The 72,089-nt window shown below is 43.5% G+C and overlaps 1 protein-coding gene across 2 annotated transcripts; it reads right to left on the minus strand.

Annotated features, from left to right (window-relative positions):
• Positions 1–16,702: 16,702 nt before the first annotated feature.
• On the minus strand, positions 16,703–55,005 carry MAP3K7 (mitogen-activated protein kinase kinase kinase 7). 2 transcript variants are annotated; one of them, XM_069974744.1, is made up of 17 exons: positions 54,594–55,005; positions 45,659–45,769; positions 44,340–44,405; positions 43,604–43,649; positions 42,096–42,234; positions 39,854–39,978; positions 38,341–38,469; positions 36,602–36,732; positions 34,091–34,172; positions 32,018–32,145; positions 31,254–31,413; positions 28,048–28,128; positions 22,182–22,249; positions 20,603–20,714; positions 19,653–19,714; positions 18,293–18,408; positions 16,703–17,459 (listed from the first exon to the last, which is right to left on the minus strand). In XM_069974744.1, the coding sequence occupies exons 1-17, from the start codon at positions 54,678–54,680 to the stop codon at positions 17,279–17,281; spliced, it is 1,824 nt and encodes a 607-aa protein (XP_069830845.1). In that variant the 5' UTR covers positions 54,681–55,005; the 3' UTR covers positions 16,703–17,278. The 2 variants fall into 2 exon arrangements, with proteins under 2 accessions (XP_069830845.1, XP_069830847.1); XM_069974746.1 differs by lacking the exon at positions 28,048–28,128.
• Between the last annotated feature and the right edge of the window lie 17,084 nt (positions 55,006–72,089).

Raw genomic sequence — 72,089 nt, forward strand, 5'->3', positions numbered from 1 at the left:
CTTCTCTTGCTTTATCCATGTTTAGCTTTGTGTTTAATAATTGCAGTTAAAAACTTGAATATAAGAACACATCAGTAGAGAGTGAGGAAGAAAAAACAAAGAAAAAAAAAAGTAAATTAACTGTGTTCTTAATGGGAAATTGCCACTAGGTTTATTCTGCCTTAAATGAGGGCAGCATAAACTAGAGACAGAAATGCTGAACAGATGGGTATACTACTTACATTTTCCTGTTTAGCCGTTCTCCTAATATGCAGGAGAATAGGATTGTTGCCACACCCCTCCCCCCGCCCTCCAGTTGCTGATTGACAGTTGACTGCCTATACACAGCATGGATAGGTAACTGCCAATCAGCAGCTGATGGGCTGAGTTTTCTGCTTCTCATAAATATATTGAGGACTACTGGGCTCATGCACACAACGGAGAGGACTACTTATTGTCCTTGCTGTTCAGGAGGATAGCTCTGGATCAGCTACACAGAACAATGTAAGTGATACATAATTCTGTTCTCTGGCAAAAGTTTATGCTACCCTTAGATAGGACACCATAATCCTACTGACAGAGTCTCCTTCATTATCATATACAAAGAGAAATCTCATTTTTGCAGGAGTTCCCCTTTAAGCCCTTTACTATCAAGCTAAGGCAATGTGTGTAGGCAAGGCTTCTCCACAATTTCCCATAGTAAGAAGAGATTCTGACATGCAATCTTTTAATTTCTTTGCCTAATTTATTATCTGCACCAAGTTTGCTAAAGCGATTGCTCTATTAAGTGCCAGCAGTAGCTGAAGTTTTTACCATCTCTCTTCGAACATTAGCACTCAGAGGGAATAAACTTTACTTAACCTAATTCATTTTAATCACTGTATCCCAGCCTCATACTGTGCAAACAGATGCAAATGTGAACACATTAATAAATTTACAGATTCCACTGAGGGCTAATCACTCCGTGAACATTTGTTGGTCCATATTAGGAGGGCAGAAGTTGTGAAATCACAAAATATTTATTAAAAAAAAAAAATTCTGTAATATTCATTGGTCCATGTGTAAATGTTTCTATGGCAACACAGTATGAACCCAGCCCATTAAGAAGTTCATGAAAAGTACCTCCGTAATTCTCATTAAGTCTTGCATATGTTTGGTAAAAATGATAAGTAAATGAATATACTGGGGGCTTTTTATTCTACTTTATACATTTTTCAGCATGAAGATGGAGCTATTGCATTACCTTCTACAGAAATTGGCAGGAGCGAGAGGGAGAGGAGATCATTTAGAAAATATTATCCCGGAGTTGGACATACTGACCCGATCTGACCCAATCCCGGTGAGTGATATGTGTTAGTCCCCTAATTTCTTGATGTATGTGTGATTATTGCTTAAACATACATAAAAAAGTATCAAATTATGAGTTATACGCCGTATTATCAGCGTATTTGTGGAAGAGTATTGTAGAAAAGAGCCAAATAAAACCCTTTTATTTCTGCAACGGGAGTCAGTGCTACACATTACTACAGGAAATTACAACAGTCATTTTGATGGTGTACTGTGTAATATTCGGCAAACCTTATTTACAGCATACTCAATTTATTGTAAGTGCATTTTAATGCGTGTTTAGTTTAGTTTAGAGACCAATAACTATATTTTTAATAGTCTACATGCAATGCCTACCGGGTCCTCTGTTGTAAGAGAAGAGTCGAGAAATTGTTGTTAATAAATTATACCTCCAAAGGGGATCCAAATACTAGGGTGCCTTTTTTAGCATGGTTATTATAAGCATGGTTATAGTAGTGGAACTGAACTGTACTTGAACTCTGAGTTCCCTTTAGAAATTGTGATAAAATAAATAACAATGTGTTTGCAATGTGTTTGATAACACACAGTTTTAAAAATCAAATTCTTCACTAGAGATGAGCAAAGTAGCCGGAAATTCATTTTGCTTTGCGAATTTTCACTCAAACTTGTTAGAATTCACAAATTGAATCTTATCGAATTTCATTAAAACAGCCAAATTATAGTGCGTAGCTCCAATACTGGGACTATTATAGAAGGGAAAATTTGTTAAAGCATGTTGTTGTAAAAATGTAAAAAGTCTGGAAATCACAATTTAAAAGAAAAGTCTAGCAGCTAGTCAATCATCCAATTTCCGCCATTCTTCTCCTCTCTGTCCCTATATCACTCTGTTAGTCTCTCTCTGCTTTGCTCTAACTGCCTGCTGCCATCCTGCTCTCTCCTTTACACACAGCCGACTGGCTGCCTCCATTACCGAGCCGCCTTATATAGAGGGGGAGGTGCTGACATCACAGAGGGGCTGCAGCTGATTGGACGGGTGCGAGAGATTGTCTTTAATCGCTTTCTCAGTGATCCTCCAGACAGCATGTGCAGGCGGCCGCCATTTTTTTTTTTTTAGAAGTTCCTTTACAAATTGGAAGGAATTTGCTTAGCAGAATGAAGCAAATTGACAGCATGATTCATAGCGAATCTTAATTTGCCAGATTCGCTTTGCTCATCTCTACTCTTCGTTACTATGTAGAGGAGCATAGCCGCTATTTAGTGGTGTACTTTCCATACAGAAAGACCATATAAGGTGAGGGACCTGCAATAGGCTATGTTCCCACTACCGTAACATGCCATCATTTAGCAGGGAATGGCGGCCGTCTATTGATATTGGTCATGATCATTATTTGCAGTGGTCATTTTTAGCTGCCCTTTCCCACTAAATGACAGCCACGTTCCTATAGTAGCCATAAACTAATTTCCTGCTTTTGGACACAGTCATAATGACTGCCAGAAATTTTCATTGGTGGTGATGTAGAAAGGCACAATTTTATCATTTACTTAAACGTCAGCTACAAAAAATATATGTTATAAAATCTAAAAAAAAGAAAAAGAAACAGTGTGGACAATGTGTGTGGACACAGTGATAGCTGGACAAATGATGGTACCCCGGGGAAATAGACAAAAATTCTGTAAATAGTCCTTTGCACAAATGAATGCATGTACTCAGTAAATTAATCTAATGGCTTTTGGTCACACAACATGGAGGGAGTTGCCTATTGTTGGCTCATGTTCCTGAAGCTTTGTCAGGGCTTCTACAAATGTAGCCAATAGCCTTAAAGGGAGATTAATCTAATCTGCTGATAGCCCCCTAATGCGCACAGGGCGCCGAGGAGGAAGATATGTCTCTTACCTTCCTCCTCGGCACTGTTCCCATGCAGTTAGTAATTGAATCTATGGTCTGGAGCACCGTTAGGGGCACTGCCCCGCCCACATCATGCAGAGCTGGCCCACTCCTTCTAATGATAATCAATGAAGTGGGCAGGCCAGATTGGCGTGATGGGGGTGGGGCAGTGTTCCTAGCTGTGCTCTGGCCGTGGATTCAACTACTCACTGCACTGAAACGGCGCAGAGGAGGGGACTATGAGCAGGTTAGATTCGTATAACCTGCTGATATTTCCCCTATAACAAAGAGTCAGTGAGATGTGAAATGGCATAAAGCAGCTCACTTCATATTATAAGCCCAAGCCTCAATAAATAATAATCATTAGATTTAACTCCTAGACGACCTAGGTCGTACCGGTACGCCTTGGTGTGCTTGTCCCCAGATTACCCTGGGCATACCGATACGTCCTGTGTTGTGAAGCTTCATAGGAGGTGGGGGCCAGCTGCATTCAGCAGCCGGGCCCTCACCGTTAATGACAGGCTGCAGTGATCGCGCTGCAGTGTGTCATTAACCCCTTAAACTCTGCAACTGTGGCGTGATCATGGCGTTTAAGTGTAAATGACGGGTCGTCCCCTGTCACTTACCAAATAGGACCCCCGCAGTGTGACTGCGGGGGTCCTGATCGTTTTCAAGTATTGAAGGTAAAAGTCCTCCAAAGGGACTTAAAATGTGTAAAAAAAAAAGTAAAAATGTTTTTATAAATACCCCAAAGCCCCTCCCCCAATAAAAGTTAAAATCACCCCCCTTTCTTAAACATATAAAAATAAATAAATAAACATATTATATACCGTAGCGTGCGTAATTTTCCGATCTATTAAAATATAACAATCGTCATCATGAACGGCGAATGGCGTAAACGAAAAGAGGGAAAAAAGTGTCAGGATTACTCATTTTTTGTTACATCATATATATAAAAATTTTTTATAAAAAGTGACCAAAATGTCCAATCTTCACAAATATGGTATTAATAACTAGAGATCATGGCGGAAAAAATGACACCCCATACAGCTCCAAAGGTGAAAAACAAACCGTTATAAGCGTCACAATAGGCCCATTTTATTAATAACTAAAAAAATGGATTTAAAAAAAAAATAAAAATAGAACATTAGAGAATCTGTGTAAACCTGCATGTGGCTGTGTTCAGGCTGAACTATAGAATAATAGTATCATGTCGCTTTTGCCATATAGTGCATTACGTTGACACAGGAACCCCCCAAAAGTTACCATATTACATTCTTTTTTTACAATTTCACCTATTTATATCTTTATAAATAATAATTTTGGGGTTCCATCATACATGTTATGGTAGAATGAAAGACGCCATTACAAAGTACAACTACTCCTGTAAAAAACAAGCCCTTACATGGCCCTGTAGATAGAAAACTGAAAGTGCTAGAGCTCTTAGAAGGGGAGAAGGGAAAAACGAAAACACAAAAATAAAAATTTGCGCGGTCCACTGGGTCATTTTAAGCTTGGTCCTCAAAGGGTTAAAGCTATGGACACATGTAAGCAGAAATCTTGTTAAGAGGTCATGCTAAAAGGGATAATCACAGTGAGTTCATCAGCAACTTGACCTCAGTTTAACCCTTCCAGCATTACAAAGAAGCTACAAAGTTGCAGATAGCCTGCCAGGGACTTGTTTGCATCAGCTGTCTCAGAAGGGAGGGGGGAGAACAAGGAGACGGAGAAAAAATCTCACTCTGTTTTGTTTTTTTGTGTTTTCAGCAGAAAGTAGCAGCTCACAACTGGAGGAAGGAGACTGAATGGATAATAACAAGTATGGAATAAATTGTTAGTCTCATCATGGGCAGCAACATATAAAAAATTATGTTTGAATGGAACACCGCTTTCACCCATTTACCATCATAAATGTTCTATTCCATGTTCTTTTTTCCATAATCAAATCTGACATGTCATATTATGTGGGAAAAACTTTTGAATGCTTTTACAAAGCTGAATAAATTTGTATGCAAACAGCTCCACCTTCTGGTAGCTGAAGAGGGAGCCAGAAAATTTTTACCAAGGGAATGTGGGAATTTGCTGCTATCGCTACATGTAATAGCGATGTGTGGCTGGCAGCTGATAATTCTGTAAAGAAAGTATTAAACTTTATACATTACCTCTCCATGCTCCCGGTGTATTCTTGTGCAGCCACTGGTACAACTTAAGAGACGGTCTCTGAACTGACAGGCTGCTTAGCCAATCACTGGCGAGAGGAAGAGGACTGCAGCGGCCAGTGATTGGCTGAGCAGCCTGTCACTTAAGAGACTGGCTTTCAAGTTGTACCGGTGGCTGCGGGGGTGTGGAGAAGCAATGAGGACACCAGGGAACGTAGAGAGGTAACGTATACAGTTTATTACTACATACAGCAAGGGCTGCACGGACATCGGTAACAATACATATACAACCCTTGCTGCACAATAGTCGAACTGTGTAATAGGCTCAGTAAACGGGTGCAGATCTAGTAGAACGGAGCTTGTTTATTAAACTGATCGGACTGTGTAATACAGCCCTTACTGTCATATTTTACTGGGTCTTCACATGAAATGTTCAGGATAGGATTCTGTCTAATTATTAGTGATTCATGTGAAAACTTTGGCTTCATTTGGTCACGGATACTTTATTTGTGTTCTCTGTCATACTTTCAAAACGGTAACACTAACGCTGGAGTTCAAAGGCTCCCTTATTTTATGTTCCATATCTTTATTGTCCAGATTTTAGATCCAAAAAGAGATACAGAAAATTCTATAGCCCGCTCTTTGCACTTACTGACACATCGCAGCATTAAAAGATTTTTTTTTTGTAGGTCCTTTCATCCTTACTGTAGTAAATGTTATTCTGTGTCATCTCCTTCCACTGCTGATCTCTGGCAGCAATTTGTCAAAGTTCTCATCTACTTCTAAGTCTTTATAAACTCTACTTTATTTTTTTGTTCTAAACATAAAATAAAAAAAAAAATTAAAAGTAATTTTTTATATCTGCGAAACTTCATGTTTCTGCCTTCCGCCAAAAGAATTGACATGTCAATTCTTTCGGCGGACGGCAGAATTTGTCTGCCCATAGAATTGAGTCTATGGGACGCCGCGAGCGGGTACGATGGAACTTCCGATGGAACTTCTCCGTAGTGTGAACCCACCCTTAAACGGGAAAAAGTTTTGCTGGTAAGTCAAATTGCAATTTTGCCAATTGAAATGGTGTTACTTTTATACTGTTCACTGCATTAAAATGTTCATGTTATCTGTATTCATGAAGTTGGTATGATTACCGTACATTGATCACCAGTTTGTTCAATTTCTGCTGAAATGTTTTACTTAATTAAAAAAAAAAAAAAGTAAAAAAATCAATTGCCATTTTTTGACCCTATAACTTTTTAAATTTACTGTCTAATGAGCTGTATTGAATTTTGTCCTTTTTGTTGGTATACATCCGACCATTTCTTGTAGCATATGATGGGAACAAAAAAGCCCCACAATTCTAGCATTAATTAACATTAATTAACAATAATTTTTTTTTACATTTAAATAAATCATAAATTTTCAAACGTGACAATGCCAAACATATTTATTTTTCTTAGTATTTTAAACTTTTATTTGAAAAATAGGAAAAGGAGAGTGATTAAAAGTATTTAGGGATTTATTTTTTAAACACTTTTGTGGTTCCCTAGGGGACTTGTATGAGCAACAACTTATACAGATGTATGCAGGGTGCTTTTACAGGAACCATATTGTGCATGAAAAGGAGTTGAGGTGCCAAAACATAACCATTGTCCCCCAGTGGATCCCACTGTGGAATTTATATAGAAAGTAGTGAGCAATTGACCCCCACAGATGTTTCATAGAATTTGTTAGAATTTGGCTGTTAAATTGAAAACTTTCCAATAAAGTGAACTTTCTGTTTAAATTTATCATTTTTTGCAAGAAAAACAGAACAGTAAGCACATGCAATTTGTTATGCAATTTGTCTCGAGTGTGGTGGGGAAGTAAGGGAAGGTGCGTCATTTTGCATATTTATTTCAAATTTAACTGGGGCCGGTTTTAAACTTCTTACCCATTTTCATTAAATTTTTTTCTAACAAAATTTTCACAAAGAACATAAAGGATTTGAACAATAAAAACAATAGAAAAAACTGTGTTGCCACAGCCATAACTTTTTTTATTCTCTGGCTGATGAAGTTATGTCGGGGCTTTTTTTTTTTTTTGTAGGATAAGCATAGCTTTTATTGGTACCGTTCCTGCAGTACATGCAACTTTTTGATAATTTTTATTCTGCTGTTTTGGAGGCAAGGTGACCAAAAATGACAATTCTGGAATCGTTATTTTTTTTCATGGCATTTACTGTAAAGGATAAATAACACTATAGTCGCTAGGGATCCCGGCCGGAATGTATACACTCCGTCCGGGATTCCCTCTGATTGCAGTACAATGTAAGTTTTGTATTAATCACGGCCGTTGTTGCAAATCGGCAACAGTTGTGATTAATATAAAACGTTGTGTGAACATGGCCTTATAGTTCAAAAGAGGCCATTAGCTGGTATAGGGTCCACCTCTGGGGTTTACCTTAATGTGGTGAATTGGTACACGCTATTTAATCAAATGGTTTGCTAAGAACGAACCTCATTTAAAAGAAAAAAAACAAAACCAAATACTTAAGAACAGGTTTTTATTGAGTATACGCTGGAGGGAGTATATGCAGTGAATCCTGACACTTGCGATTTGCTGCAGCTTTTTACAGCTCATCCCACCAACAAAAAATATATAAGTTAGGTATTGCCATGATCTTATCGACCTGCCAAATAAAGATAACTTGTCATTAATAACACACAGTGTACTCAAAAAATACCCCCATTGAATCACTATTTTGTTTTCATCTCCCCTCCCCATAAAATTTAACATGGACTGATAAAAATGCAGTGTCCCAGAGCGCAGTCAAGTGGCTGGACCCAGGATAGTTTAACCCCTTAGCGACCCATGACGTATCTGATACGTCATGGTGCCGCGGGGGGTGTTCAGAGCGGGGTCCCGCCGGGACCCCGCTCTGAACGGCGCTGATCCCGGCTGACACGTGCAGCCGGGCAGTGCCTCTGTTAGCTGGCGCGGGTCCCGTTGCCGCGCCGGCTAATTAAGCACTTCAATGCAGCTGTCAAACCCGACAGCTGCATTGAAGTGCTTTATGCACACTATCCCTGGTGTCTAGTGGGTCGGATCTCCGATCGCATCGCGGGGGGGAGATCCGTTCTTCTGCCCGTGCCGGGCCTCAGCGTCGGAATGACGCTGATCCCGGCTCGGCAATAGATTGCTATGGCCTGCAGCAGGCCATAGCAATCTATGACCGATCTGATGGATCTTTGCTGTGTATATACACAGCATTGATCTCTATGAGAGATCAGTGCTATGTATATACAAGCCCCCCAGGGGGGCTTCTAGTCCATGTAAAAAAAAAAGTAAAAAAGTGTTTTTATTAATAAAAAATCCCCTCCCCTAATAAAAGTCCAAATCACCCCCCTTTTCCCATTTTATAAATATAAATTAATAAATAAATAAATAAATAAACATATTTAGTATCGCCGCACACGTAATCGCCCGAACTATTAATTAATCACATTCCTGATCTTGCACGGTAAACGGCGTCAGCGCAAAAAAATTCCAAAGTGCAAAATTGCGCATTTTTGGTCGCATCAAATCCAGAAAAAATGTAATAAAAAGTGATCAAAAAGTCGTATATGTGCAATCAAGGTACCGATAGAAAGAACGCATCATGGCGCAAAAAATGACACCTCACACAGCCCCATAGACCAAAGGATAAAAGCGCTATAAGCCTGGGAATGGAGCGATTTTAAGGAACGTATATTTGTTAACAACGGTTTGAATTTTTTACAGGCCATCCGATACAATATAAGTTATACATGTTCTATATCATAGTAATCGTAACGACTTGAGGAACATGCATAACAAGTCAGTTTTACCATGGGACGAACGGCGTAAATGCAAAACTCCCCGAAATCAAAACAAATTAGTTTTTTTTTCAATTTGACAGCGCAAATGATTTTTTTCCGGTTTCGCAGCATATGTTATGGAAAAATAATGCCTGTCATTGCAAAGTACAATTGGTTTCGCAAAAAATAAGCGCTCATATACGTCTCTAGGTGAAAAAATGCAAGCGCTGTTGACTTTTAAACTTAAAATGGAATAAGCAAAAGCGCAAAAACGGAAATTGGCTTTGACCTTAAGGGGTTAAGTCCACTAATTTTTTATTTAATATTTTGTAAATCTGATGCAGTAAGATGTATTTATGTTAGATATTCTATGTATTTTTTCTGTTACTAGGGTAACTTGCCTGCAGAGAATGGGTTAAAAACTGCCTCCGGCACACACCGAGCTGTTAGGCAGCAGTGCCACCTACTGTCTCCTGAGTTTACTACCACAGTTGTTTGAGTGAAATTTTGAGAAGGCTATGCAAATGAGCTCCATATATAAACCAGATGTGGCAGAGGCACGGCTGAATTTCTGACTCTGAGGCCAGGGTCAGAAAGACCACAGTTACATAGGAGATTGTAGTCCAGAAGCTGGGAGGACAGGCTCCTGCGTGTTTGCCGGCAACTGAGGACTGTATCTTTCTGTTTTTCCAAAGTTAAAAAGTACAAGGGCTCCTTAGACTCCTCTAGGATCTGATCATTGGCCTCCAGTTGTCTTGATACCCTTACAAAAAGCCCCCAGACACAAACCTCAGCCCTCCTTAGGGAAGCGACTACGAGGGCCAAACTGGCTGTGTCATTAAAGGGGAACTCCAGATAAGAAAAACTTGTTTTCTATTAAAAGTACATTCAAAGTTATATAGATGTGTCTATACAATGTATTACCATATCTGTGCGGTTCTGCCACACTGGTAACTGATAGAAATCCAGGAAGTGAAGAAAAATGGCCTCTGTGCCAATTCACATTGTCTCCTGCTCCCACTGCTCTCCCACCTTAGGAGACAAATATTCCATGCCTCTGTCTTACATTGTGTGTGTTTTCTGAGGACAGGCTGATGATTCAGACAAGGGGCAGGGCATGATGTCACAGGAGGCTTGGATGGATCCCCCAATCCTCTGAGTGATTCACCATCTCTGACCAGCCAAAAGCAGGTGCAGCACTAATTTTACTGATTGTGTGGGTGGAGGACTGTGATGATCAGCTGAGGGAAATCATTGCATCCTAGGAACTGCTCAACCAGGCAGGACAGAAAAACAATACAGAATAACACCCCCCCCCCCCCCCCCCAAACAAATGGATTTTTGGTAGTTTCAAAACTGGGATAGATAGGTAAGTAATGCATTAAGCTACTGCAGAAGTTTAATTTTTTTAACCTCTACCTGGAGTTCACCTTTAAAATGAACAAAGGCTCCTTAGATTCCTCTAGGATCTGATCATTGGCTTCTGGTTCAGTCTTGATACCCTTACAAAAAGCCCCCAGACACAAACCTCAGCCCTCCTTAGGGAAGCGACTACAGGGCCAAACTGGCTGTGTCCTTAAGGGTTAAAATCATTACCAGACCCATTTAAAACAAAAATAAAACCATGCTATACATGAAAATACACGACCTTGTATCATACCTTTTACTACAACTCAAGAATTATTACTGAAACATCTGCATTTATAGCAAATAAGAAGAAAAACAGGAGCCTGTTTCTAATGAGCGTGAACCCTGTGAACCATGCAGAACAGAATAATTAACATGACATAGGAAACCATGATGTCGTTATATTAAAATCAACATGACCTTTTTAGTTAAAAACTATGTACCGGAAAAAGGATTAACAAAAAAAATGCATGTAAAAAACCAATATAATTCTTGTAATGTCAAATGAGAACTAAAATGTCATCATAACAAGTAAATGACTTGATAAGTACTTTATTACAGTATTTTCTAATCCCTCTCTACATTACGAGTGTGTGGGGGTCATCTTAATTGCTATTATAATGATGCGAAGTAATAAAATTCAGAATTACAGCTCAGGAATATGAGAATAAAGCTAGTATATAATAAATAAGACAAAGTCAGAATTTTTTGTTAATTTATTCATTTGTATTTTTGTCTTTAATTAAAACCAAATCACCAACCTCAAACATGTACTGATCCTCCTCCATGCTTTACTAATGTTTATAGATATGACGTCACATTCACACCATGCAGTATGTGGTAGTCACCGCAAAACTCCACAATTTGGCAGTAATTGTCCCTACCTGGACAAACGTTTATATTTGGGTGTTTCAGACCCACTCTGTGTAAACAGGGGCATAAACCCAAGCGCATAGCTACAGTATACAATCTCTATTGGTAGTATTATGGGTCATACTGTAGAGCTTAGTGACTTTAACCATTCACTGTCATAGGATTCCACCATTTTACCAAATCAGATTGTATTTTTTCTGATTTGCTGGCCCTGCCCTACTTGACTGGAAACAATATTATATAGAAATGAGTATCTATACTGATGGGGATAAGGTGGTCGCTGATGATCTGGATAGCTATTTCTGCCCATTGTTTTCAGGAAGCTTTCACACTCAGAAGATGGTTGGACGTAGCATTGCCTCCAGTTGTATGGGTTTAGCCCAAGAGTTTTCTGAGAAAACTGCCCAGGTAAAGTTGAATACAATAGGTACAGATGGTGTCCACCTCAGAGTTCTTAAGAGGATGTAGCACCAGGTACAGGGGAAACGGGCCGCGGCACCGGCTTCCCCATGACGGCGACGTTCTATTGGTGTGTCAGGTTAAAGAGGACGTACCTGGTGGTACATCCTTTTTAATCTGGTGTGATTGCTGTCCCCTGATAGACCTGTATAACCAATGCCTCCTAACTTGAGATGTTCCTGATGATGGAGAATGGCCAATGTTACCTACAAAAAGGGTAGTAGTGAAGAGGCCAGTAACTACAGGCCTGTTAGCTTGACATATGTAGTAGTAAAAATGATGATAGTCACCTAAAACAACGTGATGGACCAAAACCAGCATTGCTTTACTGAGAGCAGATCATGTCAGACTAATCTCATTGTTTTATTTGACTATGTCAAAAAAGTGCTGGATGAAGGTGGTGCCGTGGATATTTCCTACCTGGACTTCAAAAAAGCCTTTGATACAGTTCCGCATGAAGAGAGAATAGAGTAGTGAAAGCTTAACTTAAAGGGGTTGTATGGCATACACAGCCTTTAATATCTTGCTGCTGTTATATAGAAGATAATGAACATCTTATACTTACCTCTCCACACTCCCCGGGTGTCCTATTGTGGCCTCTTCGGTGTCCCCCGACTGCAGTGCCTCCAATACTGAGATGTACGCTAGAGTGACAGCCCACTCAACTATTCAGTGACCAAAATGAAACTGCGTCACGGCCAGTGATTAAGTGGGCTGTCACTCCTGAGATGGGTTCGTCTCAGCAGTAAAGTCACGGCAGTCAGTGGGGGACATCAATAACACCAGGGATGCGCAGAGGTAAGCATAAGATGTTTAATGTGTTCTATATAACAGGAGAAAGATATTAAAAGTAGCGTAGCACCAGACAACTCCTTTATTCCTTGGATAATTCAGTGGATTTGTGGTTGGCTGAAGGATAGATATCAGGATTGTTTTGTGGTCAAAACAATGAAAAGTTTACAAATGTACAATAATGCACTTGGGGAGAAGGAATTCTCTATCCAAGTATATTGACAGTCCTGTGTTAGTAAGGGGACTTCAGAAGAGAAGGATTTAGAGGTAGTAATTTCTGGCAGCCATAAAATAAATTGAATGTCCAGGAAAAGGGAGATTGTGATCTTACAGTAAGGAGCTCTAGGGAGACCACATCTAGAATACTGTGTTGGTTCTGAAAACCTCACTTACAAAAAGATATTGATAAAATAGAGTGTATACAAATTCTGATGATTTTCAGTTGTATTCTCCAGGTAAGCACAAAATGTATATTCATTCCGACTGCTAGTTGGTAAGCATGAGTCATCACTGCATAAAACATATTTCCACTGATCAAAAGTGGAGTAACGCAAGTGATCTGTACAGAGCCCTATCGAACATTTTACTGTCATTGCCGATGCTTATAACTAGTCCTTTGCTTCCAGTAATTGCCTTCTCTCACAAATAGGCTCAAATTCCCATAAACAGCCAACCAGCTTACTACAGCTCTCACACTTCTGCCGCGTAGGGTCCAGACCAGAATTGGGTAAAGATTTACAGGATGGGATTTTTTATTTTTTTCGCATTTTGCATGTACCAATTGTGCTGTCATACATGCTGGTCTTGCAACGATTAGTTGTTGATTTCCTAGGATGGCACTTATACCCTCACTGTCACACTGATAATGTACACCAGATAAAGACCAAAGAGGTCGAAACATTGTGTTTGCATCTGGTCACACCATCAATGTGAACCTTTGAACCACAATTGATGCTGTTGGGACTCTTTCTACTATGTCACTTTGACATGTCAAGAGTAGGGATGGTCCAAACCCGCCGAGGTTCGGGTTCGGCTGAACCCGAACGCTCGGCATCGGATTCCCGCTGTCTGCCCGTTCCGTGCAGCCTATGGCTATATCCCAGTTTTCCAGGCGTTCCTCCCACTGGACCCGCCCGCTCTACGGAGCAGGCAGACAGCGATAATCATTGCGGAGGGTTCGGGTTCATACGAACCCCGACCATCCCTAGTCAAGAGTTTTTTGTTTTTTTTATGGCAAGTACTCTTTAACCCCTTAAGGCCAAAGCCAATTTTCGTTTTTGCGCTTTTGCTTTTTCCACTTTATGTTTAAAAGGCCATAGTGCTTGCATTTTTTCACCTAGAGACCCACATGAGCTCTTATTTTTTGCGACACCAATTGTACTTTGCAATGATAGACTTATTTTACCATAAAATATGCTGCGAAACCGGAAAAAAAAATAATTTGCACTGTCAAATTGAATAAAAAAGGAATTTGTTTTCTTTTCAGGAAGTTTCGTGTATACGTTGTTCGCCCTGGGGTAAAATTGACTTTTTATATATGTTCCTCAAGTCGTTGCGATTACAACGATATATAAGATGTATAACTTTTATATTATGTGATGGCTTTTAAATAATTCAAACCATTGTTAACAAATATATGTTCCTTAAAATCGCTCCTTTCCCAGGCTTATAGCGCTTTTATCCTTTGGTCTATGGGGCTGTGTGAGGTGTCATTTTTTGCACCATAATGTGTTCTTTCTATCGGTACCTTGATTGCACACATGCAACTTTTTGATCTTTTTTTATTACATTTTTTTCTGGATTTGATGCAACAAAAAATGCGCAATTTTGCACTTTGGAATTTTTCACGCTTACGCCGTTTACCGTGCGAGATCAGGAATGTGATAAATTAATAGTTCGGGCGATTACACTCGCGGCGATAGCAAACATGTTTATTTATATTTATAAAATGGGAAAAGGGGGTGATTTGGCCTTTTATTAGGGGAGGGGATTTTTTTATTAATAAAAATTTTTTTTACTTTTTTTTTTACATTAACAAGAAGTCCCCCCGGGGGACTTGTATATACACAGCACTGGTCTCTCATAGGGATCAATGCTGTGTATATACACAGCAAAGATCGATTAGATCGGTGATCGATTGCTTTCAGCAGGCCACAGCAATCTACTGCCGAGCCGGGGCGGAGGGGATATCCGACCCACTAGACACCAGGGATGCACGGAGCTAAGCCTCTAAATGCAGCTGTCAGGTTTGACCCGTGCCGGCTAATAGAGGCGCTCCCCAGCTGTACATAACAGCCGGGAACGGCGCTGTTCAGAGCGGGGTCCCGTCGGGGTTAAAGAAGCTTTTTTTTGTGGCCCCTGCAGTAGGCTCTTCTTTGGAAGAAAGCAGCAATGGTCCTGAATAACCACTTTAGGTCTAATTCCCACTTCCCATATTCTATGGACGGGGAAGCCCTGTAGTGGTCGTTTCCCGCCTGGCATGATGTATCATTATGATGCCGGGATTTGGGAAGGTGTCTGAATCTTTGCGACACTGTATTGAAACAGCCGCGTGGCTTCTTCATTACAGTGCCACAAAGATTCAAAAACTTTCCCAGCTCCCGGCATCATAATGATACGTCATGCCAGGAGGGGAACGACACCACCACAGAGCTTCCCTTTCCATAGAATATGGGACAACGGAATAAGCCCATAATCCTGATTCCATCCATTTTCCAGCCTGATCAGTTTATAGCCTGCTTTTATGTCCAAATTTTCTCATGTGGGAGCATCCGCCATGTAATACGCAGCAGTCCTAGGATTTTAGAACATCTTTGATCACATATTGTTTGATTTTAAAGCAAGGGACCTTTCTTGGGATGTATACATGCCAACATCCATCTGTGACTTAACTGTTACAAATGAGACATTTGAGATTTTTTTTTTTTGGGGGGGGGGGGGGGGGGGGGGGCTATAGTGTAGCTTTTTGATGTAGCCCAAAAAATGGCTGAAAAAACACACTTTTTTTTTTTTATAGGTGGATGGCTGAAAAACAAGACAAATGCATAAAACAGGCAAAGAAAAATGTTTCAGATGTTTTCTCATTAGGAGTTCAGGCATAGCTTTATGATTTACAGTCCTTTTCCAGAATGAATTTCTTAACATCTAAATAGAGACCACGTGGGAAGTGCCCAGTTAGCCAGCTCATCTTCCTCCATGTCTGCTTGTATACACCTATCCTCCCTTGGATTGGCAGCCATTATGCTTAATCACTGAACAGAGGAAGTAAAGAGAAGATAAGCTGGATAACTCTAGGTGTGGGTACCCCCTGGACACTTGCATCTCAAAAAAAGTTGATACTTCATCGATGGAAAGGACTATATAAAGATAAAAAGGGTGTATCTGAAATCCTGATGAGAAGCCCTAACTTATCATGGGCTTATTATTACCCTTTTTGCTAATAATAGGTCCTGCAATATTTAGATGATTTAGAAAGTTATCTTTTTTTATCATTACATATTGTTGTTTCAATGGAGATCAAATACGGATACCATAAAAGTCAATAAGGACATGTAGGGAGTAGAGATGAGCGAACCGGGTTCAGGTTCGAGTTGATCCGAACCCGAATGTTCCGTATTTGATTAGCGGGGGCTGCAGAACTTGGATAAAGCTCTAAGGTTGTCTAGAAACATGGATACAGCCAATGACTATATCCATGTTTTCCACATTGCCTTAGGGCTTTATCCAACTTCAGCAGCCACCGCTAATCAAATGCCGAAAGTTCGGGTTCGGATCGACTCGAGCATGCTCCAGGTTCGCTCATCTCTAGTAGGGAGGCTTAAAACAGATGTACAGCAAATCCTCTTCACGACTATAGTTCCACGGTCTGTGAATTACTGCATTTATTATTGTGATGAATAAGTAATTCACTTGCAGAGACTGTTTAGAACCTTTAGGAGTAGAATGTTCTCCGAGATGTTCAATAATTAAAGTACAAATATCCCTTGACCCAAGAAGATGGGAATGATTATCTTACCAGCATGAAGTTCCTTTACTGTACTTTAATTAAGTTCAGACTGAAGGGATAGCACGAAGTCATTCTTAGTCAATGTGGATGCAGCTTAAATTTTTTTTTAACAAACCTGCTTTTATTTCATTGTTCACCACCCCCACATTTCTTTTCTCCACACATTGATAGTAAAACATAAATTACTGAACTAGAGGAACACAATGAGAGACTGAATATGTGAAACGGCCTGAAAGGGGACAATTGGTGGAACTGGAAATTGTATTAGAGAGCAGACTAAAATGCATTTTGTTACCAAAAAATAAAATTCTTTGAAAAGCAGGATCTTTGACATTCTTTAAGAAGCAAAGTTCAGCATTACATATAAAAGATTAATCAAACTATTCATATATATAACGTATTAGGACCTTCCACAGGCATGAAACATGCATACACCAATAGTTCACATCAATCCCTTAATGGCTGTATTTTATCCAGCAGCTTCATGTGCTGATCCAATGAATATATCCATTTTCATGCTGAAAGTAACAAAGGAAAGTTTGCAAATTGTCTATGATTGCACAGTAGCCAGAGGTCGTCTGGTAACGGATCTAGATCAGGACGTTCCTTGCCTTTTCTGTTGCTGGCTTCTGATGACATCCAGCTGTTTCTTGCATTGCTGATAATACGTTGAAAGGCTTTTATTTTCATCTAAAAGCTTTTTGTGCTCCTGTACCAGACGAGATGTATTTTGTTGGTCTTTTTCATCCTGGTCAAGTTCTGCTATTAATTCTTGCCTACAAAATTATGATAAAATAAATGTATTACATATAGAAGCCTAACACACCATGCATGCACTCAAAACTCCGGCACTAGCTTAGTAAACGCACACGTCCTATTGCTGACAGTTATTTTGTATCTACAACAAGGAAAAAAAAACAACACAGGCTTTACAACCCTTCTAGTTTCCTTTTACTTGTTATTTAAAGCGACACTGTCACCCCCTCTGTGCATTCTGACTTCTCTACACAGGTGTAAAGGGTAAATTTAGCGTTTTTCATACCTTATTTCATATCATACGTCATGGTGTTTGTTCAAGTAAAAAGTGTCCTTTTATCAACTGCAGATTGTATTAGGTGGGCGTGGCCTTGCAGCATTAGCGCCACTTAGCCCCGCCCACAACAGCACTGTTTCATAGCCAGAAGGGGCAGAGAAGAACATAATAAAAAATCATTATATACACCTCTAAGCGCCGGTTCACATGCTCTGGGACCCCCACCGAAAGGCATTTTCCCCCCAAGGTCTTATGGCATAAGAACTCAGGGGTGCCCGTTCAAGCTGATGGATTGCATGCTCAGCCAATCAGTGACTGCATCGGTGGTCCTATCCCAGTCACTGACTGGCTGAGTGGCCAGTCCATCACCTGGGCTGTGACATCAGCTGTGCAGGAGTTACTGGAGCCCAGCGGGGTTCCCAGAGCGGCAATCCAGTGCTGCTATGGCACGAAGAGAGGCGAGTTGTGAATGTTAGTTATGTCTCCTTTAATATCTAAAACCTAACACCACTATAGACCTATCAAAGATGCTGATGTCTACACACTATCACACACACTCCTGACAGGTGCACTTACTTCCGTTGCAATAATAACGCGATCTCTGTTTGCACTTTCATGTATTCCTGCGCCATCTTGCAGTGTTGTTCAAACACAGCCATAGATTCTTTGGAGTTTGGACATGGTGCTAGAGGCTAAAAATAAAAGAAAAAAAAATCACGAAGGGAAAATAGGTTCTGCACAAATAACGTGGACAATTCACTTGCAATATGAAAAAGTTGTAAAAATGATGCGTCTAATTTTATTAGTTGCACTCTCGCACCACTCTGAAAGGTGGCTTTCAATCCAAGTCAGGGTTTCACTCACACTGTGAGTCTGAGAACATGAGGATTGGGAGTCCCAGAACACAAGGACTAGGAATAGCAACCAAGCCAAAAAACCCCAAGATGAAAGAATACCCACCAGCTGTCTAGCAGTTTTTGCCGCTTGTCAATACAGAGCAGGGTGGTGGATGGCTATTGAGAGGCCTACTGTCATGGCACCAAAGGGATACTCATTCTGTTCTAAGACTCCTTGTTGGAGCAAAATACTTATTTGAAGGGAAAGCCATCTTTTCAAGGTGGTGTGAGAGAGCTACTTTTAAATATAGTTCTATAGCAAGAAAGGATATTTAATCTGCTTACCACCTCCTGCTCAACAGGATGCCTGCAGATTAGACTGCAGCTTCACTGTGACAGGTTCTCTTTAAAGGAGAAGTCCGTCAGACTGCAGGGGGGGGGGGGGGGGGAGACGCCTGTTCTGACTGCAGCTTCACTGTGACAGGTTCTCTTTAAAGGAGAAGTCCGTCCGACTGCAGGGGGGGGTGGGGTGTGGACGCCTGTTCTGGCCGATCAGCCAGCCAGTGACTGGGGCCAGGTTGTGACGCGGGAGTCCCATGGCCACTCCTGATGCTCACCATTGGCACAGGGACAGGTAAGTTGTTATTTGAAATCAGCATCCCCTTGTCCCTACAGGCTGCCGGCTTTTTAGCGAAAGCCGGACTTCTCGTTTAACAGTGTGTTAAAGTGTACCTGTCACTTGCCAAAACACTTGATATGTCACAGAGACATGTCAAAAGTTTTGATCGGTTGGGAGTGTTCAGACTAGGACCAATCAGGAGGATGAGACAGGAGAAATATGCCATCAGCGCGTTCTCTCCCGTCTCTGTGTCAAGTGACTTGTACAGCTACAGAGCTTAAGTCTATGTAGCCATCCCGCGCACAAAAAATAAGAGCAGGATCTGAAAAGTCACTTAACCAATCAAAACTTTAGACATTTCTCTGACATCAATTTTTTTTTCTAATGACAGGTACAATTTAAAGGCGTATTATAAAGAATATACATCTTTATACGGAACAAACAAATGCATACTGCATAACTTGATAATCCTTATACTAACTTGTAACTGGTGATCCAGAGTAAGGTATGCCATTGGTATTGAGTTATCTGAACCATTGGTATCTGAAATATAAATGTGAATAATACGTCTACAGAAAAGAACAAAATAAACCTCAACATAAACATCTTAACAAAAGTGAACCAAGGCTGAGCTACCACCGATATACTGTATTTTGGTAACAACTGTAGATACTTTGGACATTGTTTTGTAGGGATTGAGGACACAGTTTATAGACTGCAACCACAAAAGCTGCAGTAACTAGATCTGGCCACTACATGGTAAATGTAGACAAATTATGCAGATTCCATATACTACCAATACAAATAGATGATCTACTAACTACTACTGTAAGACAAAACACTCTGTCATCTCCTTCAAGTTCTACCCATCCAATATATAACAGAGCTCCAAATTTGGGTATCAAAATAGAGCCTATAGTTTTGATGCCAGCAGAACAGAACCGTAAAGCAATTAAAGTTATGAATTGATATCTACAGCCATACTTTCCGTTAGATGGGACTGAAGAGGTAGAATTTTATGTCTAGAGTAAAATTGTTGAATTTACTTCATTAGCTCCAGGAGGACTTAAAGCTTTATGATCATTTAGAATAACATTTGGTATCAGTGTCACCAAACACGGTTAAGAACCACAGCGATCCTGAGATACAGCCGGGAAGAGAATGCAACACACATCTCTCTCCCTCGTAATATTGCAGGGATTGTAAGCTTTAGAAATAGATATTACTGCTCCTGACAATTTAATATCAGCCAGATGACAACCATGTTACAGACATCTCAGTGTACTATTAGGTGGTTACTATTTAATTCAAAACAATGTTGGCCATTTATCATTACAAGGGGTATTCCAACATTACTTTACAATAGAGTACAAAATAAAAAAATAAAAAAAAAAGCTTAAACTTGGTTTACGTGAACAGTAAAATTGCTACCTGAATCATCAGTAACCAATGGAATACCACGTGCTGGCTTGTCGGAGGTTGGTCCTGGGGTAGTTATCATCCTCACACTCGGACTTGAGGATCTGCTGCTACTTCTACTTTCCTGAACAGTTTAAGACACGGAAGAACAAAGTCAACAAACTATTGTCAATTACTGAACCAGATTCAAGAAGATTTCGGGAAAAGGTCTACCTTTCATCAACATTTAGAGCTCAGCTTTATAATCACTGCTTTCCCTCACAAATAGTTAATAAATCTATAGGCAGTCAGACAGAATGTGATTATTTGAGGTCAATACGAGATGTATAAATCTGTATGCAGATGGCTACAGGGAGACAAAATATTAATCATTAAATATGCCTGAGTGACATTTTACAGCTCTATTAAATCAGAAGGATTGGGGTCTGATGTGGTTGAATATGTGAGCTGTCACTCCATCCACACTATATGGGACTACTACAAGTGCTGTATTTGGCAATCTTTGGAAGTTCCGTAAAAAGTGACAGGAATGGTAGTTGAGCACATGCGCTCCTACTGGGACCCCTATTTTTGCACCTGGTAAGGGTCCCTGCAGTGGGAGGCTCCTAGATTAGCTAGATGACACGTTCTATGCATAGGTAATTGCTTTTACCCCCTCTAAGATTACTGTGTTTTCCCCTCTAAGAAAAAGTGTAGAATCACTCCAATAAGCAGAATAAGTAAATAAATAATAAAAAGGTAAAAACCCAAAGAGATTTAGCTTGCGATACTCTTGGCAAACAGCTGACTCTCCTGGGAAACCTTTTGCTGGGTAATTTTAATGCAGCAGCCATTGCAGAGGATACGCTGTATTACATAACAGCCGGTCTGCCTGTCCTTATCAAGGAACCCCCCTTCTATAACATCCATATACCCCAATAAGGCGCATGAACAGGGCTTCCAAATATTGTTCCACTCTGTGTACGAGAATGAATGGAGGGCTGGCTGTGCCAAGTGCCGTGTCCCATTCATATGGGGGTCAATAATACTCTTTTCTCCCCAATGGTTGGACCACCTGATCAGCGGTGGATAGGGAATAATGTTTTGAGATTGGAAAACCCCTTTAAGCCCCTTAAACTACCTCAACTTATTTTAAATCACCTATTCTGTACAAACTCAATCAAACAATAAAAACACAAAGTCTTAGGAGTATCACCGGCACTACTTCGTCAAAAAACTATTATGCTATGTAGCATTGCATTTTTACACACTCAAGGCTATGGACGACTGCAACAGGGATGCACCTCATGAATAGTTATATTGTGAGAACAACAATTGCAGTGAAAGGCACAGGGCACTCACCAATAACTTGCGATCTATCTTTATTCCAGCATGTAGTTAACTACATGCTGGAATAAAGATACATCACAACTCATTGGTGAGTGCCCTTAACTCTTACTGCAATTGTTGTTCAAACAATAAAAACACATACATAAGCGGAGACCTGCTTTAGAATCAAGTCCTGCATAGCCATGCCCAATTCCTAATAAATCATACCGACATTCACACGGGGAGCAAAGCAGACGGCACATTCTGGACACAGGCTCCTTACCTGATTGGATTCTGTTCCAACAATACTGAGGTCCTGCACAGATCTGCGCCTCAGCTGCCCATTGCCTGCTGAATATCAAACAAGAAAGCATTTACCAAACTCTCATTCTAAGCGCAACTGAAGGGACACAACTGTGGGAGCTTGGTATTTGTACAAGCCCATAGACAGACAGAAAGAAACGGATCCACACAGGGAAAAGAGAGAGAGACAGCTGCGGTATTTTAACTTAAGCAGCACTGGCCAGCAGAAAGTATATACCAAGACAAAGACCACTCCTATCAGACGTTTAACAGTGCTGTCCCTGCATCTTCTGCCGCTTGCTTTAATAGGATGAATGTTTGCTGCCGAAGCTGAGGATGGCATCTATTTCCAGGGCCTTACATGACTGTTTCTACAGAAGGAATGCTGACCTAATATGCCAACTGGGAACTTTAGTGCCTTTTTTTTTCTGCTTTACAATGCCCAGCTTAGTGGGTACAGGGCAAGCACATGTCTCTATTGTTGAGCGCTCTGTAATAAAAACCAGCCCGAGAAATATAACCCCTAATCTTGTGCTCGCCTTAATTCTATACATCCCATCAATATATTCCATAGAACACTGGAAATATTCTGATACATAGTGACAGCTTTTATGTATGCCCGGTACAATGCGCCAACTTGTACATGTGCCCAGCGTACAGACTCTACTGAAACAAGGATCCATTTACAGAAAACGTGTCAATTACCAAGGACGAGTATGTCTTCACTGGGGAATACGTAATGTTTGGACTGTGTATTAATACGGGAGATCAGTTGACCGCAAGGAAACCCTGAGATTGCCTGAAGCAACAGCTGAAAAAATGGCTGAAATTCTTGCTTTCCCATCCTGAATTACATAACATTTCATAGTGGCAATTCATTACTGAATGAGGGGGAACAGCTGCTTTAAGGGTCAACCCTCTGTACTGGTAATATAGGCTCTTGTGAATAGTGAACACTATGAAAAGTATTTAACCAAAGTGAAAGGATACATACAGTTCAAAGGTTCGTCCTGACACGTATATACTTTACATAACCAGAAACATTAGGCAGCCAATGCCCCACCAGCATACATAGACTAGGCCAAGCCAATATCTATGGACAATTATTTTTTACTAAGCTTGAACAGGCCATGATCACTGCTGCAGTGGTGATATAGACTCAGTTTTCATGGATGACAGTTTTGAGGATTTGCTAAAAACTAAAGTCTAAGATATGACAAAACTCACTTTATATTGGGGGGGGGGGGGGGGGACACCTCAAGAGCAAACATGAAATGCAAACACACACCCAAATACTAGAATCTACCACCACAGTATCACACAGAACAATTGATCACAACCCACCACCCATCATGCCATGCTATATATGAGCTTGAAAAGCAGATCGCCCCCCTTCCTTCAGGTCAAACTAGCAGGGCACCAAATGAATTGTCCAACACAAAATTTTAGGGTTACAAATTCGATGTGTGATAAAAGTCAGGAATCTCAACTGGGCGTGGTCTGTTTAAAAAATGTTGACAGGTCCTAGAGACACGTCTAAAAGCATTGAATAGGTTGGGGTCTGGGTGTTCACAATTTTGGTGTAAAATATGGTGATCCACAGACTTTCAAAACAAGTTGGACAAAAAGAATTAAAAAGGGGTATTCCACTGAAACATGACTTTTGATATGTTGCTGCCCATGGTAAGACTGACTATTTATTCTATACTTGTTATTATCTATTTAGTCTCCTTCCCCCAGTTCTGAGCTGTTGCTTTCTGCTGAAGACACAGAAAACAGTGTGAGCCTTTTTCTGTCTCCCCCTTCTCTACCTTCCCTTCTGCGACAGCTGATGTAAACAAGTTCCTGACTAGCTTTATCTGCAACATTGTAGCACATTTGTAATGCTGGGAGGGTTATTCTGGGTCAGGTTAGTAAAGAACTCACTGTGATTAATCCTCCCAGCATTACAAAGAAGCTACAATGTAGCAGATAAAGCCAGTCATGGACTTGTTTACATCAGCTGTCTCAGAAGGGAGGGGGAGGAGGGGGAGACAGAGAGAAAAGCTCATGCTCAGGTTTTTGTGTCTTCAGCAAAAAGCAGCAGCTGAGAACTGGGGGAAAGAGACTGAATAGATAATAACAAGTACGGAGTCAATTGTTAGTCTCACCATGGGCAGGAACATATCAAAAGTTATGTTTGAGTGGAATGCCCCTTTAATAATAAGAAATCTACACTCTGTCTAATTAGGTGGGGCTGATTTTTAAACAGCTCATTCTACAAATCTGGTGCTTTTGTAGGATCTGTTTACATGTGTCGATGAGTAATATTTTTCAGGCAATTCAAAGAGGAATCAATGAACTGCAATCTCAACAAAAAATGCCACCAGAAACACAGGCACTAAACTATTTTACAGAAGTTAAAAAAAAAAAAAAAAAAAAAAAAAAAAAAAAAAAAAAAAAAGATTAAGGGTACAAACCCACTTGACGTATTTGCTGCGTGAATCAGTCTTAAAAATAAGCAGGCAAAGCGCAGGTTAGCTTTATACGATTGTTCTGCGTTAAAATCGCAATTGCGTATTTTTGAAGCGTGAAGCTTGTTGTTAGCAAAGCATCAGTTGTTAACAACCTGTGCGAAAAACGCATGTAGCTTCACGCTTCAAAAATACGCAATTGCGTATTTTAACGCAGAACAATTGTATAAAGCCAACCTGCGTTTTGCCTGCTTATTTTTAAGACTGATTCACGCAGCAAATACGTCAAGTGGGTTTGTACCCTAACGTAACAAAAAATGCTAGTGTTTTGACATGCATTTTGGGGGCCATGCGCTAATACTGGTATTCCTGGAATGCTGATTTTGAAAATTTTACAGCAGATTGATTTACCTTCCACCTTTCCATTTTATTAGCATTTAGGATGTTGACAGTCTAACTAATCACAGCAATTACACCATCACGGCTATTACTTATTGAAGAAGTGAACTACACTCAGCAATAACACTGCTCTAAAATTAGCGAGAATTACATGTGGTGGAAGAAATATTTCTCATTCTTTGGTGGATGCAGCGGCACTTGTGCACATGCTGGAATGGCATGAGAAATTAAGTCATAATTATTAGGGAGGGCGCAAAACATGAAATCCTGACCGAGGAAGCAAGGACAGTCCATTAGCATGGTTAGTGAGGGACACTTATTTTCGAATAGGCATGCATGTTATTTTATACACTCCTAAATTCCACTAATCGTAGAAGCTTAGAGAATCAACATCAAATGTTTCCCACTCCAATTTTGTTTCACCAGCACAGATGCAAAATTGTAGCTACAAAAATGCTAATATTTAATAAAGATTAGTGACCTATGTCCACCTGGCATTGTTTTCAGCTATAACCGAAAGCTGCTTACAACTTTTCTGGTACTAACTACTGTGCAGAAAATATATATATAGGTCTTCCTTTATGGCAGCAAGACCAGGCAATGAAGTGTCAGCATAAAGCAGAGAGGAAAATAGTCAAAACCCAACATGGTTAAAAGGGAATGTGTCGCCTAAAAGTTTCTGCTGCGGAATCTGTTGGCGCTATACAAATAAATATATTAGTATTAAAAGTTAATTTACACAGAGTCAGATACTAAAAAAAAATACTATATTTAAGGGTACGTTTACAATTACCTGTAGGTGTGAACGCACCCTTATTCTAATTTGTTTCTATTTTCTTTATCTCCCTTTTACTTTTGTACATTGTTATGGGGGCTGCCATCTTGCCTGATCTGTTTATCAGCATTTAGTGACATGCTTTACTGCAAGACTCATGGATACAGACGACAATAGAAAGCATTTGTCCCCTTGAGATGAGTGTGAAACATTACCGAGTGTACTCTGCGACCTTTGAGGTCATTCCACAGGGAGCTGCTATTGTCTCCTCTATCTACTGGTGTCACATGTCGCTGCAATGCTGTATAGATCACTTTACAGCAGACTCCTCACCACAGACACAACAGGAAGTCTCAGCTTAGTTTTAAAGGACAACTCCGGCTCATACTATGAGCAGATGATGGGAGTAGTAGTACAGTGCGTATGTGTGGACAGCAGCACCGAGCAGGGAGGGGGGGAGGTAGATGGCACTTCTGTCCCTCCCTGCTCGGTGCCCTCCAAATGTACTGATTGATTACATTTATGGAATACTTTGGGGAGCAAGGACACTTGCTCCCCAAAGTATTCCATAAATGTATACAATCAAAAACATACTGTATATTACATTTACATACACATCCATTGTAATTCCAATGGAGTGTCCAGCAGGGGCGCACTATATATAGAAGTCAATGGTACTCATTGACTTCTATATATAGTGCGCCCCCTGCTGGACACTCCATTGGAATTACACCCCCGGTTCGTGACGTCACGGTATTTCAGAGAATCTGAAGTCTCCCTGATTTACTAAATTAAGGGAAATATTACTTACGGAAAGTTGCACATATAGGGCTAACATATTAAAAAATATTTTTGGCCAGACTTCTCCTTTAATGTTTTTATGTTAAAACATGTTTTAAGCATTTTTGGTGACATTTTTTCAAATTTTCCATTTTACTGCCTATATTATAAAATAATCCTGAAATCTTACGTTTTCATTCTCACCAAAAATGCTAAAAACATGTTTAACATAAAAACATTACTTAAAACAACAAGTAATTTTCTTTAGGGTTGGACTCCACACAGATCATTTGCCAGTGCAAACTGTGAAGGTCATGGGCTACCTCAGTATAAACAAAAGACTGAGCTTCTATAGATACAGGCCCATTAATCTAACGTTTATGGGAGTCAGGAGACACCCTGGTTGTGTCTGTGGACAAGTCAAAAGTTACTGGAACTGACAGTAATTAGTTTAAAAGGAGTCACAAACATTTTTCCTTAACCAATTGAAGCCAGATACTGAAATATTTTCTTCTTCTAATTTCTTTCTAGTTGCTTGGGCTGTCATATTATCTTGGCTTCTGTTTTGGTGCCCTGTATATAGATATGCTTCATAGCAGCTACATGGACTTATTGACTTTGATTAAAAAAAATATATATATGCTGTATTACCCCTTAAAGTCTTACAAGGCTTGCATGCTGCTGCTGATTGGGACACAGTGGAGAATTTATAAGGGTCCATTTACTGTATTTTTCGGGACTATAAGGCGCATTCTGCCTATCCTGCATGGTGCATTACGGCCACCATAGTTAGGAGCATCAGTACTGTGACATAGTAAGGAGCTTCAGTAAACACAGTTCTGTGATCAGCAGGTGACTTACGTTTTTTGTTCGTTCAAACTTATACACTATAATGCGGTGCGCCTTATAGTCCGGTGCGCCTTATATATGAACCTAGATGGCTTAGCAGGCTAAAATTGAAGGTGCGCCTTATAGTCCGAAAAATACAGTACACAGAAAGATTATCTGACAGATTATCTGCCAAAGCCAGTAATGGATGTGAAAAAGAGGAGAAATATCAGGCTTTCCTTTATGACCTGATCTCTGTTTATAGTCTGTTTCTGGCTTTGGCTTCAAATCTTTGGCAGATAATCTGTCAGATAATCTGTGTAAATGGACCCTAACATTGCACTCTTCAGTTTAGGAAACCTGGCTTATTAAAGCAGGGTGTGGCAGCAAAATAAAAAATCCCCCATTTTTGCCTAATTATTCTGAGTTTGTTACACAATTATTATTAATATTATTACTATTTTATAACCCCTATGTAGAATGACACGCATTCTATTAACCCCCAATGTCAAATTGTTGGAAGCAGTTCAGAAATAATTGGAGCGAGAAGCATTTCTCTGATTTGCGGTGATTAATCTTTGGCTCACAAGGTTATTCCCATCCTGTAGTACCTGTTATGATGATCTCAGGGACATCCAGAATATTGCCAAATGAAGCAGTTTTACGGTGGCCTCGTTTAGGCTTGGTATAGGCTGCAAAAACACATACACAATACACATGCAAACAACTACAAGTGGTACAGGGCACAGTTCACTAAAGCATGAAAGTGTACAGCACAGGGTTATACAAAAAAAACTGCATGCAGAAAAAACAACCATGCATGCTACATACATGTAAAAAAGAGAAGGGAAGCATAAATGAACATGCACAAAAAAACACCATGACAAACAGTAACTGCGAGTAATTCAAAGGGACTTAAGCCAACTACCTCACCTCCACGTTCTGGTTACTAACTTATATACCTATGTGCTGTAGTATGTATTGATAAAGTAGCTAACTATCTGGATTGTCTTCGATTACTACAACAATCCTTCTAAAGAAGACATTTTATACGGCAGGTATAGGATTGCATGGATAGCTGTTCAGATTCATGAGGACGGATGATGCACATAACAATTGCAGTATGTCAGCACATGGGATGGATACATGAAGACCTGACTGCTCTTATGACATGTCTGAACACAAAATTATTCTGGATATTCTTTTTGATAAACTCTGCATTGTGCCATTCCTTGGTGTTCACCCCTGGAAATGTATGTATAAACTGACAACTAGAGATGAGCACAATTCCAGCATTCGCCATTTGCTTAGCGGTGGCGAGAGTTTGATGCAGGCATAGGGAGTTCGGAAAAACATGTTAACAGCCTAATGCTATGTTCCCACAATGTAAAAATAAGGGCTAATAACAGCCATTATTAATGGTCATGATCATTAACCCCCTCCCGCCGTCGCACTGTAAATTAACGCCGCTGCGCCTGTGTTATCCGCAGCGGGTCCCGGCTATTAGTGATAGCCGGAGACCCACTGCAACTCTCAGCACCAGAGTCGCGCGCTGGTGCCGAAAGTTAACCCTATAGATACTGCTGGCAGCACGACTGCAGCATCTATAGGGCTTCTGACAGAGAATTCTCCCTCTACAGAGGGAGAATTCTCTGTCCTTTGTCCATCAGGGCTCTGCAAAGTGATCGCAGAGCCCCGATGGTACCCATGGAAACCAGAAGCCTCAGGTGTCTAGTTTCCTGGCTACGGAGGCCGGCGGGGGGAGGCAGGAAGGGAAGGCAGGGTGCGTGGCCAGGAGCTCTGAACCCTCCCCTGCCGCTGTCATAAGATTGTAACAGCGGCAGGGGAAAGAGGAGAGGGTGCAGACATAGGGACATCAGCTTATGGGATCATTATGATTCCATAAGCTGATGTCCTAAAAAGACCTGGGCATTAAGAAATCAATGACCCCAGGTCGTGAAAGGGTAAATGGCTGTTGTTTTGCAACAATGGCTGTTATTCACCTTGATTTCTACAATATGAGAACATAGCCATAGGCTGTATCCATGTTTTCCTGGACTCCTTAGGGCTGCATCAAACTTCAGCCACCAGTAATCAAATGCTGAATCATTGGACTAGAGCGTGCTCCAGTTGCCCTCATCTCTACTGACAACTAGATGTTACCATTCCAATTTGTCAATGGTGCATTTTGCGATATAGTATGACACTGGTATGAGTTTGTAGGGAAATTTACCATTAGGGTGCGTTCACACCTACAGGATCCGCAGCAGATTTGATACTGTGTTCAGTTATGTAAATGAAATCTGCTGCAGATCCGCAGCAGAAAATCAGCTACAAAACATGGCCACTTTCTTTCAGAGACAATACGACTCTTGTCTCCAGGTCAGGTGCAGTTTGCAATTAAGCTCCATTCACTTCAAATGAACGGAGTAGCAAAAACCCACCCAGGCTGTGGGGCTGTCTCTGGAAGAAAGTGCCATGTTTTTGTTGCGCTGGATAACCCCTTTAAAGGCAGGCAGCAGGATACCAGTGTCAAAATCCTGCCACGGTACTCCCCTGTTTAGGTGTGCGCCAAAGTCATAATCCTTCCGGCAGTGCAGTTGACTAGCAGTACACGGCGCCACTGCCGGAAGGATTCCATCTCGGATCCGCGACTGAGCAAGGAAAGCGATGGCAGGATTCTGACAGGATATCCTGCCACTGAACAATGATAGTTACACACTTTAACAAATGAGAATTTCAACATTCAGTTATTAATTTTTCCAAGAGGAATAACAAATTCCCAAAGTTTAAGAAAATTTACTTTTGGTTTCTCTTTGGCAATAATTTAAAAAAAATGGTAAAACAGATATGGCAGCAGAGCTAAAAAGTTCTCTAAGCAAAAACCAAGTCATAGAGAATGGGGCACTAACATAACAGCAGTGCAAGTGTGTCAGACAGATCAGCCCAGCAGAATCTGGTGAGCAAATGGCGCAGGTTTAGGAGTTCAATTGCTGTGAACATGCATTTGTCACACACATAACCCCCTATAATTCTATCCTTTGTGTAACAAATGGGCCATTTGTATAGAGGTAGTAGAAATACTGCACTCGTGTAGAAGTGCGAATACTAATCCTTCCTATTTGGCGCTATGTTGGAAAATTCTTTATGTAGAATATAATAGATCCCCCCTTAAACAAACTGCAGCAAGACTAGTTTTTGTGCAAAGTACGGCACACTCCCTTTGTCAGCGGCTTCCTATTTTAAGCCTTGCACTGTTGCCATTTTCACCTTTCTTTGAACTTTGCAGAATTTATATCATAATATTATGCTGCAGTTATACTCAATGGCTCTCTCTGTGGGTTTATCCTTTATGGCAAATTAATGGCACTTAAGTGCTAGCTGTTTGCCCTAACAGCTCTTCTGTGTTTTACACATGCTTTTTCCTCTTCAGTTATGGGATCTATATGTTTTACAATGTGTATGTGTTCTACTTTATTTTCTTCTCCACCACCCTCCTGCCTCAAATACAGACAGTGCCAATGGGTATAATAGGCTTAAATGTTCCTGGCATATGAAGCAAATTGTGAATGATAAAAATTAATAGCTTGATAAAAGTTAACTACCAGTAATAAAATAATAGGCATTAGGTGCACAGAACTGCAACAGCTTAAAAGCTCAAAAACACAAAAACTAAGAATTTTGTGATTATAATAATCTCAATGTTACAAATTTACCCATCACTTCTATAGCCACTAATACAGCCAGGAATATCGGCCCTAGACTGAAGCCTTCTTGGCCCAGTAATACTGAGTTTTGTGTTCTCTAACCCCTTTACCTGTACTTGCAGAAATCCTTGCTTCCAATTCAGACATGTCTGCACTCATTCGTTTGTTCTCGGATGTGGTCAATATAGAAGAGGGCTTCCCTCGCGTATCTGACAGGCTTTCTACGCTGCTACCTCGAGAAGGAGGCAAACTCAAACGGCCTGGTTCACCCTGCATGAAAAGAGCCAATAAACATCCTCAATATTTTATGGAATAGAATAAGGTGCCTATTTATATTTCAATCGACAACAATCCCGACTGTTTACCGTCAGCGAATTAAGAGTCTTACATAGGTTCACAGACTGAAAACTTGTCCTAATAATTTTATGCCGATCCCCCGGTCTTTATTTCTCCTCTGAGACAGGACCTTCCACCTCAGCCAATCACTAGCCTTAGCGGTGTGCCGTCTCGTCTGCTTCTGGCCCTGTTCACTATTTATACCTGCCTGATTCCCACGCAAGGCGCCGGTCTATTACCGAGCATCGACCCGGCCTGAAGCACTGGAGGCGGGTCGGCCCACCCCCAGTGGGAGGGAAGCTCCTCCCCTCAGCTGCATTAGAAACAGCATCCCTATGCCAGTCTATTCATGGTAAAAAACAGATAAGCAAGGTACCGCTAGTACATTTGCTTTAAGAAACTGCAGAACTTTATATTATTCATTTATTTTTTAGCATACAACTACAAGACCCTTTCCACAAAAAAGCTGATTAAACCATCATGGATCGCAAAACGTTTCTGATCTGCAGTTTTCATACCAAATATCACATCTACTTACTCCTTGTTTAGATTGATTCTTCAAGTGGGCCAGTTTGGACTCTATTCGTTTGATTGTGTCATCAGTACTAGCTTGGATATCATCACTCTTATTGCTGGTATTTGTAGAAGTAATGTCAATGCAAGATCCTGTTGGAGAAAACACATGCTGGTCATGTTTTAATACATGACAATTTAATTAATACATGACAATTTAATTCCCAAGTCTTGATATATGTGGTTTGATCTAACATTATAGAACATCTATACTGTGTGGCGTCTTTATACATTGTAAATGGGTTGTATGAGCTGTGCACAAAACCTCAACCAATCAGATACAGGTTCAGGAGTGTGAGCACATCCTACATTACCCAGAATACTAGGACTATACAGTGTGTGGGGATCCACTGGATTTTTCCTCAAAAGGGATCTAATGGTTTATGCTTCTGGCATCCATTTGGAAACCAGCAATATTCTGCTCTTGGTAGCATAGTCCAACAAAGCTAAAGTGATCTGAAATCTCATTGTTAGGTTTATGCTCCAGATTTTAGGATATGTTGCCTCAAGATGTAAGCTTACTTCCAAGGTGGACTGGAATTGTTACATTTCTATTTTTGCATAGTAGTTGGACATCTTTAATTATATCTAGAATAATTTGTTATAATTGAAGTTATAAATTGCATAAACATACCTCTAAAAGAGTATTACACTGTATATTTATTTCAGAAGGCTGAAAAAAATTACATAACTTTGCAACTTAAAGTTGTACTGGATCTACCCCCCCCCCCCCCCCCAAAACCACTAGTACCATCCGCTTGATGAGAATAAGTCTTTCCTGGTTGTGTCTTTTAAAATGCACCCGATGTCTTGGTTAGGGTAAAATAAAAATAAAAATCTTTTAATGTGCAGCTGAGTCAATGTGGCGTCGCCTAGAGTGTCTGTTCCCTAGGTCTGTGAAGCCTCTCCTTTCTTACTTCCCATCCTCATCATTATTAGGAACACCCCTGAACAGGATTTCTCCTATTCACTGCTAGTGCAGCTTCAAATAAGGCACATGTGCACAGTGAAAAGCGATAAATAGGAGCAATCCTACCGGGGCATTCCTAATGATGAGGAGGGCAGGAAGGAAGAAAGAAGAGCAGTCACAGGCCTAGGGTACAGACACTCTAGGCCATGCCACATTGACTCAGCTAATGCAGATTAAAAGATCATTTTTTACCCCAAGCAAGGCATTGGGTGCATTTTAAGAGACACAACCAGGAAGGACTTACTCTCATCAAAACAGACGGTACCAGCAGTTTGGGGGGTGGGTTGGTGCTGTAAGTGAGCATCAATCTGCTTGATCAGCTCTCGCTTACCGAGCCTCGATAATCTTGGGACGAATGAACATTGCCTTTCTATTAATCAGCCATCGGCTGCACATCTCCTAGTACATGAAGAGATGTGTGGCCAACAAAAGATTGTTTTTAAACATGTTTTAAGACAAAGATCAGCCAATGAGCTAGAGTTTGTCCTCTCATTGGCTGATTTGGCAGATAATCACTCTTTATAATAGGGCCTTTACATATAAACTTTTTTTTGAATCTTCCTTTTCTTTCCCCCAGTACTTTAGCTCCCTTCATACAGGAACCTCTGGCAGCAGAGCTTGCATCTAATTCATTACTATTTCAGCACACATTCCACAAACCCCTGCAATTTTCGTATAAAGTCAAGGGTTGTGTATTAGACATACATCCCACTCAATGTAAAAATGACTGCATAGTCATTGCCCATCACCTGATATTTATTCCCATTATGAAAATTAAGTTCACGTCCATCTGAGGATTAACGGAGCTGTCAGACATGGCACCATAAGCTATTTATTGTTAGCAATATTTCTTCTAATCATCTCTTTGGGGTGGCTACAGTCCCTCTTTATAGAGAACCTGTGGTCAGTCCATAATGTAATGTGTCCCACATAAATATCATATTTTTTCCTATCCTGACATCATACTTTGAAATGCCCACATCAATGTCATTGCATTATGTTAGTCCGGTCAGCCTATGCACCACTATATGTGATGCTGCTGCTATTTGAGAGAACAGAATTACTGACCTGTACTTGTGGCAGAATTGCTTTGCCCTCCATCAGAATATTGGCATGGATACTGTAAAGATTCATCAGCTCCGGGAAAATACTGCAGAGGAATTTCAAATAATGAAATAGAGTAATCAACACTCAAAAAAAAGTGAGTCGAGTGCAGAGACGATAACTAGGGCTCCATACACTGGAACAAAAGTGTAGGGGGTCATGGGAGTTCCACTTCCAGCCACTATTGGATCACTTCGTCCCTAAAGCAAACAAGCGCTGATTACAAAGTTTAGTGCTTGCTTGCTGCAATCATTGGCCCATGTAAAGGGGCCTTAAATAACCCCACCATAAAGTGAATGGGTAAAAACAAGAAATAGAAGTACCAATATACCACACAGGTGGAATGGAAAACTGACCAGATGCCGCCAGTGGCAGAACAAATATTGAGGCTGCGTTCCCCATTGCAGATCGATCCTGTCAACATCAGGCAGCTATTGGTGACCACAAGGGGGAATAGTTTCGGCCATAGACAGTCACCACATATGTGAAAATGTGGCCTTACAGGTGACGTCTTCTCTTTTAGGAGCCACTCTTTATCCCCTTCAAATTTCTTTTGGGTATGATTCACCTCTATAGTGCTTTTTGTACTTTTAACAGCAGCAAACTGGGTCATACTGACCTTTTAATAACACAGGTACATTTTGTATGTTACAGTATGTAATAATTTGAAAAAAAAAAAAAAGCCCCACAACAACACTTTTACCTGCCTCGTGGCGCCATCCCCCACAAAGTGCCAGCCTAGGAATTGGTGACTAATGCAAGTGACCCCCTACAATACAGACACCTGAGGGGCCCTGATAATAATAATTGTGCATATATCTATCTCCCAGTGTCTGCAGCCAGTTTGCCCTACACTTATAGATGGCCCCCTCCTTTTATAGATGCCCCCTCCTCCCCCCCATTATAGATGCCCCCTCCCCCCCCCCATTATAGATGCCCCCTCTTCTCCCCCCCTTATAGATGCCCCCTCTTCTCCCCCCCTTATAGATGCCCCCTCTTCTCCCCCCTTATAGATGCCCCCTCCCCTTATAGATGGCCCCTCCCCTTATAGATGGCCCCCTCTCCCCCCATTATAGATGCCCCCCCTTTCCTCTATGCTAAGCAGTATTTAAAAAAAATAAACACACAAACTCACCTGACAACCCGCTCCCCCGGCGATCCTCTTCTTCTTCAGGCGCTGTCCCTGGCTGATGCCGGGAATAGGATGGGACACCCCCGGCAGCGCGTCGCGTCAGTGAGCTCCCTGTACGCCGGGGCTGTGACTTCTGACACAGGAAGCGTCTCTGACGTGCGCTTCCTGTGCCGGAAGTCAGGGCCCCAGGCAGCTCACTGATGCGCCGCGCTGCCGGGGATAGGATGGGACACCCCCGGCAGCCGCGCATCAGCGCATCAGCCGGGGATACTTAAAGAGACAGCACGCCGCTGCCGGGGCCAGTCGCGAATGGCGCCCAGATTAATAAATCTGGGCGCCATTTGCAAAATGCCAGTCGCATTGGCGACCATTTTGGTCGCCATCTAGAGCCCTGTTATAGTTCATAAGACGTCAGTAACAAAGGAGACTGACATTCAATTCACACTGACCACATAATTTACTGGTTGTCAGGCTAAGTATCCCATGACCTTGCCGCGGTAATAAAAAGTAGGAATGTAGGTGAGAATGGATGAAACAAATGACACTGCAGGACACTTTGATGGGAAAGTTAAATCAGCAATAAATCTTAATTTGTTGCATATTTGTTGTGGATACACTGCAGATCTGCAGCAAAACCCACTACTGATGATTTAAAGGAGAAGTCCAGGGAAAATTTTTATGAAAGTATTTTATTGCCCCCCAAAAGTTATACAAATCACCAATATACACTTATTACGGGAAATGGTTATTAAGTGTTTTTTCCCCTGCACTTACTACTGCATCAAGGCTTCACTTCCTGGATAACATGGTGATGTCACGACCCGAATCCCAGGGCTGTCCGGGTTGTGGCTGCTGGAGAGGATAATGGCAGAGGGATGCTCAGTGTCCCTCCAGTGCCCTGTGTTCCTCAGTGTCCCCCTGCCATCATCCTCTCCAGCAGCCACAGCCCGCACAGCTCTGGGAGTTGGGTCGTGACATCACCATTTTATCCAGGAAGTGAAGCCTTGATGCAGTAGTAAGTGCAGGGAAAAAAGAACTTGATGTGCATTTCTCGTAATAAGTGTATATTGGTGATTTGTATAACTTTTGGGGGGGGCAATACAATACTTTAATAAATAAAAAAAAAATTTGCTGGACTTCTCCTTTAACTCCCCACAATGTATCTGAAAACTGTCTGCCCTAAGAAACAGGTGCAGAAGTAGAATCTTTTCTATATACTTGACCTTTTTTTATAATCCACTGGCTTCAAAATCTGCATCAAGAAGGCACGTGTGAAAGCACCCATAGGACATCAGAGAACATAATAAGCAATTTACAAGGAGCAAAAAATAAAAACACCTTGCCTGCATAAGATGTGTCATTATCTTGACAATCTCTTCCATTGAAGGTCGTTGAGTTGGATCTTTTGACCAGCAGCGAGTCATTAAGCTTTCAATAGGCTTAGGTAAATTTTTAATTAGAGGTGGCCGAGTACCTGGGAATTCATGAACAGAAGGTAATTAAGGAGACGGATTAAACAATTCAGAAACTCAATGCTGCTCAACATGCTAGGAAAGCTGAAACCTTGTGTTGTTTGCAAAGCAAACTGGACAAAAACAGCAGCCATGTGGGTTCACTAGCATGTCATGTTGTGTTCCTGGTGTGCCACAGTCGTGGTGCCGTTGCATTTTTAGGCCATGTTCACGCTACGTATTTTAGCAATAAACAATGGCCGTTGTTGCAGTTTGCAACAACAGCCATTGTTTATTGACAGTGGCCGATTACGTTGCAACCTATGGAACCCCACTGCATACACTACGGCTGTGGTTCCATGCAGCTGCACAAAATAACTGACAAGTCTATTCATTGAGCCGCTATTCATCAAACTGTGGCCCCACAAGCCTGTACTCAAGAGTGTAAAGTATAACTCCCGGCCATACTTTACATTGTGGTCTATGGCAAAATATTTAGGGTGCCCACATTCTAATTAAAATATAGCAATGTTCACCCAGCTGATATCAGCTATCAGCCAGGTGAATATCTGAGACATTGGCCGTTGTTTGACACATCAAACAATGGCCAATGCTCATACACAGTCTGAACATGGCCCCACTGTAAACTACCAAAATGAAGTAAAGGGCAAAATTTTTATATTTTTTTAATCACAATTATGTCATTTTTGCAATTTTTAAAAATGGTAAACGTCGCAAAGGTACCACAAAGAATACACAACAGCTTTTAGAATCTTTCCAGCCAGTCAGTTAGAGAAAAACACCCCCTCCCTACTTTTAAAGTACAGTTTTAAGTCACTTTTTTTTTTTTTTTTTTTTTGCAGAAATCAATAGTCCAGGCGATTTTAAGAAACTTTGTAATTAGGTTTATAAGGCAAATATGCCATTATCTGCATTCAGAGAGACTTTCCCCAGGCCCCCCCCCTCCTCTCTCTCATTCACTGCTCTTTATCAGGAAATTGCAACTCTTTTACATCAGTGGAGCCCTGTGTAACCTATGGAGAGGGGAGGAGGGAGCAGGGAGATTAGTCGGCAGCAGAGAACAAAGGATTACACAGCAGGAACTGTGTAAAATCCGCTATTCAGTGCTGACCTCAGAGGAGATAACCTGGTGATGTAGCTGTAAATTAACTCTTCTTTGTTCTGTTTTGCTGCCTCATCTCCCTCCACCATAGAGAACAATGAAGACAAGGGGAGAGCTTCAAACAGCTTTTTTCATGATAAAAATGCATTTTTCGGCTAATAAACCTAATTACAAAGTTTCTTAAAATTGACTGTACTATTGATTTCTGCAAAATAAAATAATTTAAACGACAGTGACACTTTTAAGTGGCCAAGTTGTCATACTTTTGGACTCCAAAACTACATGATCTGGCACAGGATTTACCTGTACAGTGTGAACCTACACCCTAGAGAGCAAATCAATTGCACAAGAAATTGGTCAATATTCTGCATCAGCTAAAATGAGTAATGGAACATTTAGTGTTCTTATTACTTATCATAAAATAAACAACATGCTAGTGGGGAATGCAGAGACATAATAGCCTTCTGTGCTCAAACACCCAATAAATGGGAAATTGTACTTCGCTCACCATTATGGACAGCCCACATTATCCGAAAGGCAGGACCTCCAATTTCATCAAATGGCTTCCTCCTTGTTATTACTTCCCAGAGAATGATGCCCCAGCTGAACACGTCACATTTTTCACTGTAGTTGCTACCTGAATATCACAAGATACAATACACAGATTTTGTAAACCTCAAATATAAACAGACTTTGCAACCTTGTAACTCAAAGGATTATATGTACATAATGAGACACGTTTCATGGTTAGTCAGAACACGCTTTTAGGTTACATTTATAGTGTATTTTAAAGGGGAAGTATCAGCAGGTTAGATGAAACTAACCTGCTGATATGTCCGTATTGCGAAGGTTGCACAGAGGTATGTCTCTTACCTTCATCCTTGGCACCGTTCCCGTATACTTAGTCATTTACTCCGTGTGGAGCACTGCCCACCCCCATGGCACAGCTCCGCCAGGGGTCAGGCTGGATTGTTGCTAGAGAGCAGGGCAGTGCTCCTATCAGTCTTACTCTTGTATCAAGGATGAAGGTAAGACTCATACCTTCCTCTTTAAGGCGCAATAACTAGACATGTACTTACAAGCAAAATAAGCCTCTAATCTCTGGCGTTTTTTGTTTAAGTGTTTTTGTTCATGTTCTTACTAGTGATGCACCAAAATATCGATACTACTATCGATATTTCGGGCAAAAAAGCGGTTCAGTACCAGGATTTCCTGGTATACGATACTTGATGTTACGCTGCGTTATAGTGCAGGTTACATAAAGTATAGTGCAGAGAACACGGCCGGCGGCTAGCTGAGCGCCGGCCATGTTCTCTGTGTGCCGCCCCCTGCATTTAACCCCTCCCGAGCTGCTTTACAGCTGTGTAGCGAAATCCTCATACAGAAAGGGGGTGACAATATCAATTTAAGTAATTTTAAACAAAAGGGGTTTTTTTGAAAGTTTCATGCAGATGTTCACACACACAGTAATACTATGCTCACACACCATTTTTTGGCTATTTGTAAAATCAAGGCCTTTATTTGGCCTTAAAACGATGGCTGCTCTTATAAAAAAAAAAAAAAAAGTTGTGTGAACATAAAACAATGTTTGAACAGCAGTAGTTTTACAAAAGCAGGTGGTAAATACAGTACTTAGCTTGTTCACTATTTTGCCAGTAGTACTCAATTACAGCTTTTATTCTATACTATGAGCATTGTCGGCCAATTTCTCATTGATTTCAGTGGAGCACAAGAAAATAAGGCCATATATTTACCTCAAAAAGATGGCCTTATTTTGTGTAAACATGGCCCTATACGGTGAACGGGACATCAATATATGAATGGTAGGGATTTTGGCCATCAGCAAAACAAAGGTGCTGTAATGCTCATGTCACTATCTGTAACAACTATGGAATCAACGCTTTACCCAAATAATCCACAAGTAACAAACGTATCTGATTAAAAAAAACACACAAGAAACAATCACAGATACATTGTGTAATGTTTTCCTCTATCTACTCAAATCCTTCAACAATCATTACCTTCAAAAACTTCAGGAGCCATCCAAGCCGCACTCCCTTTGTTGTTAGTCATATGAGTCTGAATATCACAGGCAGTACCAAAGTCGCATATCTTCAGAACAGTGCCTCCAGCTACCAGAAGCAAGCTGCAAATCAAAAGAATTGCACGGCTATGAAAAACTACCCTTTCTTTTTCAGATGAGATACTTGAATTGAATAGATTTTGTCCATAAAAAAAACAAGCAAATACAAGAGGTAGCACAAAATAGCAGACATCTTAGGCCTCATTCAGATGTTCAGAGATTTTTCAGGTCAGCTGTTATTATTCCATGATCCGTAATTGCATCCGTAGTGCATGGGCTAAGATTGTTCAGTTCTAGTTAATAAAGTTGAACAGGTTAAAAAAAAAAATAACTAGCTTGCCCATATTTGATCCACGCTCTGTAGCTTCAGGTCCCGGTAAATCGCTTTTTAATCGAGTGCAAGGTGGGGGAGAGCTGGGCGGTATCCTTGTCACGGCTCTCTACCCGTTAGCGCGCTTTGTGGGAATGATTGACAGGCAAAGTGGCATGTCAGAGGCCACTATGCCTGTCAATTACTCCCGCAGAGCGCTGTTGGAACTTCGGTGCCGTTATCTGAAGTGACAGTTTGCCCAGCCAATCACCGGCTGAGACTGCCGCGGCCAGTGATTGGCTAAGTGGCCTGTCACTTCAGAGACTGGCTGTGAAGTTCCAACAGCAGTTGCAAACAGCTGATGAGTGTGGAGATTATATATATATATCGTTATATAAAGTTCTCTTTTTCTGGTCATTTTGAGCGTTTCATTGACCCCACAATTGTGATGCTCCAGAAACTCAATCTGCTCAAAGGAAGGTCAGTTTTGTAGCTTCTGTAACGAGCTCAACTGTTTTCAGATGTGTGAACATGATTGCACAAGGGTTTTCTAATCATCAGTTAGCCTTCTGAGCCAATGAGCAAACACATTGTACCATTAGAACACTGGAGTGATAGTTGCTGGAAATGGGCCTCTATACACCTATGTAGATATTGCAGCAAAAACCAGACATTTGCAGCTAGAATAGTCATTTACCACATTAGCAATGTATAGAGTGTATTTCTTTAGGTTAGGACTAGTTTAAAGTTATCTTCAATAAAAAGTACAGTGCTTTTCCTTCAAAAATAAGGACATTTCAAAGTGACCCCAAACTTTTGAACGGTAGTGTGTGTGTATATATATATATATATATATATATATATATATATATATATATATATATATACACACACACACACACACACACACACACACACACCTCTTTCACACTACGTATATTTCAGTCAGTATTGCAACCAAAACCAGGAGTGGATTAAAAGCACAGAAAGGCTCTGTTCACACAATCTTAAAATTGAGTGGATGGCCACCATATAACGGTAAATAACTACCATTATTTCAATACAACAGCCGTTGTTCTGAAATAACAGCAAATATTTGCCATTAAATGACGGCCATCCACTCAATTACAACATTATGTGAACAGAGCCTTTCTGTGCTTTTAATCCTGGTTTTGGTTGCTATGAGGACCTGACATGAGGACCAAATACTGCCTGAAATATACTGTGTGTGAACCCAGCCTTAAAGCAAGGGCTGCATGGACATTGCGAACTTTGTAAAAGGCTCTGCAAAAAAGTGCTGATCTAGCAGATCGGCGTTCATTTACTGATAGGGCCTTGTAATACGGCCCTTAGCCCAGAGCTGGATGCACAGCATAGACTGTTTCAGTACTGATCTATAATGTTCTCCATGCTGCTTCTACTTCAAAGGATTTGAAACAGAGGAGTAGAAAAGCAGGATATTCTGCTTTCTGTAGGTATGCAATGTATCTTGTATAGGGAAGCCATATTAAAGGCTACTCTTCATCCACTCAAGGAAATGTGACACATATATGTGTAATCTTTACCCACTGGTTACACCTCTGCTGAACTAAGTGATACAATGGTTAGAATTACTTCTTGTACACGCAAGAAAACTTATACTGAAAAGTTCCCTATATGACAGTTTTACGTTTCTCAATGCTCCATATAAACAGATTGCAGACTATTCTGCAATAGCTTCTAAGTGACACTCATGTGCAGCACACACAATGCCTTACTATGGACCATGAGTGTTAGAAGACAAGTCAAGTCAGTCTAGTCTAAGCACTTCTAATCCATTATTTAACCAAAATATAAATAAATGAAACAGCAATACAGAATATGAACCTACTTTGGTGGTTTAAGGTCCCTGTGAATAAGCGCCTTTGGTTTCATGCTGTGTAAATATGCTACCCCTTGGGCACATTGTAAACACCAACTCATCGCATGAGCAGCTGTGTAGTAAGGCAGGGGCTCAGCACCATGCAGTACTGCAAAAGAAAAGGGAAAAACACACAGATTTACAGACGGATGGTTTTCATCCAGGTCTCAAACAATGTACAATAGAATCCCTTCTGCATTTTCATTTATCCACCTTACTTAATCCCTAAAGGACAGTAAGAATTGTCATTTTTAACTTTTCTTTTTTTACCCCCTCATCCTCTAAAAGGCCATAACTGACCCTGATTATGCCATCTATATATATTATATTTATGCCATCTAAATTTTACACCCATTGATAAATCCCCCCCTAGAGTTTCTTAGTACTGAGAACACTACTTCTAAAGATGTACCAACCTCCCTGATGAACTCACACACCCTAGTAGGGGAAACGCATTGGATGACTTGGGGCTAACAAGATATCAGACAACACGGTTTTGATACCGTAAACCCCATTTTTTTCTTACTATTGGAACAGTAGTATTATATACCCCATTTACTGACTATAGGACCTGTAGGTGTCCTGTACATACTTACTGTATAACAACTACACCCATCCATAGCGACATGTCAGTGGTTTGTATCGGTCGAGGTCCAGGAGACCCTCGCTGATCGTTAGAATGAAGAGGCAGACGCATGCAGCAGCGCGCGCTGTCTCTTTTTTCTCTTTTTTCTCTGTATCACTGCTAAAGTAGCAGTCAACGAAATTATAATAGAGCCCTAAGCCCTAACTTCCAGTAATCGCTGTACCGGAAGTTCCATAGGCGCCATTATAATTCCATCCTACTTTAGCAGTGAGACGGAGATGAAGATGCAGAGTGCGAGCTACTGTGCATATCTGCTTCTTCATTCTAACCATCGCAGGGGTCTCAGCACCCAGACCTCAACCGATACAAACATGTCGCTATGACATGTCAGAAGTTTGTTTAAATGATAGGTACCCCTTTAAGCTTTACTTTTCAGCACATTTGAGTGGCGTTTTATGCAAATTAAAATAAATAAAGACTAAGTTTGATAACACTTTGTGTTGTAATGCAGTTACTTACCAGGTAAAGCTATTAAAAATAAAAACCAAAAACAACCACAATAAAAGGATTTGCACTATTTTTGGATATTGTTGGGCTTTCTTGTTGTGATTCTACAAGGCCTTCCCCTGGGATTGTAGGCCGTCATGCACGTATCCTCCCCTCTATTATTGCCTTATGGACCTGGTACTGTTGGGCCCCTGTACTTGAGGTTACCCATCATTACTGTAGGAAGGAGGTATGGCTAACTAAGCACACTGCCCTTGTGCGCCTTACTGATGAATTTTCAGGAAAAAACAGAAGAGATCAGAATGACAAAAGATCCTCTTTAAACAAATGAAACCTTTCCCAAACATAATATAATATTCTATCATACAGAAAAGCATGCATTTACCATTATACAAGGAGCCTCCTTCTGCATATTCCATAACTAGACATACCTATAAAAAAAAAAAAAAAAAGGAAAATAGTTACAATAATGAAAGATGTAGTGTGCATATACTCTTTTTCATTTAACAAAAGCATACAACAATAGTGTAACACACAATGGGGAGCAATATGTTGTAGATAATATGATACATATAAACATGCAATGATAGAAATAGGGAAAAATAAAAACACATAATAAAAGACAATTTTACAGTTAAAGAGTCACTGTCGTATTTTTTTTTTTTTGCCAGAAATCAATAGTCCAGGGAGCAGCAGGGGACCAGAAGTTGCTGTGGGGGACCCATAACATTTCTTTTAAACCTCAGGTTACCCCTTAAACATGGAATAATAGCTATGGCTGCTAGAAAGTTCTTATATGCAATCTAGGGCATGGGGTTTATAAATGCTATAATCTCTGATACACAGCAAATTATATGAGGTTTTTTTTTCAAGTCTTTTCTTGCAGGGGGTTATAGATACAATATGGTGAAGATCAGGCAGCTGTAGTTTAGTCTTATGCGGGCTCAAAATATTCCAAAAAGCGGAAAGAACGTCTATGTAATGAGATTGGGCCAAGGGGACATTATAAGAATCCATCTTCCCATTAAACTCCTTTGATGGGGGAGAAAGTGAAATATCTTTAGAGCAGGTTAACTTCTTTTTTCCCCATTTCTTTTATATTTAGGACAAGTAAATCTTACCGGATTTAGGCAGGCTCCATATAGCTTTACAATATTAGGGTGATTCACACGTGACAACTGGCGAAGCTGAAATGAAATAAAAGCCAATTTAAACAGTGCAAAATTCTTACAAATGTAGTGTAGATGGCAGGCCACGTCTCAGTGAAGTGCAGGCTTAGTGGAAAGACAGCTTCACGCTTGAGTTTGGTATAACTAAGGAGCCATGTTTGTTTCCAGACATTTGCCTGTTTTGCTGCTATATTATGTATACGTTTTACCTTGTGAATCATTTTCATGTTCAGTACATTAAGTAAGAAATCATGAGTATAACTAGCACAAAGGAGACCTATAATGGAAAGATTTTTACTGGCTTAGTGCACTGAACCCACTCCTAGTTCTGGCTTGCAAATACTAATAAAAATACGCAAGTAGCCTAAAGAAAATGTCTGGAAACAATATTCTGGCCTTTATATCAGTTAGCAACGCTGAAGCTGCATACATATAGTTGCTGGACTGCCGACACAAATAGGGACATTGGGTAAAGTGCTTCTAATAAGGCTACTGTACGGGCACTGGACTGCAGCTGGCAATACCTTCAATCATGAATGCTGGCACTGTAATTTTTCACGAATATTAAGAGTACACTGAGGACTGCATCCAAATACGACTGGCAAACGTTTTTTGCAGAATTAGGAACATTAATGTGAAGATAGTCACCTTTGTTATTAACCAAGTTTTTACTTATCTTTGAAGGTTTTCCCCCATATTTAGGCAGATCAAGAAGTAGGTTCAGCAACAAAGTATTCTCCAATCCAAACGTCTTTACTGCATTAAAAACATGATCCGTATGTCACTGGTTGTGACATATTGTATTTTTATGTAATAAAGACTTTTGGATTGGGGATCACATTGTTGGTAAACCTATGTAAAAACAGGTGCCACAGAAACTACAGGCATCGCCAGTCACATACACAGCTGTATAACAAACTCTTTGGTGCTGGAAACAACTGTATGAAATTCTGGTATTGAAGTGTTTTGCCCCTAAACAGTAACATAACTGCACAGAAAAAATAATTGTGCAACCCCGTTTGTATCACCCATCTGATCGATCATATGTGACCTTGCCAAAACCACTGATCCTGAGCCTTCAATCCAGAATATTATGCTGCAGGAAGCTGCTGGGTTGTTTCCAGGCTGCATCACTGATGGCTTCTTACTTTTCTTGGATGGCTTACTATCATGAAAGACCATCAAGTGACAAACTACATGTAATAAACTTTCCACTGCTTGTCCTACAGAAGACAGACAGTATTTCTTCCTTTAGTCACTATAGTTTATACCTCCACAATAAAGGCTTTCCTCTCAGATTCACTTTCAATTTGCTTGATAGCCACATCTTTTCCACGCCACTTTGCTTTGCAGACAACACCGAAGGTCCCTCTTCCCACGACCTGTTCAGAAAGAAAAACACATCCATGTGATATACAGAATGTAGAACAATAAAACTACTGTGTATTAGGGTGCTATTACATGGAACGATAATCGGCCGAACGATCAGCCGTTGACAACGATCATTGATATACCCATATTTTCCGGCATAAAGGATGACTGGGTGTATAAGACGACCCCCGGCGTTGTTCAGCAACCGCCCTATAAAATTATACCCGGCGTATAAGTCGACCCATGACTTTTGAGAAGATTTTTCTGGGTTAAAAAGTAGTCTTATCCGCAACAAAATACTGTGGGTTTGGACCCATAATTGTCGGGCGCTGACCGTGCATCGTTACGTGTAACAGCGATGCACGGCCGGTGGCTGACGATTTCCAAACTGTATACATTACCTATGCATGGTCCAGGGCTCCTCTTGCGGTCCGCGTCTCCCTGGGTCCCACGCTGTAGCTTCAGAGTGGCTTGTCTGATCTGCAGCGTGAGGGACCCGGGGAGAAGCGGACCGCAAGAGGATCCCTGGACCATGGATAGGTAATGTATGCCGTTTAAAGCAAGGGCTGCAAGAACATCGGTAACCATGTCCATGCAGCCCTTATCAGGCCGTATAATAGGCCCAGCAAACGAGCAACGATCTAGTAGATCGGCGCTCGTTTACAGTTATTATCGGGCGCACATCAGGTCATGTAATAGGACCCTTAATGAAAAGGTGATTGAGAACAACAACAAGCATGTTACAGAACTCGGCAGTTCAGGGGGCATGGGAACACCTTCACCCTGCAACAGAGAATAAAAGCCTGTCTACATTATGGAAGTACAGACGTATATATGAAAGGTACCATGTGTCTCCTTTAGAGATGAGCAAACCAGAACGCTCTGCACTTGATTACCGGTGGCTGCAGTTGGAGTCCTGAAAAACATGGATACAGCCATAGGTAGTGTTCTTGTTCTCCAGGCCACCTTAGGGCTGCATCCAACTTCTTCAACTGCAGAGCTTTTGGGCTCAGACAAACCCGAGCATGCCCGAGATTTGCCGGTTTGATCTTTTGTGCGGTGGTAAAATGTATTGTTACAGACCGCATATCTCTGTGTAAACAGAAGATAACAATGCATGTTAATGGTGACACAAGCAATCGTTCGTATTGATCGTGCCTTGTAAACACATTGTATACCAGCACCAATCTTGCTGATGGAGGCCGCTGGCTCGTCTGAAGGATCCTTAACATAACAGTTGTTTAAGTGCATTTATATTTTAAGAACTGAGAGAAACAACTAAAGTAAGCTAAAGATATTTTAAGAACCACAAAAAATACACCCCCCCCCCCCCCCCGAGACCCCGTAAACAAAGCACAGACAGATATGGGACACCTCGACCATATCTCATGGTGAAGGAATCCTCATAAAAACACCCTATAATACTAAACTGACAGATTCTTTTTTTTTGTTGTTTATAAGGCCAAAATGGTCACCATGGCTTCTGCATGATGTTGCGGAGACCGCACACCGCAGGCTCAGGCACAAGATTTGTCATCACCTGATGGTCCCCTAGGTGCATCGCTTGTCCTACTGTGCATAGAAAAGCATGAGACAATGTTCTGCCATGTAAATAAAGGTGATTTATGGCACCTCCCCAGTGAACTGTGCTGGTAACCCCGTCAGAGGTCTGACATTAGTCTGACGTGATCACCCCACAGGGAAGCGGCATCATTTTGTTTTATGTAGAATATAGCTTACAAGACAATAGATGATGTCCTCCCTGTGCTGTATTTTCCATTAGTCCGTTACTAATATAGTGCTTGTAGCCACATATAGAGAACATCAGCCATTTGCCAAAAGACACAAGACAGCAATACTCCATTATACCCATATTCCATCTTCACATATTCAGACAGCAAGACAGAAACAGGTGAAAACGTCGTCCGTCCTATGGTAAAATTGACTTGTTATGCACGTTCCTCAAGTCGTTACGATTACTATGATATATAACATGTATAACTTTTCTTCTATCTGATGGCCTGTAAAAAATTCAAACCATTGTTAACAAATATACATTCCTTAAAATCGCTCCATTCCCAGGCTTATAGCGCTTTTATCCTTTGGTCTATGGGGCTGTGTGAGGTGTCAGTTTTTGCGCCATGATGTGTTCTTTCTATCGGTACCTTGATTGCGCATATACGACTTTTTGATCGTTTTTTATTAAATTTTTTCTGGATTTGATGCGACCAAAAATGCGCAATTTTGCACTTTGGAATTTTTTTGCGCTGACGCCGTTTACTGTGCGAGATCAGGAATGTGATTAATTAATAGTTCGGGCGATTACGCGCGCGGCGATACTAAATATGTTTATTTATTTATTAATTTATATTTATAAAATGGGAAAAGGGGGGTGATTTGGACTTTTATTAGGGGAGGGGATTTTTTATTAATAAAAACACTTTACTTTTTTTTTTTACTGTAACTAGAAGCCCCCCTGGGGGACTTGTATATAGACAGCACTGATCTCTCATAGAGATCAATGCTGTGTATATACACAGCAAAGATCGATTAGATCGGTCATAGATTACTATGGCCTGCTGCAGGCCATAGCAATCTATTGCCGAGCCGGGATCAGCGTCATTCCGACGCTGAGGCCCGGCACGGGCAGAAGAACGGATCTCCCCCCCGCGATCGCATCGCGGGGGGGAGATCCGTCCCACTAGACACCAGGGACACGGAGAGCACAGCATCTAAGTGCAGCTGTCAGGTTTGACAGCTGCACTTAGAGGCTTAATTAGCCGGCGCGGCAACGGGACCCGCGCCGGCTAATAGAGGCACTGCCCGGCTGCACGTGTCAGCCGGGACAGCGCCGTTCAGAGCGGGGTCCCGGCGGGACCCCGCTCTGAACACCCCGAGCGGCACCATGACGTATCAGATACGTCATGGGTCGCTAAGGGGTTAAAGCTGCAACTTCAAATCTGCACCATCAAATCTGCTGCAGAACCTGTATGTGTGAACGCCCCCTACGGAGCATTCACGCATTTCCTTAGGCTTCGTGCATGAACAATATGCTACAGACTGGAATTCAGAACTCCCTGCATCGTTTATTATAATGCCAGGAGCTCAAAAATGGTTTAAGGGTACAAACACACTGGGCGTATCCGCAGCGGATTCCTCACTGCGAATTCGCAGACAAACTCGCAGCGGGATGGAAAACGGTGAGTATGTCAGCAGCCCGTCCCGTTAACCCCCCGCCGCCAGAGCGTATACATCACTTTCTCCGCGCTTCGGGGCTCCCGGTGTCTTCACGTCTAGCTCAGCCAATCAGTGCGCTGCCAGGAACCCACGAACCAAGCCGGAGTGGGGAGAAGGTGAAGTATAGGCTCCGGCGGCGTTAACAGGGCAGGCTGCTGACATACTCACAGTTGTCCATCCCGTTGCGAGTTTGTCTGCAGGGCAGTGATCTCCAGCGAGAAATCTGCTGCGGATACGCCCAGTGTGTTTGTACCCTAAATCTTCACACTGTTGTACTGACATGCTGCTTTAGTACAGAAGTGGGAAGATATAAACAGCTTTAGAGCTCACGGCATCATCAATCGTGAGGATGCCGGGAGTTCCCCCCTGTTGTTATTGTCCATATTTATGGACCATGCACGGAATGTGTTAAAGGGAGTAACCAGCGCTACAAAAACATGGCCACTTTTGCCCCACTCTTGTCTCCAGATTGGATGGGGTTTGAAACTCGGTTCCATTGAAGTAAATAGAGATTAATTACAAACCACACCTGAACTGGAGACAAGAGTGGGGGAAAAGTGGCCATGTATTTGTAGCGCTTGATAAATTCTTTAAAGGGGTTATTTAGTTTTAAAAAAACATGGCCACTTTCTTTCAGAGACAACATGACTCTTGTCTCCAGTTCAGGTGTGGTTTGCAATTAAGCTCCATTCACTTCAATGGAACTGAGCAGCAACACCCTGCCCAAGCTGGAGACAAGAGTGGTGCTGTCTCTGGAAGAAAGTGGCCATGTTTTTGTAGTGCTGGATAACCCCTTTAATGCTCCCTACGTCTGCTAGATCCCATCACTCCTGTAGACCATAACAGTGCAAACCCTTCTCTGTATATAACATAGGGAAAAGGTCCTTAATGGGCATTGTTAATAACCATTTGTACGGCAGTCAGCTAGATCCAGTCACTTATAAGGACCTTAGCAGTAACAGAATCCTCTACACGGATCTGCAACAGATTTGTAATGGTTATGGGTAATGGTGATGGGGAAACTTGTGGTAAGGATTGGACACATGAGGAGGGGGAGATTGTGGCTGCTCCTGGTTGGAGGGGTAAAAGGTGTCAGTTGGAGAAAGGCCTGCTGCACTGGGATTCCGGTTTACCACCAGTGGAGCAGTATGTATTGCTGCACTGTGGTATCGTTTTGTTGCTGGTGGAGACGGTATATTGCTGCACTGTTCTTGGTTTCATGCCGCTGAGTGATATTATGTGCACTGAGAAGTAGTATCTTGTTGGAGATGTCTGGAGTAATAAGAGAGCTGTACAGCCATACTTGGCACTGTGCTGCCCCAACACTTTCTTAAAGTGTGACTGTTTACTTTTTTTTTTTTGGCATTAGTCAATAGTACAGGCGATTTTAAGAAAGTTTGTAACTATGGTTTATTAGCTGAAAAATGCATTTTTATCATGAAAAAGCAGTTTGTAGCTCTCCCCCCTGTCTTTATGATTTTCTATGGAGAGGGGGAAGGGTGGAGGTAGATGAGGCACCGAAACAACAGAGTTAATTTACATCTACATCACCGGGCTATCTCCTCTGAAGTCAGCACTGACCTCTGAATACCGGCTTTCACACAGGTCCCGCTGTGTAATCCTTTGTTCTCTGCTGGGAACTAATCTCCCTCCTCCTTCCCCCTCTCTATAGGTTACACAGGGCCCGACTGATGTAAAATAGTGGAGTAATACTTCAGCATTATTGAATCTGTGTTAGGCTGGATTCACACTATGTTTTTATGTCCGTTTTTGCAAAAACTGATTTATTTGTGTGCATCTGTTTTTCCATTGACTTCCATTATATCTATAAAAAAAAAAAAAAATCAAGCCATGAGCTCTAACCAGGAAGCGGCCGCAGGGCGGGGGAACGGGACGGCGCGATCCGGGAGCCGCCGCTGGAAATGGGGAGGTAAGTCACCGCTTCCCTGGTCGTACACAGATTATACTGCAGGGCCAGAGTACCCCTTTAAGATCTTTAACAAGACACAGTTCTTGGAAAATTTCCTAGAACTGTTTCAGTTCCAAAATAAATGGAAAAAACAAAAAGGACACAGTAGAGGCAGCAGCAAACAATGACATTACATAAAAACTCTATTATCCTCCCAAGAAGCAGCCTGATCTCCACAGAGTCCCAGAGTTATTCTCAAAAATCAGACAGACCAATCACAGCCCATTCTGAGAAGTGAAAGCGGAGCTGTCACTGGCTGCCATCTGCCAGACAGGATAATAAATCTGGGCTAGAGTGTAAGACTATTCTCAAATAAGGCTGGGTTCACACTACGTTTTTGCAATCCGTTTTTTTTCATGTTTTTTTTTTGCAAAAAAAAACGGATGAAAAAAAGCATATGCCTTTGTGTGCATCCATTGAATTCCACTATAAAAAAGGGGATCAAAACGGATCCTTTTTTTTGTAAATGTACACAAAAACGTGTTTGCGTAAAAAAAAACCAGATCCATTTTGATCCGTTTTTTTTCTTTTTTTTTTTAAAGGAAGTCAATGGAAAAACGGATCAAAACTGATGCACACAAAAGGCATATGTTTTTTTCATCAGTTTTTTTTTTGCAAAAAACGGATTGCAAAAACGTAGAAACACAGAAAGATTATCTGACAGATTATCTGCCAAAGATTTAAAGCCAAAGCCAGAAACAGACTATAAACAGAGATCAGGTCATAAAGGAAAGCCTGAGATTTCTCCTCTTTTCAAATCCATTCCTGGCTTTGGCTTCAAATCTTTGGCAGATAAGCTTTGTGTAAATGGACCCTCAGTGGCCTGGATGCAGATCAGGCCTATTAAAAGGGGTGCTCCAGCGTGGGGGCACTTTTTTGGGGGGACTGGGGAGGAGGTGGCTAAAATAAAAGACGTCCACTTACCTAGCCGATTCCAGCGTCGGGTCCCGCATCACGGCGCTCAGGTCCCCAGCCGCTTCCTGGTGATCCTGGCGGGATCCGAGCGGACTTCAAACGGATCCCGCATCCTTCACTGAGTGGCTGAGCGGCCCTGAGACGTAGCGTCTCGGGCGGCATCAGACACCAGGAAGCGGCCGGGAACCGGGCACCGGAGCGTCGTGATGCGGGACCCGCCGCTGGAACCGGCAAGGTAAGTGGACGTCTTTTATTTCAGCCACCTCCTCCCCGGTCCCCCCAAAAATTGCCCCCACACTGGATAACCCCTTTAAGTGCATGTACGCCATGTCAGCTGCCAGTTAAGCAGCAGACTCTTCAGGACAGGTCTATGATGGAGATGAGGGCACTCAGCATTTGAACACTAGTGACTGAAGAAGCTGGATGCGGCCCTAGGGAGTCCTGGAAAACACAGATACAGCCATGTTTTTCAATGCCGAAAGTTGGGACTTGAGCATGCTCCAGTTGTGCTCATCTCTAGTTCTGATCCTATTCTCGGCACTAAAACTCTCATACACATAAAAAGGGCAATTCCATGATACGTTACTCATGTTGGTAGCTCCAAGTATTATAGCATTGTATCCCGGTGTATGGGGGTCCCTAAGCGGGATAGATAGATAGATATATATATATATATATATATATATACACACATATACATACACACATACATATATATATATGTGCCATGAAAGTGACAGAGAAGTCTTCTGGTGTCACCCTTGGTGCGGCGTCCCTTAACTAATGCCTTGTCTATGCCTAATCCTGTTATAAATCTGGGTAATCCCCAACACATAGCACACACCAATCCGCTTAGGACTAAACCAATTCTAACTCGCCAAGTTGCACCCAGGACAGTGAGATCCATACAGCTATGATAGGAAAGGTGATAACTTATCAGGAAGTGGGTGTAAGATGGCAAACTGGAGCGCTGCGCTCTTATTTATAACTGTTCTCCTATAACCTGCACAACATACATTGTATTACTAGTGAAGAAAGAAAGTAGCATCTCACAGAGGTGCTGGCGACACGCTACATGTACTTCTATGGAAAGGGAGACGGCACCGATCTCTCGGCGAGACGGCACCGATAGTGCCCCATAATTCTCCTACCACAGGACCCTAGAGCCACACAAGTGATATTTAAAGGGGCATGCGCCTACAGACAATGATACTGCCTCGTCAGCCCGCTGTCAGGTCACATCCTTGGTGGAGCTACAGCTCAGCCACCACTGCACATTCTCCCCCATTCTGTGTATGGGACCCCGGAAGCAATGGCACTGTATTATAGTCAGTGAGATGCCAGCGCTTGGTATGGAGAATGAGCAGGGTCTCTCCATGAGATAAGTGGCAGAGGACCGCGCAGAGTGACGGGACACGACGGCCCCCCTACAGTGCTGCTGACAGGACATGACAGCCCCCCTACAGTGCTGCTGACAGGACATGACAGCCCCCCTACAGTGCTGCTGACAGGACATGACAGCCCCCCTACAGTGCTGCTGACAGGACATGACAGCCCCCCTACAGTGCTGCTGACAGGACATGACAGCCCCCCTACAGTGCTGCTGACAGGACATGACAGCCCCCCTACAGTGCTGCTGACAGGACATGACAGCCCCCCTACAGTGCTGCTGACAGGACATGACAGCCCCCCTACAGTGCTGCTGACAGGACAGCCCCCCTACAGTGCTGCTGACAGGACAGCCCCCCTACAGTGCTGCTGACAGGACAGCCCCCCTACAGTGCTGCTGACAGGACAGCCCCCCTACAGTGCTGCTGACAGGACATGACAGCCCCCCTACAGTGCTGCTGACAGGACATGACAGCCCCCCTACAGTGCTGCTGACAGGACATGACAGCCCCCCTACAGTGCTGCTGACAGGACATGACAGCCCCCCTACAGTGCTGCTGACAGGACATGACAGCCCCCCTACAGTGCTGCTGACAGGACATGACAGCCCCCCTACAGTGCTGCTGACAGGACATGACAGCCCCCCTACAGTGCTGCTGACAGGACATGACAGCCCCCCTACAGTGCTGCTGACAGGACATGACAGCCCCCCTACAGTGCTGCTGACAGGACATGACAGCCCCCCTACAGTGCTGCTGACAGGACATGACAGCCCCCCTACAGTGCTGCTGACAGGACATGACGCCCCCTACAGTGCTGCTGACAGGACATGACGCCCCCTACAGGCTGCTGACAGGACATGACAGCCCCCCTACAATGCTGCTGACAGGACATGACTCCCCCTACAGTGCTGCTGACAGGACATGACACCCCCTACAGTGCTGCTGACAGGACATGACTCCCCCTACAATGCTGCTGACAGGACATGACTCCCCCTACAGTGCTGCTGACAGGACATGACTCCCCCTACAGTGCTGCTGACAGGACATGACTCCCCCTACAATGCTGCTGACAGGACATGACTCCCCCTACAGTGCTGCTGACAGGACATGACGCCCCCTACAGGCTGCTGACAGGACATGACACCCCCTACAGTGCTGCTGACAGGACATGACACCCCCTACAGTGCTGCTGACAGGACATGACTCCCCCTACAGTGCTGCTGACAGGACATGACTCCCCCTACAGTGCTGCTGACAGGACATGACGCCCCCTGTGCCCCCCACCATCCAGCCTCACCCCCCGGTTGTCGTCCCCCAACTCACCTCTTCCACCTCGATCTCCTTGAAGTCGATCTCCTCGAAGTTGAGCACCGGAGGGGTTTCAATCATGTCAGCGGAGGCGGCAGACATGCCGTTCTCTCAGCAAGCGGAGCGGGAGCTCGGGCAGGCGCCGAGCACACAGGAGACGCTGGTGACCGGACCGGGGGAGGGTAGAAGGTCCGGGGCCACCATACACTCGGGCTGCACGGGCGGCCCCGGCCCTGCTATGTCCCGGTGACCACCAGGGGGCAATCCGCCCGTGCCCTGATGTATGGCGGAGCTCGGGGCTGAGGCAGAACGGGAGCTGCGCGGGCCCACTCCCGATCCGACCATACATGTAAGCGCCGGGAGCTGCAAAGGCCGGGAGCACAGTAGCGGTGAAAGGGGCGGGGACAACACTACGTCATTCCCGTACGGCAGCACAGCTTACAGGAAGTGGCTTCCCCCCCTAACGAAACTTTATTGAAAAGACAACAAGAAACAAAAACTACTGTACGGGAGTGTAGCGCTGCACAGATGTCACGTGACCAGTGGAATCCTTTGCAGAAGGAGAGAATCCGGTAATTCAAGCAAAAAAAATAAGTTGTAATTTTTTTTTAAAAAAAAGTCATATAAGGGCTTATTATTTGTAGAACTAAATTTACTTTGTAATGACACCTTTAATTTTACCATAAAATGGTGAGAAGGCAAAAAAAAATACTTTTGTGAGGTAAAAATGAAGAAAAAAAATAAATTTTTGTTAATTTTTGGTGCTTTCATTCTTACTCAATGCAGTTTATTGTTAAACTTTATCTTCATTGTCTGGGTGCTTGCAATGACAGCGATATCCAATTTAAAGGAGTCCGGTGAAAATTTTTATTCAAGTATTGTATTGCCCCCCAGAAGTTATACAAATCCCCAATATACACTTATTACGGGAAATGCACATAAATAGCTTTTTTCCCTGCACTTACTACTGCATCAAGGCTTCACTTCCTGGATAACATGGTGATGTCACTTCCTGGATAACATGGTGATGTCACTTCCTGGATAACATGGTGATTTTACGCCCGACTCCCAGAGCTGTGCGGGCTGTGGCTGCTGGAGAGGATGATGGCAGGGGGATGCTCAGTGTCCCTCCAGTGCCCTGTGTCACTCAGTGTCCCTCTGCCATCATCCTCTCCAGCAGCCACAGCCCGCACAGCTCTGGGAGTCGGGTTGTGACATCAACATGTTATCCAGGAAGTGACATCACCATGTTATCCAGCAAGTGAAGTCTTGATGAAGTAGTAAGTGCAGGGAAAAAAACACTTTATGTGCATTTCCCTTAATAGGTGTATATTGGGGATTTGTATAACTTTTGGGGGCAATACAATACTTTAATAAAAACTATCTCCGGACTTCTCCTTTAAGGGTGCCTTCACACACACTGGATCCGCAGCGGATTTCACGCAGCAAAATCCGCTGCAGATCCAGTGCCAGTTTATCCCTATAAGAATACATTCTCGCAGCAGGATTGACATCCCACTGCAACTACGTAAGTTAACCCCCCACCGGCCTGAGCATACATCACTTGCTTCTCGCTCCACACTGATGAGGGACAATACCCCGAAACAGCTGTCTGTGGATGGATACCTTGTGGCGCGTGCTCGACTGGTCACTTGCTATATGTTAACGTGTGACGCCACTTCTGTGGCGGTCGTTCAGAATATAGCTTAGCCAGATGGTATACTGTTGTGACGCCAGTGCCCGTTGGGCACACAGGTATGGTGGCACACCTGCTGTTAGTTTAGGAAGGCTAGCTATACCCTTTCCCCTGTGGTCGGTGACCTGCCGGGCTTTGAGGGGGTCCCTTGGGTACTTATCACGGTGCTCTGGACTGGAGTTGTGACCCACTCGGACTATCGGTACCACCACCCACAGAAAGGGGAGATGACCCAAGTATGTAGTGTCCACTGTGTAGGTGCTGGAGTAATAACCACTGAGCATAACCTGTTAGCATAAATAGATCATCTTTACTATAGGAATACTTTGTACAACAGCTGATAGTACACAGGAAGTGCACTGAGGTCCTTTCGTGTAAGAGAGCTGTGAGTAGTTGAGAGGAGCTTGTGCAGACAGTTTAGAAGAGCAGAGAGAGGTTTGTACTGCGAGTTCAGAGTAGTAGAGAGGAGGATGTTGTAAGAGTCCCAACCCAGGGTAGAAGTGTGCTCTGCCGGAACATTAGAAGAAGTAAAATACTGTAGACTGGAGAATTGACGTTTACTTGTGCCCTTGTTTTGACTTTTTGTCTTTGCACCACCTATTGCCCACCAGTGTCGGGCGACCCATCCTAGAGGGTGACACAAGCCCCAGACCCTATTACCTGGGTTGAGCAGAGTGGCCAAGGTTCCCTGGTGACACCTGCGCTGCGAGATAGAGTACGTAGGCTTTTAGCAACTTTGCTCTATCTGGATCAGTTCCTCTTGTTATCAGGATACTGCTCTGCACTCGTAAACTGGTTCTCGGCGTGGGTCGGGGTTTTCTCTGAATTGTCCTCTCCCTTGAATAGCTTAACACTGCATAGTGAGTGGAAGTGCTTCTTATTAAGAAAATGGTGTCTAAGTCTCCCATATACGTCTGCTCTGCTCAACAACTAGATTAGGACTGCAGAGTTTAGCTCTGGAGTAGGGACCTGGCAAAGCCAGGGCCCAGATGGACCACGATAGGGACCAACTTGTCTTGCTTCCTCTCTGTTTAGAAATGTAGCTAAGACTGACTAGGGGTGGGTGTATGCTTCCTCTCACTTTGTGACGATTTCCTACAGGTAATGTAATAATCCCTGTGGGTGGTGGAGAAGAAAAGCATAGAAGAAAGGAGCTCAGAGATAGGTAGAGAGAAAGAGAAGGTCCTCATTGGTGTACAAATCACAATAAACAATAACCCTTTGGTTACCTGCAGCTGTGAAAAACATAAGTACCGTTACATACAATAGTGACATCTTGTGGCAAAACTTAGGTACTGCTTCATCACCACAGTTTACTTAGAGTACAGACTTTTGCGAAGGGTGACACCATAAGCAACACCCATGGTGGGACACCACAACCTGGCCTTGGTTTTCCCTTGTCATTACATTGACTTATAGGGCCACTTTATATGGTGGTTTTGGTGGTTTCCCTACAGGAGCCACCCCTTGGCTGGGTCCTTCCCGGAGGGATATCTGGCTAGTCCTGTGTTTCGAGACTCTTAAATAAGGCTCCACGGGCTCTTCTTTTGCATATTCATGTTTACCAGGGAGCAATGCACCTAGGACTTCACTGCATTGAGCGTTTTAACCAGCAGCTGGCGGTGTTGTCTGCCTGGTCTCCCTAAGATCAGTCATCTGTTTCTCCCATGATAGACGCAGTAGAGATGTACCATCAGTTCAGGAGCACAAATAATTTAAAGAAGCTGAGTTTGTACTTTATTATGACATGCTTGAGAAGGGCTCCGTTATATGTGGGTGCTGAAACGCTTTGCGCTTATTAATAAATTATTTGTACTCCTGAATTGATGGTCCATCTCTACTGCGTCTATCACTGATTGCGGTAACCACTCACCTACACTTGGGATTTCATAGAAGATCGAGCCGTTCTGTCTTACAGATTCCTGACACCAGTGGACACGTGTGGTGATCCCTCTTCCTTTGAGCTGCGGTGACTTATGTACTGTATACCACAACACGCTTCTATAGAGTTGTACCTCTTTCTGCACAACTCGCCTAGGTGAGTTCATTTCAATATAATTTTGTGTGTGCTCACTTTTGCTGATTGTATTGCACTAGGAAGCGCCCTCTTGTTTGTTTCCATACCTTTAAATAATAATAATAATAATTTTTATTTATATAGCGCCAACAGATTCCGCAGCACTTTACAATTCTGGGGGTACATACATAGACAAAAAAAATTGACATTACAGAGATACATATAATTATCCATACATGAGGAGTGGGATCCCTGCTCGCATGCATGAGCTTACAGACTATCAGGAGGGGGTGCGAGACAAAATGGCAGAGGGGCAAAGTGCATCGTTGTTCTTATGGTCCGGCCATCATTATAAATAAGGCAGTGCAAGTAAGGGGGGGGGGGGGGGTGAACCTGTCACCAGCCAATGCCTGCATGCACAGGTCTAAGTGCTTAAATGCTTGGCGTGTGTGTGTGTATGTATGTGTCTGTGTGCGTGGTGGAGGTGTGTGTGTGTGTGTGTGGAGGGGGGGTTGAGGGTTGAGTCAAAATTAGGGAACCTGGTAAGCCTGTTTGAACAGATGTGTTTTGAGGGCACGTTTGAAGCTTTGTGTATTGGTGGTGAGTCTGACAGTCTTGGGTAATGTATTCCATAGAACTGGTGCAGCTCGGGTGAAGTCCTGGAGACGGGAGTGAGAGGTGCGGATCAAGGTGGATGTTAATCGTAAGTCATTAGAAGAGCGTAGGGCACGGGTAGGGCGGTAGACAGAGATGAGGGAGGAGATGTATGGAGGTGCAGCACTGTGGAGAGCCTTGTGGGTGAGCAGGAGGACTTTATATTGTATCCTGTGTTTAACAGGGAGCCAGTGTAGTGACTGGCACAGGGGGGAGGCATCGCTATAGCGGCTGGACATGGGGATGAGCCTGGCCGCTGTATTGAGAATGGACTGGAGAGAGGAGAGTTTAGAGGAAGGAAGGACGATTAGTAAGGAATTGCAGTAGTCAAGACGGGAATGAATCAGAGCGACAATGAGAGTTTTAGCAGATTCGACAGGAAGGAAGGGACGGATTTTAGAGATGTTTTTTAGATGCAGATTACAGGAACGTGAAAGAGATTTAATATGAGGAGTAAAGGACATATCAGAGTCAAACATAACCCCAAGGCAGCGGGCTTGTTGTGTAGGGGCTATGGTCGCACCACAGACAGAGATGGAGATGTCAGGTGGAGGGCGGTTAGCAGAGGGAGGGAAGACAAGAAGCTCAGTCATAGCAAGGTTTAGTTTTAGGAATAGGGAGGACATAGCGTTAGAGACGGCAGACAGACAGTTACTGGTGTTCTGTAGAAGAGCGGGGGTGATATCACGGGAGGAGATATATAGCTGGGTATCATCAGCATAGAGATGGTATATAGCTGGGTGATATCACAGGAGGAGGTATACAGCTGGGTATCATCAGCATAGAGATGGTACTAAAAACCAAACTTCCTGATGATTTGTCCGATGGGTAAAGTGTAAAGTGAGAAAAGGAGAGGGTCCAGGACTGATCCCTGAGGAACCCCGACTGTAAGGGGAAGAGAAGATGAGGAGGAACCAGCAAATGATACGCTAAAGGAGCGGTCAGAGAGATAGGAGGAAAACCAGGAAAGAGCAGAGTCCTTGAGGCTGATAGAGCGGAGCGTGGAGAGGAGGAGCTGGTGGTCTACAGTGTCAAAAGCTGCAGATAGATCCAGGAAAATGAGAAGTTACCTTTAGATTTGGCGGAGAGGAGATCGTTAGAGACTTTAGTAAGGGCAGTTTCTGTAGAGTGGTGAGGACGGAAACCGGACTGAAGGGGGTCAAGGAGAGAATTGTCAGAGAAGTAGCGGGTTAGGCGGGAATAGACCAGACGTTCCAACAGTTTGGAGATAAAAGGAAGATTAGAGATAGATTAGATTAGATTAGATTAGATAGATTAGAGATTAAAGCGGCACTATCAGCAGGTTCTGCCCAGAGAACCTGCTGATATGCCCTAGGAGTTGCTAACCTTAGCAGCAGATTGCTGTTGATAACATTTTCCTCCTTCCCATATTTCTCCAAAATACCCTAATTGCCCCTATGCAAATAAAGTGCTTAGGAGTATTTGGGGTGTCTCCCCCTGCTCCGAGCACCACTGTGTGCCTCCCAGCCCAACCCCTAATGTGCCGCTCAGCCTGCCCCCTATACCGCCCACTATGCATAGTGGACTCGTCACAGCGCAAGTGACAGGAAGATGTCCTACCGGAGACGGGCATCTTCCTGCGCATGCACGAATCGCCCAGCTGTCTGATGCTGGAAGAAGAATCCTCCTCCTCTGCGGCCAAGCTGTTCATCGCCGAGATCCCTGAAATCAGTAAGTATACGTTTATGTTCGTCTTGTCAGTGTGTCCCTGTTGAGAGATTGTTTATGCTGTGCATGATGGGAGTGGATGAGGGGGAGTGTGGATGATGGGAGGGTGGGTGCATTTAGTGTATGATGGGAATGTGCATGCATGCAGTGGATGATGGGAGTGTGGATGCATGTAGTGGATGATGGGAGTGTGGATGCATGGAGTGGATGATGGGAGTGTGGATGCATGGGGTGGATGATGGGAGTGTGGATGCATGGAGTGGATGGTGGGAGTGTGGATGCATGGAGTAGATGATGGGAGTGTGGATGCATGGAGTGGATGATGGGAGTGTGGATGCATGGAGTGGATGATGGGAGTGTGGATGCAAGGAGTGGATGATGGGAGTGTGGATGCATGGAGTGGATGATGGGAGTGTGGATGCATGGAGTGGATGATGGAAATGTAGATGCATGGAGTGGATGACACTCCCATCATCCACACTGCCCTCATCCACTCCCATCATCCACACTCTCATCATACACTACTTGCACCCACACTCCCATCATCCACTGCAAGCATTCACACTCCCATCATACACTACATGCACCCACACTCCCATCATCCACTGCAAGCATCCACACTCCCATCATCCACAGCATAAACAATCTCTCAACAGGGACACACTGACAAGACGAACATAAATGTATGCTTACTGATGTCAGTGACCTCGGTGATGAACAGCTTGGCCGCAGAGGATTCTTCTTACAGGTTCAGACACCCGGCCGGTTTGGGCATGCGCAGGAAGATGCCCCTCTCCGATGGGACATCTTCCCGACACTTGCGCTGTGACGAGTCCACTATGCATATATAAATATGCATAGCGGGCAGCACGGGGGGCGGACTGGGTGGCACATTAGGGGTCAGGCTGGGCGGCACAGTGCTGCATGGAGCAGGGGGGAGACACCCTAAATGCTCCTAAGCACCTTATTTTCATAGGGGCAATTAGGGTATTTCAGAGGAATGCGGGGGAGGAGGACAACGTTATGAACGGCAATCTGTTGCTGAGGTAAGCAACTTCTACGGCATATCAGCAGGTTCTCTGGGCAGAACCTGCTGATAGCGCCGCTTTAAATTTGAACAATATAAGGATTTTTCACATAATAATCTTTCAGCGTAATAGGGCCCTTAGGGACTTTCAAGAAGATGAGGACCTTTGACGTGATGAGGGCCCATATTGTCAGCTTGACACAGAGAGTATAACAGGGTGCCATGGTAAGTCCATAGAAATGGGATACCACAACCCTGGATTGACAGCAGCTACTGGTAGAATAGAACGTCATTCTGTAACGGTTATAATGTTCACTGAGGTGATTTACATTCTTCTTCAGAGCCATTAGCTATTTCATCATACTCTGTCGAATATAATTATGATGTTATTTGGAATTTTTTTTTTTTACAATAAAAAAATTCATTACTTAACTGCGGCTTCGCAGTTCCGTTTATAACACTTACTGTATGTTAGTCGTTCATTAATATCAAGAAGTGGGCAGAGTATTGGGTAAGGTTTGCAAAATTGTGCTGATGTTAATGATTTCTAATAAAGAGAACACCTTCTACATCTTCCTTCCTGCCATGGTTAATTAGAATACACTTTACTTTTACTTTTACTCAAGGGTGGGAAGAGGTCAAGAGGTGAGGCCGCGCCAATTTATAAATCAGAGTTATTCTTATATATTGATTTATACAATAATAACGCACTCAAAGAATATGGTAAGGCTGCATCTCAACTAATGAAGGTCAGCCGAGAACAGAGTGAAATATTGTACTGTCATTGGGGAAACAACACATTTAAGAAACCAATTCATCATCTACAATTTCTACGCTAAAAGAAAATGTGTTATTCCCTCTCATGCTAAATTAGGAGAAAATGTACTTTGTAGACACTAAAAGAAACCATAATGGATATTTGATAAAAGTCATTATAATAAATTGGTGTCTCCATGGCTACTAGAAAAATAAATGCCAACAGCATGCCTGCACTCCGTAATGAATAAGCATTTTTGTTTATTCTTTGGCACTTGAAGTTTTGAAAACATAATGTACAGTATATTAGTTTTTTTTTTCTCAAAAAGTTTATCTAGTTAGCATTCTACACCACCTCAAAAGACAATGGAGATTTATCAAACATGGTATAAAGTGAAACTGGCTCAGTTGCCCCTAGCAACCAATCAGATTCCACCTTTCATTTTCCAAAGTGTCTGTGAGGAAAGAAAAGTGGAATCTGATTGGTTGCTAGGGGCAACTGAGCCAGTTTCACTTTACACCATGTTTGATAAATCTGCCCCAATGACTTAATTCTAAAGTCTAAAAATCACATGGTTAAAGGGGTTGTCTTATAAAGACAACCCTTGTCCCTATGTCTTATAGTTTGCTCGATATGAGTGGCCCTTATTCTTGTGACATTGAGCTATCCCTATACCTGGCTAGCCTTCACTGGCAAAAACAAGTGTTTGTGATCAAGAGGGGTATTCAATACCCCTTAAAGGGTTTATCCAGCGAAAATCTTTTTCTTTTAAACCAACTGGTTTCAAAAAGTTATATAGATTTGTAATTTACTTCTATTTAAAAATCTCCAGTCTTCTAGTTCTGATCAGCTGCTGTATGTGCTGCAGGAAATGCTGTTTTCTTCTCAGTCTGACACGGTGCTTTCTGCTGGCACCTCTGTCCAAAACAGGAACTGTCCAGAGCAGCAGCAAATCCCCATAGAAAACCTTTCCTGCTCTGGACAGTTCCTGTCTCGGACAGAGGTGGCAGCAGAGAGCACTGTGTCAGATCGAAAAGGAAACAACATTTCCTGCAGATACAGCTGCACATACAGTAGCTGACAAGTACTGTAAGGCTAGAGTTTACTAAACAGAAGTAAATTACAAATCTGTATAACTTTCTGAAACCAGTTGATTTGAAAGAAAAAGATTTATGCTAGATAACCCATGTAAAGGGGTACTATGGGCAATAGTAAAAATCCAGGAAGTAGTTCTCACCTGTCCCCATGCCCCCACAACACAGCATCACCACACTCATCCCCCAGTCTCCTAATCCTGTGACGTCATGGCCTCAGCTCAAAAATGCACGCTCAGCTGATCAGTAACTGAGATGGGACACTGCTGCAATCACTCACTGGCTGAGCGGGTAGTTTCTTTGGGGCTGTGATGAACCAGGAACTCGATGAGATTCAGGAGCACGGATGGTGAAAGAGAGCTGCTGACGCTGGGCTGTGGGGGCACAGGGACTGGGATGTAGTGTACCTCTTTAGGGTGCATTCACACATAACCCATCCAGGATTTCATGCGTTAAGTTCCGCAGCAAAATCTGCTGCGGTAATCAGTACAGTTCTTCCCGATGGCCTCTGCAACCTCACATAGGATTGAAAATCCACTGCGAGAATGTAGCCCTTATTAGCTGATCATCTGCAGGGCATTTGAAGAAACTTGTACATTACCTGCCGCACCCTGGCTTGCTTCTCCGCCTTCCTGGTCATTGACGGCGCTCAGTCAATCAGTGCGGGACTGATTGGCTGAATGCTGTCAGTGACCAGAGAGAATGCACAGCGGTGGTCCCCAGCTCACCTTCTCTGCTGGTGTGCCGGGAAGAGATCGGCCTCCAGTGGCTGGAGGCATAATCATGTCTCGGGCCAAGAGAATGATTGACAGGGCAAGCAGCCAAAGGCTCATTGCCCTGTCAAACACAGCGCTGCATTTAGCTATATGCACTCCTGATTAGTACAGTACAGTTATAGGGCCAGGCGAAGCTCCCGGTGGCACTTGCTCAGTGCTGACGTGGGCTACGTCTGACTAGCAGAACATCCAGAGTTCTGTCCAGATTCCAGATGCCCATCTAGAGCTTCCAGAATTCTGGATATTCTTGTTGGGTTCTATGGGCATCTGTGCAAGACTTATTTTCCAGCACAGACACCCTTCAGGAAAAATTCAGCCTAGTGCTGGCTTAAAAGACATTTTGCCTACATCTGCTGTTATCACTTCATGCAAAGAAGATATGGTAGAAAAAGTTATTTTAACATCTATTGTGCATTGCTAGTGCTTTTATAAGCTCCATCTGGGTGACTGGTTCCTTTTAAAGTTTATGCATTTTTGTATTGTTGTTTTGTGCTTATTATTGCTTTGTGTTTGTATTATTGCTTTTTTTCCCATACGTCTTAATTAACAATTTTGCTCAGTTTCTCATCTGTACCCTTTATATTTTTACATATAGTTGTAACCCCTGGAGTCGTGGATCCACTGAACCGTCACTAGCGATGGCACTAACCTCACCAGGGAGCGGAGTCTAAGGGGCCGCTGGTTTGCACCAGAGCCCGCCGCAGGGCGGGATGGACTTGCTGCGGCAGGCGACCCCCAGGTCGCTACCCCTGGCTTGTTTGCTAGTGACGGCAGGCGAGGCGTGGCAGGAGAGGTCTGTAGGCGTAATCGCAGGAGGCAGACAGTACTCAGGAACAACAGGAAGGCAGCGGACAGGGACTAGGGACCGGGTAGCGAACAGGAACAAGGAACAAGGACTGAGGTCAGGAACAACAGGGAGCTGGGCCAAACGCTATGGGAAGTATGTAGAGGCTCCAACACCTGAGGTGGGGCAGGGCTGGAATTTATAGGAAAGTGTGTGGGCAGCAACCAATTAGGAGCAGACTGCCCCTTTAACTCTGAGACAGCTGGCGTGCGCGCGCCCTAGGAGGTGGGGACGCACGCGCCGGCCGGCACAGCGACGGACAGGAGCGGGGCGAGGTGAGGCGCCCCCAGGGGCCGAAGTGGCAGCAGCGCCGGGTCCCTGCATGTGGACACCAGCAGCTGCAGGACAGGGTGAGCCCTGACAGTACCCCCCCCCCCTTTGGCCTCCCCCTCTTTCTAGCCTGCAAGAATCCCTTGAGAAGGTCCCGACCCAGGCTATAAGACTCGGGTTCCCAGGATCTCTCCTCAGGACCAAAACCTCTCCAGTCCACTAGGAAGAAACGTCTTCCTCTGACAGTTTTCATGGCCAGAATGTCTTTAACAATGTAGACGTCGTCCGAGATGGCTTGTGGAGCAGAGAACGAAGATTTATTGGAGAATCGGTTGAGGACCACTGGCTTTAAGAGGGAAACATGGAAGGCGTTCGGGATCCGCATAGTAGGGGGTAGACGGAGTTTGTAGGTGACTGGGTTGATGCGTTTTAGCACCGAGAAAGGACCGAGGAATCGAGGACCCAACTTGTAGCTGGGAATCTTGAGTCGGACATATTTGGCCGAGAGCCAGACTTTGTCACCTGGGAGAAAGTTTGTGGCAGGTCTCCTTTTCTTATCCGCCTGGTCCTTCATGCGGTCAGATGCCTTGAGCAAAGATTGTCGTGTCTGTTCCCAGATCGACTGCAGGTCAGACAACAATTCCTCCACGGCTGGGACCTCGGAGGATGGAGAGAGAGGCAGAGGAGGACGAGGGTGACGCCCATAGACCACATAGAAGGGTGACTTGCCTGTGGAACTCGAGTCCAGATGGTTGTAGGAAAACTCTGCCCATGGAAGTAGGCTGGACCAGTTGTCTTGGCGAGCTGAGACAAAATGACGTAGATAGTTGCCCAGGATCTGGTTGACCCTCTCCACTTGCCCGTTGGTCTGGGGGTGATAGGCAGACGAGAAGTCCAACTTCACTTGGAGCTGTGAGCAGAGGGCACGCCAAAACTTTGAGACAAATTGTGAGCCTCTGTCGGACACGATGTGAAGGGGAAGACCATGTAAGCGGAAGATGTGTTGAAAGAACAACTGGGCCAGACGGGGAGCAGATGGAAGTCCAGGAAGAGCCACAAAATGAGACATCTTGGAGAAGCGGTCAGTGACCACCCAAATGACTGTGTTTCCCGCAGATAGAGGCAAGTCTGTGAAAAAGTCCATGCCTATGTGGCACCAGGGACGGCTTGGAACTGGCAAGGGCTGTAATAGGCCGGCAGGCCTTAGTCAGGAGGACTTGTTTTTGGCACAGATTGTACAGGAAGCCACAAAGTCTTTGACATCTTGACAAAGGGTGGGCCACCAGTAGTGGCGGGAGATCAGTTGCTCGGTCTTTTGGACTCCAGGGTGCCACCAATGAGGAATGTTCACACTTCAGCATCCTTCCTCGAAGCGCAGGGCGACCATAGGTCTTTCCGGGGGGTACTCCCTGAAGAGCCGAAGTGGCGCCTGGCATCAGACGATCGGGAGGTATGATGTGGCGAGGAGAGTCCTCTTGTCCCATGACATCAGATGCTCGGGAGAGAGCATCGGCTTTCACGTTCTTCTCAGCCGGACGAAAATGGATAACAAAGTTAAAACGTGAAAAGAAAAGCGACCGCCTGGCCTGCCGTGGATTGAGGCGTTGGGCCGATTGGCAGTAGAGAAGGTTCTTGTGGTCCGTGTAGATGTTGACCGGATGCCTAGCCCCCTCTAGGAGATTACGCCACTCCTCCAGTGCCAGCTTAATCGCCAAGAGTTCTCGGTCGCCAATAGTATAGTTCCTCTCGACAGAGGAGAAAGTCTTTGAGAAGAACCCACAGGTTCTTGTCTTGCCTGATGCGTCCTTTTGCGAGAGGACGGCTCCAGCGCCCACTGAAGATGCGTCGACCTCAAGTGAAAACGGCTTGGTGGCATCCGGGCGGACTAGAGCAGGGGCAGAGGCAAAGGCAGACTTTAGGCTAGTGAAGGTTTGCTCGGCCTCAGGTGGCCAATGCCTGGGATCCGCTTTCTTCTTAGTGAGAGCCACGATGGGTGCGACCAGGGTAGAGAAATTTGGGATGAACTGCCAATAGTAGTTGGCAAATCCTAGGAGGCGTTGGATAGCTCTGAGTGACACGAGACGTGGCCACTGGAGAACAGCTGAGAGTTTGGCTGGATCCATCTGTAGACCTCGATCGGAGACAATATAGCCAAGAAACGGAAGGCTGCGCTGATGAAAAACGCACTTCTCCAGCTTGGCGTACAAACGATTGGCCCGTAGTCTTCGTAGGACCTGACGTACTTGGGTCACGTAAGTCTGCTGGTCAGGGGAGAAGACCAGAATGTCGTCGAGATAGACGATGACGCAGACATAGAGGAGGTCACGGAATATGTCGTTGACGAATTCCTGAAAGACCGCTGAGGGCATTGCATAGGCCGAATGGCATGACCAGGTATACTACGAATATGTTAAAAGCGTGTTAAAAGCGGTCTTCCATTCGTCTCCTTCACGAATACGGATTAAATTGTACGCTCCCCTGAGATCCAGCTTGGAGAAGATCCTGGCTCCACGGAGACGGTCGAACAGTTCGGGGATAAGCGGAAGAGGATATCGGTTCTTGACAGTCACCTTATTTAGGCCCCGGTAGTCTATGCATGGGCGGAGAGAACCGTCCTTCTTCTGCACAAAGAAGAACCCTTCTGTAAGTTTTCCCGGATGTAGGAGGACATGGCCTCAGTCTCGGGTACGGAGAGAGGGTACACCCGACCTCGTGGAGGAGAAGTTCCAGGAAAGAGGTCTATGGGACAATCGTACGTCCGGTGAGGGGGCAGAGAATCCGCCTCCTTGGCAGAGAAGACATCAGCCAAGTCCTGGTATTCCGCCGGTAGGCCGGGTAGAGGGTTGACGAAGTCAGGTGACGTCATAGAGCACTTGGGCTGAGGAGGCTTCAGACACCGGTTTGGACAGTCCAGACCCCAACTGAGAATTTCCCCGGTTCTCCAGTCTAGCTTAGGGGCATGTAATTGCAGCCAAGGAAGGCCCAGGAGGATGTCGGAAGAGGAATGGCGCAAGATGTAGAAGGAGATTTTCTCCTGATGTAAAGCGCCTACCTGGAGGACTAGAGGTGCAGTCTGGTAGTGTACAGCTTCGGTGAGAGACTCGCCCGTGACCGAGGAGATAGACAGGGATCGGACTAGCTGGGTCACGGGTAGCCGCCATCTTTGGACCAATGTGGCTGCAATGAAACTGCCTGCAGACCCAGAGTCTATGAAGGCAGTAGTCTGGTGAGTTCATCTTTTGGGTGTCTGGATGGACACTGGCATAGACAACCTTGGAGAGGTGGCATTCACACCTAGGGAGGCCTCTCCCACCGGACCTAGGTGCGAGCGTTTCCCGGACGCTTGAGGACGTTGGGGACATCTCTGCCGGAAGTGATCAGGGTCACCGCAGTAGAGACAGAGATTCAGCTCCAGACGACGAGTTCTCTCATCAGGCGTCAGGTGAGCTTGTTCCACCTTCATTGGAACCTCAGGAGTCGGCTGGGACACCGGAACCGGAGAGCACGTCCTTCACCCGACTGGACAGGCCCTTCTTGAAGGTGACTACTAGAGCGGCCTCATTCCAGTCTAGCTCTGCTGCCAGCGTGCGGAATTGGATGGCATAGTCGCCAACGGAGGAACTCCCTTGCGAGAGATTGAGTAGAGCAGTCTCTGCTAAAGACGCACAAGCAGGTTCCTCAGAGATCGAGCGAAACTCTGCCAGGAAGGTTCGGAGATTGGCAGTAATCGGGTCATCTTGGTCCCACAGTGGCGTGGCCCAGGCCAGGGCCCTACCCTCCAAGAGGCTGATGATGAAAGCCACTTTAGAGCGTTCAGTGGAGAACTGGCTGCTTAAAAGTTCAATGTGCATGGTGCATTGAGTCAGGAATCCTCTGCACAACTTGGGGTCACCACCGTATTTGCTCGGGAGAGCCAGTCGAAGTTTCGAAGAGGCAGCAGGAGGTGGTGTGCGCTGGTCTGTAGTACGCTGCTGTAAGGCGGCAGTCAATTGCTGGATGTGCTGCGATTACTGCTGGATCTGCTGAGCCTGTTGGGCGACCACTCTGGCTACGTAACGGATGTCAGGCACCTCGCCGGGATCCATGGTTGGAGCCTACTGTAACGCCTGGAGTCGTGGATCCACTGAACCGTCACTAGCGATGGCACTAACCTCACCAGGGAGCGGAGTCTAAGGGGCCTCACCAGAGCCTGCCGCAAGGCGGGATGGACTTGCTGCGGCAGGCGACCCCCAGGTCGCTACCCCTGGCTTGGTTGCTAGTGACGGCAGGTGAGGCGTGGCAGGAGATAGTGCAGGCAGAGGTCTGTAGGCGTAATCGCAGGAGGCAGACAGTACTCAGGAACAACAGGAAGGCAGCGGACAGGGACTAGGGACCGGGTAGCGAACAGGAACAAGGAACAGAACTGAGGTCAGGAACAACAGGGAGCTGGGCCAAACGCTATGGGAAGTATGTAGAGGCTCCAACACCTGAGGTGGGGCAGGGCTGGAATTTATAGGAGAGTGTGTGGGCAGCAACTAATTAGGGGCGGACTGCCCCCTTAACTCTGAGACAGCCAGCGCGCGCGCGCCCTAGGAGGCGGGGACGCGCGTGCCGGCCAGCACAGCGACGGACAGGAGCGGGGCGAGGTGAGGCGCCCCCAGGGGCCGAAGTGGCAGCAGCACCGGGTCCCTGCATGTGGACTCCAGCGGCTGCAGGACAGGGTGAGGGGGTGCGGCGGTGGTCCGGAGCGCGGGACGCCGCCGCAGCCCTGACAATAGTGCCAACTATGTCTTGTTCAGAGTAAAATCCACCTGAGGTGCTTCCTGATGGCTTAGTCAACTATCCTAAAGGATCTTCTAAGCTGATTTATGACCAGATTTGACCTTGCCTGAACAAGCAGGCTGCAGAAGAGAAACTGAGCAAAATAGTTTACAAAGACCTATAGGAAAATGCTTTTTAAACCGTATGTACAATGTTTTCACACCAAAAATGCCTTCAAAGTTGTCAATAGCTTTTTGAAACCCAGGGCCATACCATTAACAATGAATAATGACATTTGTTCTTTTACTTCTCCTAATATATTGGATATTAACATCTTTGTAACTAATAATAAAAGATAAAAGAGAGTCATTGGTGCTAGGATACCATCAGATTGTATTTTTCATACATGAAAGCGCTGCTGTGTTAAAATCATAGTTTCCCGAAGAAAGCGTGCAGCCTGCGCATTATTTCCTGGAGAATTTGAGGTAGGATGCATGCTTGGATGACTCTGTTCAGTGTTACTTAAGCTGCTAGTAGTAGCAGAAACATAACATTATGATACTTAGCAAGAAGATGTGCTATTGGCAAGTAGAATTAAATGGAAATTTAAGAGCTTGAGGAATAACAGGATCATCTGCAGATACAGTTCAGTGCTCTAATCTGAGCATTGTAAAAAAGTCATAAATCATGGCAATTGAATAAAATGAATAAGATTCACCTATTTTAATATAAAAAAAAATATCAGAAATTAACATGGAAACTTGAAAGGCATTAAAAGAAAAACTGTCAGCTGCAATTCAAGTCTTATAACGATGACACTTAGGCTGGGTTGACACTGCGTTTTGCAGTCTATTTTTTTTCATCCGTTTTATGCAAAAAGGGGATGAAAAAACATCTGAATAACCGATGCATTTGTGTGCACCCTTTTTTCTATTGACTTCCATTATAGAAGAAACAAAACTCACCGTACTTAGCGTACACAAAATTGTGGTTGATCGTTTTCTTTGTAATAGAATTCAGTGGAAAAAGGGATGCACACAAATGCGTGCATTTTTTCATGTTTTTTTTTTTTGCATAAAACGGATAGAAAAATTAAATGGACTGCAAACATGCAGTATGAATCCAGTCTTAGATATAGCTTTTAGGACAATAAAACACGTGGTATCATTCATATATCTGTCTGTACATTTAGAAGGTAGAAAAATTCTTTTATTCTGTAGTATGAAGAAGAGGCTTTCCTGAGCTCCTGAAGTGCATCAAGCTGTAACACCTCCTTACTCCCTCGTCCTAGACTTGACCCTGCTTGGGACTCTGCTTCTAGGCGTCAATCAAGCAGGGATAGGGAGGCGAGCTTGCAACTACCGTATTTTCCGGCGTATAAGGCGACTGGGCGTATAACACGACCTCTGACTTTTAAAAAGATTGTCAGGGGTTCGCCGTATAGGGCTGTGGTCAGGCAGGGGTTAACTGCAGCTAAATTAAAACAAAACAAAAAATTTAACTCACCTGGGGCCTGATCCTGGCATCAGCACGCCTCCCGTATCGGCGCAGGCAGTGTGAGACTACCTGAGACGGAGATTGCCAAACCTCTCCCGGGCAGCCAAGCGTCTTGAAAAAAGGAATTACAGCTGACAGATTCCCTTTAAAGCCATTAGTTCTCGCAAAGGGGAATTCTCGCATAATTTAAAAAAGGGAGGAAGGCAGGGGATGCACGAAAATAATAAAGTAAACTTACCCTTCTCGTGCCCCTTAGCACTGCTCTCAGGTGTCCTGTAGCTCTTCCAGCTGCAACGTCACTTTTTCCTTTAAGGGTATAAACCCACACACCGTATACTCAGTGTATTTACGCAGCAGATACGCAGCAAATACGCAGCAGATTAGATGTAAATAACTGAACACAGCATCAAATCTGCACCATCAAATCTGCTGCGTATTTGTTGCGTATCT

The sequence above is a fragment of the Dendropsophus ebraccatus genome, chromosome 6 (genome assembly GCF_027789765.1).
Source record: "Dendropsophus ebraccatus isolate aDenEbr1 chromosome 6, aDenEbr1.pat, whole genome shotgun sequence".
In the NCBI taxonomy this organism is placed as follows: domain Eukaryota; kingdom Metazoa; phylum Chordata; class Amphibia; order Anura; family Hylidae; genus Dendropsophus; species Dendropsophus ebraccatus.

Bases quoted from the DNA above. Each gene is read 5' to 3' on its own strand.
- MAP3K7 (XM_069974744.1), bottom strand. From the start codon at position 54,680: ATGTCTGCCGCCTCCGCTGACATGATTGAAACCCCTCCGGTGCTCAAC. The intron at 39,979-42,095 runs GTAGGTTCATAT...TTTGATTTGCAG, and splicing joins AGGGACCTTAAACCACCAAA to CTTGCTTCTGGTAGCTGGAG. The intron at 34,173-36,601 runs GCAAGGTGTTTT...ATTCCTCTGCAG, and splicing joins TAATGACACATCTTATGCAG to TATTTTCCCGGAGCTGATGA.